This window comes from Diadema antillarum, unplaced genomic scaffold (assembly GCF_040938485.1).
Source record: "Diadema antillarum isolate AM-2024a unplaced genomic scaffold, OU_Dant_1.0 seq00000921_RagTag, whole genome shotgun sequence".
Taxonomy (NCBI): domain Eukaryota; kingdom Metazoa; phylum Echinodermata; class Echinoidea; order Diadematoida; family Diadematidae; genus Diadema; species Diadema antillarum.
Window position 1 is genome coordinate 62,286 of NW_027271773.1, and position 70,526 is coordinate 132,811.

Sequence of the window (70,526 nt, forward strand, 5' to 3'; positions counted from 1 at the left end):
TCAGAGGGACCACCATTACAACTCATCCCACCGTCAAAGCGAAGCCGAGTTATCCCCGAGTCCGAGTTTAGCCTGACCCCGTTCGGGTAAGTTCTGAGACTGAACCTTTTTGGTTAATATTTCGCATTTTCGTCGTTACCCATGGAATATCTTGTTATAACATCGTTATCCTGCACATTTCCTAAGCATACGTTCACATTTGGGAGCGAAATTTGACAACTTTTGCAGGCGTACCAGAACTTTGTTTGGGCTTTAATGAGAAGGAAATATTGCTGCGAAGCGCCTCGCCCCATCCGCAGCAAAGTTGAAAGTTGAAAGTTTATTATACTCAACAACCCATATTCTGGGTATCAGAGTCCAATGTAAAAACATGTTTTACGTTATTAATTCAATAATACAAACAGGAAATATACGATTGATGAACAAAAATACATACACAAGAAAAGTGAGAAAGGGAAGGAAAATATGACGAGGGAGAGAGGAGCTATGGAGGGGAAGAAGGAGGAGTGAGAAGGACGCACAAAACTGATGACAAAATATTTATACAAATTAAAAATACTAAGAGAAAATAATACGGGTGACATGATTAAAAAAAAAGAAAAAAAAAGAAACGGAACAAAAGAGGAAGGCTTACATAGTAATCTAGATATGTGTCATTATACAACTACCAAACTTGGTTGAATTAGAAAGGACTGTCTTTTGATCCATCTTCATAGTATTTGGGTATTTACAGTACAGTTTAATATCTTTTCAAGTATTTCTTTCGCTGTCCATTAAAGGGACTGCACTGAAAGAGGTAATGTATTTATCATCAACTTTTTCCTCATTTGCAATTATACGAAATCTGTCATTTTTAGGAATTTGATTGTATCTTCCAGAAACAAATGGCACTGATTTGTGATTACAGCACCACGGAATTTGTATAAAATCTTCAGGTGGTGGAAGTATTTCTAAAAATGAAGCTCCTGCTTGAAAATTCAATTGTTCAAACATTTGGAAGTTTCTTCTGCATGACTACACCACTCTTGTTTATAAATGTCGTTTCACTGTTTAATCTGGTTCTAAACTTTTGAAGCCAGCTATACAGGGTGAGATTTGGGTGATGTTTGATTATTCCAAATTTCCGTGAGAACTATAATGTTGTCAAATATCTTTGTTTATTCTAAAGCCCCCATCTCACTAGGAAGGCGGCCATGGCGACCATGGCGATTTGTGACGATTTAACAAATCGTGGCGCGATAGCCGTCCGTCTCCATTTTTGGCCTCCGAGCCGATTACACTACGGTTTCTCCACGCTCAACCTGCGCTATATAGGCGATAGCGCCACGATGATAATACGACTCTGCCACGTTATTGCCGCATTTCCAGACCGACGAGACGCGCTGCTTCTGCGATCAAACCGACTGTATTGCGATATTCGTACGCTTATCAAGACCACGCTACAACAGTGATACGATCGGAGCGACAGTAATACGTTTACGCCGGGCTCATGCTACGATCTGAAGCGATCGGGGTATAAAATGGGTTTCATGATTGGATTTCTTCAGGCAGATGTCACTGTCAAACCAACATGGATATGTATAATATGGTTTTACCCTTACATCTTAGCACTGTAGAACACACCAGTTAGAACCTGATGAGAAATCGCACTGTTAGTTAAGTCATCTATTCAATTAAAAGGGTAAAATGTGTATATAATATTAAGGAGCCGGCTTATAAGCAAACTACAAATCGTATCCTACAGTGAGACAATTATATGAAGATATATTTGAAAAGATTACAACTTAATTTACTTTCATTGACTTGCAATGGTATATGACAAACAAACAATTTTATAAACAGAGTAGATTCGTACTGAGTGTACGTGGAAAAATGAATTTTATACGTTTCTCTACATGTCCACCTTCCTGGTCTGTGCATCACTTTCTATCGTGCATGGTTGGTTCCTGTTACGTAATACTGTAAAAGTGGTAATTTTCATGGGCGATGGGGGCCGCTTTCGATGCGCTTGAGTTACGCTTTAGGCGTTGCTACCCCGTCAGAGTTACGAATGTGGCGCTTTTAATGCACTCGTGAGGCGATTATGATACGCTCTAAAACCACGGTGACCTCTCTACGGAAGTTTTGGACATGTCGCCGACCATGGCGATGGTGATGACCCTCCGCGCTTCTGAACCGCTGAAGATACAATGGAGAAGATTCAAAGCGATCAAGCCACGATCCGCCGCGCTTTGTCGATTTCTGATGATCGTAACGGAATCGCCGTCTAGTGAGATGGGGGTATAATGACCCAAGACATAGAAATCTCTTGCCTAAAGCCCCTGTTCCACTATGCCGTTCTCGCTACGATTTGACAATTTTCTCAGATCGGGAAGGATCGGGTAAAACCTGAGCCGATTTGGACACAGTACGATGTTAGAACGCTCAAGGTACGCTGCAGTTACGACTACCACGTGTTTGCTACGCTCTTACTACGATGATCGGGAATGAGGCATTACGATCTCTGCCGCTGCAGCTACGCTTTAGAACGATGTAGCTACGCTGTAAATGCGATGTTGCCGATGTTATCCGATCGATGAACGCTGTATCCACGCTCTGAACGATCTATACGATCTTATCACGCTGTCACCCCGTTCCGAGAGCTGAGAAGTGCCCGATGTGCCCCGATGTACCCCGATTCGACTGTCGATCTGCAGTCAGTCAACTTATTAGCATGCAGAACCGACGAAGAAATATACCGTGGACCTCGAAGAGGCTCCTTAACTCACGGTTCTTTTGCAGCAATGAATTGTTATAAACAAAGACGTGATGACTTTTCCAAGGCTTTTTCTTGATGTTCTTGCTTTTACAGTCCGTCTTCGTCCAATTGTAGATGATTTCATATTCTTCAAAATTCTGCTATGTCCTCTTCCTCCTCTTTAAGCATCACGTGCAGTCTCTCTTTCTTCGCCTTTTGGGTAGCTGCTTTGCTGCTTTCTTCTCTTCTTTTTCTTCATCTCTTCTCCTTCTTCTTCATGTTCTGCCCTGACAGGTGTAGCGACAATGCCCTCCTCCTCCTCAACAGTTCTGCCTCTCGATCTCCTTGATCTTCTTCTGGCAGACATTTTTGTGTAAGTTTTCTTCTCGTTCTTGTGCCGATGTTACTACGCTCAGAAAGACCTTGTTACGCTCATCCCGCTGCGTTTACGCTGTCACTACGCTCTCCCCGCTTGCCGTACGATTAAAAATAGGTCACTTTTGATCGGGGAGATCGGGAAGAAATTTTGAATAGGTTCAAAATTTCTTCCCGATCTGAAAAAATGCCCGCTCCAACCCCGACCTCCACACGCTGCTGCTGCTACTATGCTTCCGATGCCCGTACGCTTTTGCCGCTCTCTCCCGATCTGCTAGATCGGGACACATCGGGGTCCAGATCGTGAAAGTGTACATGTTTTGTTTTGTTTTGTTTTGTTTTAAGAGAGAGAATTATGGAAAAATGTGCTATCTTTGACATATTACATTGTATGGTACGTTCCCACTGCCGATCAGATCAACTCGATCAATCCCGATCAAGCTTTTTTGGCCTGGTCGGGCTCGCTCGGCATTGGTATTCGGGGTCGATCTACCTTGATCGGCATCGCTCCTGCTTCCTTCACGATAATTTTGGACATGTCCAAAATATTCGAGTAGGAAGCCCGAACACCAACAGCTTTCGTAGTGATCGAGAAGAGATCGAGCTTATCGGGAATCGGTCGTATAGAAATCTAGTGTGGTCGGGACGGATTTTTCCCCGAGCTCAGTTCCCGACCATCTCGAGTTATACTCGAATGCGACACGATTGATTTCAGATCATCTCGATCCAGGATTCATCAGTTTCATGAATAACTCGACCGCTGCACGACCGCTACAGGACTGCTGTCGATTGATACTCGACTAAACTCGATCATGCTTCGACCGGCACTCGATCAAATACCGAGCACTTTTTGATAGTGGTTGCAGCAGGTGCAGACGTACGTTCTTAGCACTCATTTATTGTTCATGAAAATATATGCAGTCCTTGATCACGTTAAAAAGTTAAATGTCGTCAGTATCTTCAGCCACTCCTGGCCCACTGAAGGAAAGAAAAGGGCCACGAAGAGAGAAAAGACAACAAATCCTAAACAGCAGACATGGTAGAACTAGACTTTCCAGACAAAAATTTCAGAAGAAAGAAAGGAAACACGACTGAAACTGAGAAAAAAATCGGTATTCTGGCAATATGACTGTAACGTGAAAGGAAATTTTCTAGATTATTTACTTTAGTTATAAAGTGAGAAATGTTTCTTGAATTCTATTGCTAGCTTGTCTGTTTCAAAGTTGAAGTTGATTACGTTGATATAAAATCTATTTCTTACGCTGACGTGTTAAAACGGTAGTTGTAACTTAGATTCATAAATGCTCAGTGACTTACTTTACTTTTATTTACGTAGATGTTACACTTTTGCTTCGCTTAATAATGTTTTTTTTTTCATTGAGAGTTGTATGTACATTGCTTGAAGTCCACCTTGATATCGATTGGCTGGGATGAGTTGACAAAAAAATAAAAAACCAAGATTTTCATCATTTTTGCTAATGTAAAGTGTAATATTGTTTTAATTTTCATAATAATGTACTCTGTTCCACATATCAGCACACTTCATGAATTTAGAAATTAATGTGATACATGTATTTCCTTTTACACACTCTTGGGCTTATACTTTATCAATGAATACATACATATTTTGCATTCACTTTTTCATTCTTAAATAATGAGAACAATAATGACAAAGAAAACACGACTCAATAGGGCTGTAGGACAGTCATTTTTTAAACTCTATAAACTAATGGTGCATTTATGGGCATATAGGCCTATGTTTCATTTTAGACCAAGTTAATTTCAGCCCATCTATATGTAATGCACTTCCGAAGCGTGGCGGTGTATTTTTTTTTTCACGAGAGATCAAACTTTGATTTGCTATTCTTCACATCCAATGCAAATATTGAATGCATAATATGAACGAACCTATTATATTATACATGGTGTCCCGGCTGACAGAATGCTACAAAACTGTCTCTTATTCAAAAAGATATGAGCGACTGAATGAAATCGTTACATTGTTCAATAGGAAAAAACACCTCAAATTCTATTTGACACAATGATAATCAATCTTTATGCAGGCGCTTTGATCTCCATGAAAATTTGTGATTTACAAAATCTGTAACTTTGGGCACTGATATCCTACTTGACTGAGCGATAGTGCAGTCGTAAAAACTGATAACGAATGCGTCAAAAAGTAACTACTAAAAACGGATAAAATGAATGAATACAAGTGAATGCATTTTTTTTTTTTGGGGGGGGGGGGGGTACCTTTTTGAGTGGCTCACAAACAGAGTGATCAGTCTTTATCATCGTTTTTTTTTTTCAGGAAAAATGACTATATAATTGAAACGCCTGCGCGAGAATTGATAATTGTGGTTTCAAAATAGGAAGTGTTCTTCTATCAACTATAGGTTTTCCCGGCCAATTTCGCTCTTTTGTCAGTCCAATTCCTAATTGCTGCATTCAATTTAGCAAAATATAGCAGAGATGACATGTTCGGAAGCTCAATTTTATGATCTCTTCATTCAAATTCATTTTGGAGCATTCAAATTACCTTTAGCCTCATTCTAATTAACACTTTTTCAATTGAAATTCGTAAAACAAGCACCATTTTGTTATTCGTTCATTCAGTTTAGAATTATATAGTCACGTGATCACGGACATGCTGCTCTCGTTCATTCAAATTCATGTTGGCAATCAATTTAACATCTTTTGCAGTCAATTTAGCACGCATGTTTATGGTTTGGTTCTTTCTTTTTTATAACTTAGTTACTGTTCTCCAAGCGTCATTACGTTTCATATTTTCGTACTCATTTTATACATTTTGGCAATATTTTTTTTTCTTTAATGTGCTTACTGACTCTTCAAGTCCGAAGATAATGCAACATGTGCATGGCCACAACTTATCTCGCCGTTGAGCGCTTTATTCTGTGTGTCGGCCAGTTCTAGGAAGTCAAGGTTATGATCATCAAATATTCCTATAATTCTTTTTCTGTCCCCTTGACAAAATTGTAATACGTCTGTTTCTAACTTGTGCCGTCATAACTGGAAGAAGATGAAGTTAAACTATATAATAGTATTGGTACATGTAGGCCTAAAATGGCATGTATGAAAGAAAAGGGGCGTTACAGAACAGCAGACTCGAGTAATGGTAAAAAATACGATACTTTTACTGCTTTAAACAGTGCGTGGATGAAACAATAAGTCACATAGAAATACGCGTCTAAATGTTATCAACTTTTCAAAAAAGAAATAACATGGCATTAATTTGAATGAACATGTTAGGAATTTGACTGCCCATACGCGAAATTGATGACTGAAGTACCCCTTTCGCCAGTGCTGGCGAATTGAATGACTGAAGAGCACGTGCCAATATGAATGCCCGTTTTACGAATTCGAAAGGCACATGTGCAAATCTCATGGATCGGAATGCTAATTGAACGAACAACTTGCTTTTGAATGAAAGAATGTGCAGTGACGAGGATTTCGCTAAATTGAATGAACCTTTTATCAAATGGACTGACAAAAGTGCGAAATTGGCCGGGAAAATCTATACCAAAGATAATCATTTCTTTCGTTCATTCATGCTTTTGCAATTAATAGTCAGTTTTATAGCACTCTTTTGGGCCATGCCGTATTCAAGTATAAATACTGAATTGTCTCATATAACCAAACGAATAACTGTAACCAATTCTTCTTTCACTCGATCACTGTACGAACCTGCCGACCCGTTCGATGCAAGATCTTACACAGGTCGTGTCATGTCGAGCTGGTCTAAGAAGTCTAGTAGAAATCGAGTATTGTCCGTGTAGCGATCGTGTTTTGATTGTGTGTAGATCGGGATGTTCGAGTAGAGATCTATGTGGTTGTCGAGGAGAGATTCTGGAGATGTCGAGAATGGTCGCGTGTGGATCGTACAAGATCGAATAGCGGTCGGGAAGGGATCGTAATGAAGGACGATCGAGCATTAAATTGGTCGGGATTGCTCTGGTAAAAATAGGTGATCGGGATTGATCTCGCTTGATCGACTTGATCTGATCGGCAGTGGGAACGGGGTATAAAACAGAACCTCCTTCCATGACGGAGTATGGATGCAACTATACAGAAAAGTACGTTCGCATGGTGTAGACCTATAATTTCTGCTAGCTACTTATAGAAGTGAAAGCCTGCAGTCTAGAACAGTAGGGAAAGGAAGTGGGGCAAGGTGTTGTATAGTGGGTTACAAGTAACAAGACTTATGACTGCAAAATAAGGAAGGAACAGAAAAGGCGTGGCAGTTACCGTCTCAGTATTTATTGCAGAACTGTTCGTCTCCAGACATGCACTCATGTATATAAGAACAGTTTCAATAAGTGGAGTGTTGGAATGCATGGTGACACCTGAGACACATGCATACTAATACACGGAGGTTACATAATGACGTTACATAATGAATGTGAGGGTGTCTAGACACTTTATGAATATGCGATGTATATCTGTAAACACAACACAAGGCATTGTGTGATGTTTGGTCAGAGTTCCAAGTAAATATAGATTTCCCAGTTTGACCACGTATTTTGATATTTGATTCGTGTCTTTTGTAAAAAATTGTTACATTCTTATCTATAGATCCCAGTTAGAAGCTGCGCTTCCAAGCGTATGCACATTGTGATCGCATGTTCAGGATTTGGTTGTGGTGGTTTGTATAGAAACATAATGTGAAAAAAATTACCTGCACAAGACATCAAGGCTATAATACAAGGTCTCATGTAATCGTTTTCATAGAGTGATATAATAATTGTGATCGCTGATGCAATCTGCGGAGCTCAGTGATCTATACAATCAAATATATAGATAAGATGATATATGATATAGTCATTTTATTTCCATGTGCATAATCATGAAAAAATGCCATGCCATAAATCTCCTGACAAAGTTAATTCCCCTCTGTAATTCTTCCTCATTCTTTGTTTGAGGTACATCGTGGTGTAGTTTCATGATTCACATATTCCTGAAATTTATTTTCAGTTTCAGTTTATTTTTTTTTATTTAATCACGGCAATATGCTTCAGCAAAGCTGTTCTTCTGCAAATCCGTGAACAGCATAAAAATAGCAGAAATACATACAAACTGCATATACAATGATAAAGAAAGGAACAAGTGTCAGCTAACAACAAAAACAACGATAAATTAAACCTACGGTAACATATTATTTTAACAATATCAAATAGAGAAAGAGAGAGCGAGAAAAAAAAATCCTGGGCAGTTGCTTAGGCTACAGCAGAGATATATCAAGAGCTCGTTTGAAACTGGTGAGAGAGAGCTTACTTTTCAAGTCATAGGCTAACTGATTCCAACTCTGGACTCCTCTAAAGGAAAGAGTTCTCTTTCCAACTTCTGTTTTTACCTTATACAATACAATTTTTTTTTTCATATTGTTTCTCAGAAAATAATTTGTTACATATTCTTCAAAATATTGCAATACATATTCTGGAAGCATTCCATTAGAAATTTTATACATAACATGTAGTAATTGTTTATACCTTCGTTTTTCCAAAGTATCTAATGACAAACGATTGTAGATTGCTGAGGTCGAGTATCTTGGTTCAACCAAAAGGACAGTTTTCAAAGCTTTATTTTGAATGATTTGCAATTTTTCAGAATCCGTTTTTCGCAAATTACCCCATACAACGCTGCAATAATCAAATTTGCTCTGAATAATGGACTTGTAGAATACAAGAGCAGTTTTTTTCAGTTATACAAAATCTTATTCTTTTCAATAAATAAAGACTTTTCACTGTGCTTTTTATCACCTTATCCACCTGTTGGCTCCAATCAAGATGTTGGTCAAGATAAACTCCTAAGTATTTACAACAAGTAACAGAGGGAACCTCAGATTCATCAATGCTGACTCTCAATACTTTGTTCCCAATCCTCTTTCTGGAACCTATTAACATCGCTTAACACTTTTTCACATTCAGAGCAAGTGAGTTTACTTCCAACCATTGTGACAAGCACGTCAAGTCTTTATTGAGACCTCTTTGTATTTGACCGAGATCTTTGCCAGGTAAATAAAGACATGTATCGTCAGCGTATAAATGGACCTTACATTCCTTAATGCAATCAGGCAAATCGTTGATGTATACATTGAATAACAAGGGCCCTAACGTAGAGCCCTGTGGGATTCCACATGTTACATACCTAGGCTCGGATATGGAGCTGTCAATAGTAGTATATTGAACACGATCACGGAGATAATTACCAAACCATTTACATGCATTACTATTCAATCCAAGGAGAGATAACTTATGAAGAAGTGTCGCATGATTGACTGTGTCGAATGCCTTTTTGAGGTCAATGGAGACCATTCCAACCATTTCACCCTTATCTAAGCTACGAAGCATTTCTTCTGTGACACAAAGTAAAGCAGTCATAGTGGAATGGGCAGGTCTGAAGCCTGATTGATTTGGGTTAATAATATCATTTCTATGCAAATAATCATACAACTGGTTAAAGATGAGCCTTTCGATTACTTTTGTAATAACAGACAAAACAGATATCGGTCTGTAATTACCCATCTCACTTCGACTACCACTTTTATACACTGGTGTAACTTTTGACACCTTCCATTGTTCTGGAATACAACCACAATTCAAAGAAAGATTTGATATATACCGCAGTGGTTTTGCAATTATACGTATAACAGGCTTTATCATTGTTATTGGTATAATGCCCATTCCATATGAGTTTTTCATTGGCATACTTTCAACCACTTTCACAATGTCTTCTTCAGGTATATCTTCAAATGAGAACATGGAACTCCTTTTCGGTACATATTTTGCAATCTCTTCCTCTGTTCTTTGATCATGACTCTTGCAAATCGCATCTCCTATTTTTGTGAAATATGCATTAAAACAATTTGACATATCAGTTTTACACTTGACCTGTGTTTGATTTTGAATATCAACGTTCAGTTCGCAAACCGCTCGTCATGAGATTTGTACATATTATTATGGATTGATGGTTTCTCGTACTTACGAGCAAGTAAAATATTTATTCAATATAATTATAATAGGCCTATCTAATTTCCCTTTCTGGTTTTACGTCTGGCTATATATATATATATATATATATATGACCCACTCTCCCTCATTTCCTTACATAATTTTTTTGTTGCAGTTGCAGAGGGGTCATGATGAGTAACGGCAACCAATCCATGCTGCTTGATCAAGCACCGGCTTACGTAGCCGATGTCTCCTACGAGTACGAAGGCGTGCTCATGCCCAAATTCACGCCAGCTCGCTGCGTAGAGGCCGTCAGGAATTTTACCGTACGGGACGACGATATCTTCCTCATAACATATCCAAAGTCAGGTACGATTTCATAACCAGTTATAACATGTCCCGGGTTTATTTTCTTTTTGCTAGTTGATAGTCATATTCAAATTGATATTTCATTTCATTTATTTTCTATTGTTATATATCTCAGTTGAACTAGCAGCAGGCTTTCTGAAGCGCTCTATTTCGTTAATTATCCATTGGACTGAGTAGACAATGTTCGTTTCTTTCCCTCATCCTTTCTTCTATACTTATGTATCATACTGCGTGCGTGTGTGTGTGTGTGTGTGTGTGTGTGAGAGTTGTGAGAGGGTATAAATGTAGTATTATGTATTAGCGTGATGATGCCGAGTAGCTGTTTATCTACTTGACTACACACAAAATTAATTGTATTTTTTGCAATTGTAAAGTGTTCTTAAGGCCCTGTCACACCTTTCCGACAGGGCAAGCTACGCGGGCTTGTTGCGTGTATGGATTTTCCAGCACGCAGGCTAATTTTCTGCGGACGGACAAGGTTTTGGGCGAGTTTCGCTTGCGTCTTACCTGTTTAAAGTTTGCTACTTACGTCCTAATCTCGTTCTAGTTGTAGTTACGGGCTATAGTTTCGCGGGAGTTGCCTGCGAGGTGCTACCGCTACGGCCCTTCTACAGGATCTCTGCGTGGACATCTACGGGCAATACCCGCCACTCACCCGTAACATGTTTGAGCATGCTCAAGAGCCCATCACACCTTTCCGGGCAAGCCTTGCTTGTCTGTTTACAAAGACTCGTTAATCCGAAAATGACTAAAATGAATTAAGGTTCATTATTTTGAAGGTTTGTTAATCCGATAATTTAAAAAAGAAAATCGTTATTCCGAAGGTTTGTTAATCCAGAAAGAATAAAGGTTCATTATTCTGAACTTTCGTTCATCCAAAAACAAAATAAGGCTAGTTCTTCAAAAATTTGATGGTTGGTTAAAAATACGCACTTTCTTTTCATTTTTGGATTACCGAACCTTCAGAATAACGAACACCACACACTTTGCACATCACTCAGTAAAGGATCGGTTTGCCCGATGTCAAAGCTGAAATAGTGCAATGCTGCAAGAAATGTCACTTTGAATAGGAAAGTTATGGGATTCTAAAGTTTTTCTAGGTCTCACGAAATAGTACAGTATTAGTCGGATCACAGTGCAAATGAGATGAGCTGATGACGTCATACTATCACGAGTCTCCCGTTGACCTATACATGATCGTCACCATCCACCGTCTTCGTCTCAGACCTGTTCAATCTCTTAAAAGTTTATATTATGATTTGCAAAGGCAATCGCTACCTTTGTGATTATCATAGATGTTTGAGTCACGTATTAGTGCAGCATGTACATTGAGTGATACTTGTAGATTATAGGCAGATAGGACTACAAGATTTGTTTGTACTCAATGTATGTCCCTTTTTCATGCCCACATTTTTTACACTTTCCGTGTATTTTCTGCCCCTTATACGTGGATTCTCTTCATCTTGTATTCCGTGGTATGTTTTATTAATGTGCTTGGTTTTGACCCATATATCATCCTTTTGTTTCCTCTTCTTAACCATTCTTCCTGTCCATTTTTCTCTCTTATCCAGGAACAACATGGGTACAGCAGATTGCTCTTCTGGCTCTCCACAACGGTGATGAGAGCCAATTCAAACATAACATTATGAAGATTGTCCCGTTCTTGGAAGCTGTCGAAAGCATGAATTTAGAGTCGGTATGTCGTTTTCATTGCATTTGCGTTTCTTTGGTCATGTCGTCATGGCAATGCATTGTGAGATAGATTCTTCGAAGGAGAGGGGAATCTTCTTCAGACGAGTGACTAACCTGATATCCATTCATGCGCCTGTGATCTAGTAGTTTATTTCACACTCACTTTCATGCAGCCCATCGAAAGTTAGGCCAATATGAACAATACAGACACGGGAGTATAGCATGTGGAAAGAACCCTACTGGAAAGAACACAGTGTCCCACAGTGCGTTCAAAGTGTGTTCACAGTGCATTCAATCGACTATGTAAAAACGCTCAAATTTAACAGTGTGCAGACGATTTTACACTGTGGTGTGGTTTTCACAGAGTGTTCACATAGTAATACTTTGTTTCACATTGTGTTTCCTCACACTGTGGAACACCGTCATTTGACTGTGTTCTTTTCAGCAGTTACAGTAGTTGCTATAAGCTACTGAAATCCTTGCATCTGATTGGCTGAGAGCAAATTTGTCACAGAAATGTGGCATTTGTTACTGATATAACAAGTTTTATGAATCGGGACCTCGATTGAATCGATCGGTTTATAATCATTCGAAAGACCACGACTACCTCTGCGCAGCTAGGCCTGCTATTATATATATAGTGCATGAGGCTGAATGCACTATAACAATATAAGCACCGACAAATTCATAATTTGGAGGTGCTTGGTACTTGTTATAGTGCAAACAGATGTCATGCACTATGTGTTATATAAAATAGCATACATACCCAGGCAAGATAAATTGAAAAAATACGAAAGCCTTGATCATTTAAGACTCTACACATGTATCTACCTGTGTAGACAAAATCCTGGGGCCGTATTCTGAGAGCTTATTAAGTGTCTGATTAGCACTTAATTACCGAATTGGTATTCTGAGAGCATGATTAAGTAGGGGGTATATTAACTACCATAGCAACAAGCGTTTTGGCGGGAAGGACCTACGCGTTTGCGGGTATCAGTGCGCGTGCACCTCTGAGAGGACTTAATCACAGAGTTAATTACGAATCGGTATTCTGAGGGTGTAATTAAGTACGAAAGTTAATGGAAAACTTAATGATACCAAAGAGTGTCATTAACTACTCCGATATCACGCAATACATCGTGTTTTCTCTGCCATAACGATGCTTACCGTCTTCGGTAACCGAGGAGCGGTTGAATGTTGTTATCATGGTATCCGTAGAATTCAGAGAAAAAACAGAAATATAGCCGATCTTCGAGGAATTTTGTCATTTTATGTGAGCAAAGAGGTTGAGATCTTCGCGTGCGTAGGTGAGGGCTTGTAATCAAAAATATTGAATACCGGAGTGTGCGCACGGAGCTCTTGGGTTGTAATTACAGGGGGCGTGGAGGAGCGCGCATTGAGGGCATATTTGCACGTGTAATCATCATTTTGGCTTCTAACAAGGCGTCTGATTGGATGGAATAACAATTAGATGGGAGGGACCTAAGATAATTACAGGGGACTTAATCATACCTTAATTACGTCCTCAGAATACCGATTTTGCCCATGATTAAGGGCGTATTAACTTCACGACTTAATCACGAAGTTAATTACAGACTTAATTACGACCTCAGAATACCACCCCTGAAGATCCAAACTCAACTATCGAGTCTAGGGTCTATATAGATCTAGATCTAACAGTGCAAGTAACAGCTCGATAGGTTAGGACTAGCGTTAACGTTTATCTACGAGCGACAGAGCTAGTTACTAATTAGGTCTATGGATCTAACTCGTCAGACGCCCTACTTACTGCACTGGGTCCAGGACCAGGACTAGATGATGTATTGTTGTAGGATTGGGGATCTACTGGATCTAAACGCATGGCTCGTGCCAGGCATTGTAGGCGTTGACTTTCACTTTGTGTAGCAAGTCACCGTCATTGAAGTCACCATTGCTGCAAATGTGGATGCCGAGAGTGTGTTGCAAATGTCGTTGTAAAAGTTCATAGCGTAGCGTGATCAAAGAGCGCTTACTGCATAGCCCTACCGTACATACGCTGCCCATTTCTACGGCGCACTTCCGCGTAGAATGTACGGAGAAAGCGGCACAAATCTTCTGTTGACTTGTTCAGATATCCGTCTGATTGATTCCTTTTTCAGAACAGTCGGAGTCCAAAATTCGTAGGGCGTATTTCATGACATCCTTTGTTTTCTTTGTGTCCTTATCGTCTAAGATGCTGTTTATATAGATCAGTCTATGTAAAAGTAGCGAACCTGTTGTTTTCAGCTTCCATGTTTAAATCTACCTCTGAAAGTCTAATCCCACACAGATAAGTTGCTGGCATAGCCAGCGAGAATCGAGAATAACGATAATATCGAGTAAAGCATATCGCGGTTATGTGGCACAGTCGCATCGATAAGATGCGGGATTCAAGTACTCGGTGATTAAAGTGAGGGAGCAAAAACCGATAGTCACATCGATAGTGGGTTATCGTTTATAATTGTTATATTTTGTGTGCACTATAACTTTTGTCACGCACTGCCGGCCTGTATCATAAGTATGTATGCTATTTTATATAATAGAATAGAATATTGCCCGTCAGCAATCACTGACTGTGCATCGAAGAGTATAGGCCGACTCATCAGCAAGTTTCGACTCGCCGATTCTTCGATCAGTGATTCACTGCAGTACACAATTCGTTACTGGGATTCCCCGATACATCCAAGTCGAGTCAGCCTTCCATTTCATGGCATGCCCACGCTACCGGGTCTCTCTTGCATAGTGCCTGCTGGTTTCATCGGTATTCTTGTATAAAAAATGAATGGTTTACGATTCAAAAGAAGAGAAGGCATGAACACGAAAATTGAAAAGAAATATCACTTCAGTAAAAATTCAAATTAATGGCATCCTTGGAAGGGGAAATTGTGTAATGTTCTTGGGTAATGTCTACTTGATTCCTGCACAGGCTGCGACCTAAAAAATGTGTGTCGGGGATGGGGGAAACTTGTACAGTAATACAATGAAAGGGGCTTTCGCATAGAGTTGCGTAGTGTTGTGTACCGACTACGCGGAGCTTGCGCTACCCCACGCTGTGTGACGCTGGACTATGCGAGATGGACGCAAAGAATTAAACATGTTTGATTTTTTCGCGTACTTTTGACGAAGATAATGACGCCAAAATACGCAGTTTGCAGGGCGGATCCAGGAATTCCGTAAAGAGGGGGCGTGTTTACCAAATTAAAGGGGGCGCACGTACCCCTCCCCCATTTTTTCTTTTTATTTCTTTTGTTTTAACAAAAGAATAAAGGGGGGCGTGCGCTGGTTGCGGTCCTCCCTGGATCCGCCCCTGGTTTGTACGCAAGTCTATACAACACCACGCTATATACTGTACGCCATGCCTACGTAAAAAAAAAATAAAAAAAAAATACGCAGTTTGTACGCAAGTCTATGCAACACTATGCTACTGTATGCCATGCCTACGTAATATTATACAAATGATGCACAGGATAGAGAATAATCCTGTGCATCATTTGTTTTATAAAATGGGTCGAAAACTAACAGCATTTTTCACGTACCTTTGTGGATCAATACCAGTCAGCTACATGTAGCACTCGCTCAAGAATCGATGTCCGAAGATGTTCGTCCCAAGCATTTACGCACGTCGCACTCGGAAATCCCGCACATATAAGTACTGCACGTATAAGAGTATACGTACGCCGCACATGTTATGCACACAAGAAAGGCCGGCCGGCAGCCCGAACTAGAAGTTGTTTACAGGATTGGCAGCGCGTATAGTAGCGCGCGACGCACTTGTACCAACTGATTGAGTGCGCACTGCTAGTGTAAACATTGTGACGTCAGGCCGTGCATGTTAGTGAGAAATTAATGTACGCACACGTGACTCATTTCAGCGCTTCCAATTGGCTACATTCTTGAACCCATTTTATATAGGCCTATACAAATAATACACAGGTGAGAGTGCGTTAGTGGAGATGTAGCGCACTCTGAGCTGCATCTCCACTAACGTCACGAGCTTAAACCTGTGTAATATTTGATTTATAAAATGGGTCGAAAACTAACAAAATTTTTCATGTACCTTTGTGGGTCAATACCAGTCAGCTACAGGTAGCACTCGCTCAAAAGTCAAGATGTCCGAAGATGTTCGTCCCAAACATTTACGCACGTCGCACTCGGAAATCCCGCACATATAAGTACATACGTACGCCATCGCCGCACATGTTATGCACAAGAACGGCCGGCTGGCGTGGCATGGCAACCAGAACTAGAAGTTGTTTACAGGATTGACAGCGCGTATAGTAGCGCGCGACGCACTTGTAACAACTGTGCATGTTAGTAAGAAAATCATGAGCGCACACGTGACTCATTTCTTGAACCCATTTTATAAAGTACGCATAGCTACGCTATTACGCGCCACTGCGGACGCAATACTATAACCATCCTGAAACTTGCATCTATTTGGGCTTGCGCACTACGCCGCATTATGGCGTGCTAGTGTGTTCGTGGTATATTTAGTGGCTGTCAGGCAGATTTTAGACATGTCATATTTACGAGTATTTCAAGAAATGCGTATTCTCAAGGAAACGCTATGATACGTCATGTTTACGGCACATTTACGCATTATTCACGTATTGGTATTCATTGTCAATACACTACTCGCAGTATTTTTCCCCATTTCAGTTTGCGCTCAAAACTGTTGTAGCTCTCCGAGGAAAAATGTGCCAATATCAATTGGGTTATAGCTCGTTATTCCGAAGGTTCGTTATTCCGAAGGCTCTTTATTCCTAAGATTCGTTATTCCGAAGGTTCATTGTTCCGAATTTCATTTTCGGATTAACCAATCTTCGGAATAACGAACCTTCGGAATAACGCCACAAATTTTGGGATTAACGAACCCTTTTTCATTTCCGGATTAACGAACCTGTAGGTATAGGGAATTTACGTGTTTCGGATTGACGACCCTTCGGAATAACGAACCTTCGGAATAGCAAACCTTCGGAATAACGAACAGCACCCATCAATTGTTGTAGATGCGAATGGCTTTGATATTTTAGACACCTTTGAGTGTACAGTACTGCATTTTGTATGCAATCGCACTTGCAATAGACACAAGAGTGATAAGTCCATGGTTGTGATTGCTCTCTTCAATCGCTGGCGCATAACAGAAAATTAGATTTTGCAACAGTCAGTTCATCTGAGGAACAGGCGCCTGAAGCGGGGGACGCCTCCTTGAAGATTGAGGGCAAAACGCACTCCAACCCCCCCCCCCCCCCCCAAAAAAAAAGAAAAATGCAGAAAAATGATGGCAGAAAGAAAGGGAATGAAATTATAGATAGTGTACGTAAAAGAAAATACACCCCAAACATAAAAAACAATCTTGACTGAATGACAGAATTGCATTTTTGTATTCCTATGGCTTATTTCACCTTTCCCTGGATTTGAAAATAAAAATAAAATGCATAATAGGTCATCAGTTTATAGACCCTTTTAGTCATCATGTTTGTGTGTTGGCACATAATATTTCTAATGGTTATGTACAACCATAATTATGAATGTACCAGAAATGCACATTCTTCTCGACCATGAATTATCTTTAAAAATGACAAAAGGTTCGTTGGTCAAAAAAAGAAAAAGAAAAAAGAAGCTGCATACAAACGTACCTTCGGAATTATGAACCTAACTTTTCTTTTCGGAATAACAAATTAAACTCCGGAATAACGAACCTTATTTCTTTTTTAAATTCACAAACCTTCGGAATAACGTACTTTCGGAATAACGCCACAAATGTTCGGATAAACAAACCCTATTCAATTTTCGGATTAAGGAACATCTATAGGTATAGGAAATTTACCCACGAAGTTTGTGTGTTTTTGGAATAACGATCCTTCGGAATAATATACATCACACGATTTGCATATCTAATGCAATCTGATAAGCTTCCCTCAATTCTGGAATACGATGCCTGTAGAGAATTTTATTACTTATCTTTTTTTTTTTTACATCTAGCATGTAAGAGGCTATCAGTAAAATCAAAGGCATAATAAGTACCATTTGCAGGGCCAGATGAATCAAAAACCCTGTTTTAGTGCTTCAAAATAGTTCTTAAATGTGAGTTATGGATAGAAACAACCAATGTAAAAATTTGAATCTGTATGATTAATGTTAAGTATTGTTAGACATACAAAATGTAAACAATACTTACGATGAAAAAAAAAAATGTGTTTATACTAAAGCGTCTGTAGTTGCGGTTTATTGAGAAAAATAGGGATACCTCCTTATATTTTAGGCTTTATTGCAAACTTTTGGTAGGATGTTTTGTGATACAACTGACGTACACGTACATATGCATCAAATGTGATATCTCGAACATTTTTAAATCACTGCTCCTAAAGGTAAACAATACCTTTGAAATAACTGTCATCATATTATGTATCATTATCTCTATGTGTGTTTGCTTGATATTGTGTAAATACCAGTGTAACCTCATCTCAATAGTGTACCTGGTATCCTCAAATATTATGTTATCATTTCTTTGCCCAAATGTCGATGTTGTTAGTGATACTGGAGCAACGGCGTAGCCAGGATTTCATCTTGGGGGGGGGGGGCGGTTAGTCTGCGAGGGAGCGAAGCGACCGAGCCCGAGCGAGCGGAGCGAGCGAGGGGGGGGGGGGGGGGGGGGGGGGGGAGGGTGTGGGAGGGGGGTATCCCCCTCCGACGGTAAGAACTTTTTGCATTTTGATGTTGTAAATGGTGCAATTTGATCCATGTTTTTGCGCGTTCTATCGACGTGAAACAGTCCCACTTGTTTATGGTAGCATTATATTTTGATGTAGATTATCATTGAACAATTTGCCTATAAAATGCTATCATTTAAATACGCTTCTTGTATTAATTCTTTACACTGAATATAATGAACGCGACTGAACCCGAAAGAGCGGAGAGAGCGAAGGGGGAGGGGAGGGTGTGGGAGGGGGTGTCCTCCCTTCCAAAAAAAATGTGCCAATATCAATTGGGTTATAGCTCGTTATTTTTGGTGCAATACTTTTTCATCGAAGTGATAAAATCGCGGAATTTAGCTCTTATTCCGAATGTGCACCATCTACATGTGTGTATGTATAAAGTCTAGTGAGGTAGAGCTTAAGGGAAGGGGGATTCCTCCTCCCGCTCGCGGAGCTTTGGCGTTTTTAGAATTGAAATAAAGCGATCTGGGTATAGCCACAGTCTATACTTCTATGCATGGCGGAAGGGGGGGGGGGGGCGGGCGAGCAGGGAGAAGGCGTGGGCGAGTGTTATCCCCACCACCCTTCCCTTCCGATGGAGCTTTTGCCTTTTTAAGGTTGAAATTGAGATATCTCGTCTACGCATTTTTGATGGAATCAACATTTGGGAAATCACACACACACACACACACAAACTGATGGGGGGGGGGACTGAGGGAGGAAAGGGTCGATTAGAAGGGGAAATTCCCTTTATACATGAGGAAACCTTGAGTTTTCGGAATATAAGTGATAAGTCTTGTGCACTCAGAATTATTCATAATTTTTTGTAAATCTAAAAAGTGTACTAAGCTAGGGAAAGAGGCACAGAGGGGGAGGGTTTGGGAGGGGGTATCCCCCTCCCAAGCACGAGAGATTTTGCATATTTTGAATTGAAATTCAACGATCTGGTGCACACTTTGAGTGAAATATTAAAACAAATATCTTATTTGATGAAAGGTTGCAAAGGAGACCCGCTTCATGTGCATGCATAGAGTATACACGCATTTTTTTTCCGCCTCCCAAATCCCCGGTCCAAATCTCGGGGGGGGGGGGGGGGGGGGTGATCGCCCCTATCGCCCCCCCCCCCCCCCCCCGGCTACGCCAGTGTACTGGAGGCCATGGTATTGATGTTCTCTAGCTCGTCTTCCCACCTTTCCCCAGGCGAGTTCATCTCGGATGCAGACGGAAATTGCGGACGAGAAGCCTTCTCCAAGGATACTGAAGACCCATGTAGTGCCGAAGTGGCTGCCGGACAGTATTCGGGACAGCACGCGAGGAAAGGTCATCTACGTGGCCCGAAATCCCAAGGACATGATGGTCTCCTACTTCCACTTTTGCCGGATATCCTGTAACCTGCCCAAGTATGAATCCTGGGATGTTTTCTACGAGGAGTTCCTGGCCGACAGAGGTACAGTCTTGTCACATTATCGTAACGTTATTGTGGACCACTTCTACTTTAAGTCTTGCTGAAATTTCGATCAACAATCACTTTAGGAAGTAAATTATTGCAAATCTATAATCGCATGTCTTCGATATAAATCCAACTATGCGGCCGCCACAAATCCGATGGACGCGTTTATCGGTCATATCGGAGAAAAGTTGATAATTCACTCGTTTTCCCACTCACCTTGAGAGTTTTAATGAAATAATCTTTGATTATCCGACAATGTCAATGAAATTACAAGTGCATCAATTGGCAGTTCTGTTTTTGCCTTTTACAGTATTAATAATGATAATGATAATAATGATAATAAAAACAATAAGAAGAAGAACAGCAGAATACATGTAATAGTAATAATAATAATAATAATAATAATAACAATAATAATGATAATAATAAAAACAATAATAACAATAATCATGTTAACAATAATCACTGTCTATATATTGCCTTTTCTATATAGACTCAAAGCGCACCAACTCTCGCTATTCGTCATGACACCGGCCTCAAATACAAGAAATTCACATTTACTGAACAAACCAAAAGAGAAAAGAACAAATTATAGGCCTGCAGATAATAGGAACCGACATCAACTTGAATCACGAAACAGTGTCTCTTTATGAAATGACAAGCAATAGTATCATGACTCCAGTTCAAAGGGGCATTCAAGACGATTTTTATAATTTCAAGGCCGTGTCACACCTTTTCGGGCCAGCCTTGCGTGTGACTTGCAAAGAACAATTTTTACTACCCGGAGGTCCCCTTAGATGACCCGCACATGACAGTACCTAGCACATATCTCACCCGTAGTATACCCCGGAGGTACGCACGCAAATCTTTTTACCCGCAACCATGTTTAGGCCCTGTCACACCTTTCTGGGCAAGCTATGTGGGCTTGTTGCGTGTAGGGATTTTCCAGCATACCGGACAATTTCTGAGGGCGGACAAGGATTTGGGCGAGTCAGTCAGTGCACGACTGTGTCTTTCTTGCTGGACGCGTCCTACTTAAAATCTACTTGCGGGTATACTGTGTGACCTGTGTGCCAGGCTCGTGGGGGCTGACAACTGAGTGAAGGAATTCCTCTGAAGGAATGGCAGAAGTCCCACAGAATGTCATTATCTGGGCTGTATACGGGGACTGTGAAGTACCTGCGTGGAAGTTGCGTGCGAGGTGCTGCCGCTAAGAGCATCCTACTGGCGTTCTGCGTGGATCTCTCCGGGAATCTCCGCGACTCACACGCAGAACACCAGTAGGAGACCCTTACCGGCAGTACGTACCTTGGAGACAACTCGAACGCAGGTACTTCGCAGTACCCGTAAGTCGCTCGTAACAGAATACGGATCGGTTACAAAGTTCTCACGCAGGTCAAACGGAATACACGCAAGTAGAAGGTAAGGAGCATGCGTCTAGCAGGTAAGAAACAAGTGTGAAACCCGCAGACAATCTTGTCTGCCCGCAGAGAATTCTCCTGCGTGCTGGAAAATCCCTCCTCGCAACAAGCCCGCGTAGCTTGCCCGGAAAGGTGTGATACGGCCTTCACATCATGTAGTACATAAATCGACAGTTACATGTGCAGATTTGTGGAATTTATTGTGGTCCATGACTATGAGCAGAGAAGCAATACTTTGAAAAACCTTAAACAAATTACACTGAACGATGATGACATAGGAGCCTCACATATTTCAGAAATGTAACACTAGCTGGGTTCACACGTACAAAATAGTGGGATGACGATCGCGCTCCATATTTCGAGATTTTTTGCAACCGTTCACACGCTCCAAATTAGTGTGATAGCGATCGCGCTCGGAATCTCGATTTTTTTTTGCAAGCGTTCACACGTAAAAAATCATCCCGCTAATTGCTGATCGAGATAACAGCAAAACCTGCAAACTGGGTCACACAGCGCCCTTCTCTATCACTGCCTGCGCGCACTTCCCTTTGTCCTTCGCAGAGGCCTCGCTGTTGTGATGTGCGCATTGCATGATGGGATATAAAATCTAGAGATTTTAAACCCGACCGTTCATTACACGTACAAGCGCGGGGCGAATTATCCCGCTAATTGAGGAACTAGCGCAAGATATCTTGGGATTAACATCGCGATGCTTATCGCGCTAATTTTCTCTGGTTTTTTTCTGTCCACACGTGCCAAAAACTCGAGATACGGATCGCGATGCAAATCTCGAGATTTGTATCCCGCTAATTGGTGTACGTGTGAACCCCCCTAGTGTAATTTCCATTAATATACTGCTAGCTTGAAAGTTCACCTGTGGATAATCAATGCATGCCGCCTTCTTTTGTTCTGCTTCCTTGAGCCCCAACTCATGCATTCTTGTAGTGAGGCTGTCACGTCATCATGTTGTTCGTAGTGATTTGTTCTTTTTCCTCATCCCAATCACTATAATTTCTGAAACTCTGTACCCAGTATAAGCAATTTACAGTTGTTCATAAATGTATAAATCTGAAAATCATCCGTGGTCTCCTTTAATGATCTATTTTGTTGCAGTTCCCTACGGATCGTGGTGCGAGAACGTCCTCTACTGGTGGAAAAAGCGAGAAGAGCCCAACGTTCTTTTTCTGAAATATGAAGATATGAAAAAGGTACCAAGAAATATTTAGCCAATAAAAAGGTACAAAGGAAGAAAATTACTGTGATTTTTTCATCCTTAACTTCCACTTTGCCAGGTTCGTTTGTTATTATCTTTTTCAAAATTCCCATTCAGTTGTTGTTGTTTCAACCTCGCATTTTTCCTAGGACTTAAAAGGATCAATTGGACAGATCAGCGAGTTCATGGGAATGTCTTTCTCAGAGGAGACAATAGACGCGATGGTGGCGGGTAGCACTTTTGACGCCATGAAGAAGAACAAGACCTCTAATCCAGACCAAGTCTCCAAGAGAAAGAAAGGAGGCGGTACGTCCTTCATGAGGAAAGGTGAGTAGCTCGAGATCCGGATGAGGTACAAAAGAAAACGCATTAAAAGCGGCTCTGAAGCCGACCAACTCTCGCCTATATCTAATATTTAAAATCTTACCGTGATCATAAACAGTTATCATAGACAATGATAGACTTCATTCTTTAAGTCTTGAGTGTAGAGTCAGTGATAAAGTTGTAAATGGAGGATAATCTACTTAAACAATAATTATTTAGTCTGGCGTTGTCTGACGATGTGTGTGATGATATCTTGTTTTCACTTCTTTTTCTTCTTTTCTTGTAGGGGCAGTAGGAGACTGGAGGAACTTTTTCAGTAACGAGCAGAGTGAGCGATTCGACAAGATTTACAAGGAAAAACTGGTTGGGTCCGGACTCAAGTTCACGTTTGAACAAGAATAACAACAGCGAGCAATGATTTCTAATCCCCTCCTTCCATGCACAGACCTCAGAAATATTGGCGCAGGACAATGGGAGATATTTTAAGCAAGTTGTGATAGAGCGAGAAATAAATACATTACAGACCCACGCAATCCCAATACGTATAGAGCTGCTTGTTTTGATCTGATTGAATAGACCGAAAGCTATCGTAAACTCTTGGTTCCAATGATGTATTGTGGCAAAAAAGTTGCCTAAGAAGACGAAGAAGACACGTATACCGCTAGAGTGTCAAGTATTTTTCAATTAAAAGAACAACAACTCAAATTAATTAGATTATTATTTAATACAATTTACTGCTGGATTCAAAGGATACCAAATCCCAAATTCAGTATTAGTAGAAGACAACAAAGGAAAAGTCGATAATCGATTCAAAAGTTATGAATTTTCAAAGTTTTGGTGCCGTCATTGCTGGATAAGGATACTACTCCACTTCAAAGCGTTATTTTGGACAGCAACATACAGAAAATATAAGGAAAAATCCATCCATGAAATCTATTTTTTAATGAAAAGTACATATTTCATCAAATTGTTACCATGGTTACTGACATATTGAAGGGTACTGGTAATGTTATTTGCCCCTCCCTCTTTCTGAAAGCTTTATCAAAATCAACTGCTCTTTCAATGCGCTAGAAAAGAGAAATATACACTAGTATAGGTTGAATTTTCTTCATATTATTGCCCATAGAAGATGTGATAGATATTACAAATTAATTTAGCAGCTTCCTTTTCCAGCGGTGACGGCACCGAAACTTTAAAAATTTATAACTTTTGAATCCATCGCTCGATTTCCTTAATCTTTTAGTAATGTCTTCAACTAATATTGCTGCTTTCACTCAATCTACATTTACGATTGGGCTTTGGTTTCCTTTAATCTTGATAAGATGTGTTGTTTGCATTGTAGTGCATGATATCGGTTGTATTTCAGCTCTTACGGTCAACGAGGTGCAGGATGTTTTCTTAGAGTGACGGGTATTAACTGTATGATAACCGCTGACATGAGCTCTATATAATGCTTCAAAAGCTTTGAATCATTTAGGCATGTGATTGCAAATTGTTTTATCATTGTGGTGTGGATTCGCGTAGTTTTAAAGATTTGGGCAGGAGCCTTTATTTTTTATGATCGAATCTTGCTTTATTCATGTGTTCGTGTATATTACTCTCCTTTTAATAGCAATATTTGTATTATAACAATCTAATCTTATTTTTTTCTTGGTATGTTCAAGCTGTGTCTTATATAATTCAATTCCTTGTGTATACATTCTTTTGATTGCGACAAATGAACACGTATTGGATACTATGTGTATATATATATATATATATATATATATATATAATGCTCTTTTGACCATATTGCAAGAGGTGAAACCGACTGATTTGCGTTTTAGCATTTCAGGTATTCCTTGCTCAGTCTAAAAATAAAAAACAAACAAACAAATAAACAAATAAACAAACAAACAAACAAAAACGGCAGTATTGAGTGCACTGTTTCATGAAAGTTGTAAGTCTCTGACACATTACCATAGTAACAGTCAGTGACGAGAGCTTCTCATCCAATCAAAACCAAGGATTTTACTAAAAACTTGTCAGGCTGACAACTTTCACGAAACGTTCTTCTCCGTGGTGCTGTCGCTACTACAAATTCCTCATCGAATTTACAAATTGATTGGTAATTTTCGCCGTACCAATTGAATTGACTTCCCGTAATATCCCGTGAACAGTAGTCGAACATATTACTCATGCAAATTGTGAGATGTTCCTACTGTCGGTGATTGTGGTGGGCATTACGTTTTGTTTGTTTTTTCTCTCTTCCTTCCTTCATTTGCATAAAAAATTGTACAAATGACACTGCGATGTTCGATTGAGAATGATGAATTATATCTTTTACAGCACTCACGGTTGATCACATTAAAATGTTATTATCACCTTTTGTCAACCCTTGTCAAAGTTACCTGGAATTCAATAGATATTATATCATTTATAATTTCTTGCAATCAACAAGTATATATACCTACATATTAATGAAATATACCATGCACTAACTAGTACCAGTTGAAATTATGGATTCTGAGGTGACTAGCTGGCACTATTTTCTGAGGGGTGCAGCCGCGAAGAAAATAGTGCAATGACAGTCATTGGTATATGTACCTCGAAAACAGTGCAAAGCATACTTATTTGATCTATAGCAGGGACATTATTGATTGAGTTTTGATATGACTGCAGGTTGATAAGGTTGAATAGTAAAAGAATCTTATTTGATCATCATTTTGCATAATATGCAGTATTGTGATGTAATTTCAATATACCACAATCTGAAGAATGATATATATATATATATATATATATATATATACATGTATATATATATATATATATTTATTGTTACATGTGCACATATACATAAAACATGTACACACACATGCATAGGCCTACATATCAATGAAATATACCATGCACTGACTGGTTCCAGTTGAAATTATGGATTCTGAGGTGACTGGCCGGCACTTTTTTTTTGTTTTTGAAGGGTGCAGCCGCGAAGAAAATAGTGCAATAACAATCATTGACAGTCATTGGTATACCTCGAAAACAGTACAAAGCATATTTGACTTAAATCAGAGGCATTTTTTTGAGTTTTAATATGATTGCAGATTGATAAGTTTGAATAGTACAAGCATTTTATTTGATCATTATTGTGCATACAGTAATATGTATTTTCAATACAACACAATCTGAAAAATGAATATACATAATCCTTCAGTAAAAAAAAAAAAAGACAGTCAGTCTAAATATCACCGATAGGTATAACGATAGGTATAATCCCTGTATTTTAAACCGAAGCTTGTTTAAGTTTAAAATATGCTGTCGAATATCCGGATTAAACAATTTTTTTAATTTCTCAAACCCATCTCTCTCATTCTCTTTCAGCAATGCAACCATTTAATGTCTTCAAATGTATCATGTTTTAGTCAAAGTATGTGTCGTTGCTAGGGCGGCAGCACATATCTACAATATGCCTATTGTTCGGAGGACACGGCAGCCAGGACACTCATATCCATTGGGATAGCCCTTCCTTTGGCATGCCGTGGTGGCCTTCAATTATTTTTTGGTGGGGCGGCTGGGACTTGGGCGGGACGTCCCCTGATTGTCTGACCAGTAATCTAAACAAGGCAAGTGCCAAATTGTGTCTCGCCCATTCGTGTACAAGAAATCAATATTTTTCTAACTCCCAAAGTGCATTGACCCACCTATGAACTTTGACCTTGCGGTGACCTTCAACTATCCAAGGGACATTTACCATCCAAGTTTGGTCACAAACGGACAAAGGGATCAAAAGTTATGGGCCATAATCGAAACACGCCATGAAAACTTAACAATGGGCCCTAAGAATTTGTTGACCCCTTTCTGTGACCTTTGACCTTGTCATGACCTTTAATTCCCCAAGGGACAAATACCCTCCAAGTTTGGTGACAAACGGACATAGGGATAAAAAAATATGAGCCACAATCGAAACACGCCCTAAAAGTTTGTTGACCCCTGTCTGTGATCTTTGACCTTGTGATGACCTTCACCTCCCCAAGAGACATCTACCATCCGAGTTTGGTCACAAACGGACAAAGGGATCAAGTTATGAGCCATAGTCAAAACGCGTCATAAACACTTAACATTGGGCCCTAAAAGTTCGTTGACCCCTGACTGTGACCTTTGACATTGTGATGACCTTTAATTCCCCAAGGGACATCTACCGTCCAAGTTTTGTGACAAACGGACATAGGGATCAAAAGTTATGAGCCATAGTTGAAATGCGCCCTACAAACTTAACATTGGGCCCTAAAAGTTTGTTGACCCCTGTATGTGACCTTTGACCTTGTGATGACCTTCACCTCCCCAAGGGACATCTACCTTCCAAGTTTGGTCACAAACGGACAAAGGGATCAAAAGTTATGAGCCATAATCAAAACGCGCCCTTAAAACTTAAATTGGGCCCTAAAAATTCGTTGACCCCTGTCTTTGACCTTTGACCTTGTGGTAACCTTCAACTTCCCAAGGGACATTTACCATCTAAGTTTGGTCACAAACAGACAGATACATCAAAAGTTACGAGCCATAAACGAAACGCGCCCTAAAAACTTAACATTGGGCCCTAAAGTTCATTGACCTCTGCCTGTGACCTTTGACCTTGAGGTGCCCTTCATGTTTGGTAAAATGTGTAACTTTGTATAACCACTCTTCCCTCCAAGTTTGATTGAAATTGAAATCCTCGGTAAAGAGTTATTCAAGTTTTTGTTGCGTTACGGACAGACGACGGACGGACGAACGACGGACGGACGACGGACGGACAGACGCCGCAGGCGATCCCTATAGTCTCCCCACACCTCCGGTGGGCTCGACAAAAAGTAATTACAGCATATCTACGGCACATCCACAGTATATGAACGGGACATGAAGCTGTGACATATACTGTATGTACCGGCCTTGCTACAACTTACTCCTGCAAGGACATATAAAAACTGACATTCTCCGACTTCTCTCCTCATTTTTGCTCAGGTTTGTATTCTCGTATCAACTTTATCATCTTGTATGTATTTCGTGTTACTTTGTGTGATCTGCAAAAATTGTATTCTGGTTTGTCACACTGTTATTTATATTCTTTGTTTGCACTCTCATTCCCCGAGACTGGGGGTCGAAAGAGTGAATAGATTCAAATTCCAAATTCTAATGCACATACTAATGCGAATGTATCCACATTTAATCGTAATATGTCCCGTTAAAGCATTTGAAATGGAAACATAATATGATTCTAGTGATATAAAGCATATAATAAACAGTAATTATCATTAAGTGCAAGAAAACATAAACACAGAATAACGGAATAGCGTAATAATGTTACAGTACAGACATTGTTAGTTCTTAAGCCCTGTGTACCACAAAAATGTGACAAAACAACACAACGTGTCTTGCATACAGGTTCTGACGCAAAAAAAAAAAGAGGAAATGCATGTATTAAGAAGAGTTGCACTATTGTAACAGGAATGGAAACAATGTGACAATACGGTAAAACCATGTAGGAACGATCCACGAGAAAAGAGGCGGAGGAGGTGGAGAGAGAGAGAGGGGGGGGGGGGGGGGGAGGGGGGCAGAGAAGGGAGGAACAGAGGTCTGTGAAGGGTCCACTCCATCGCCTGGACAGGTAAAAGTACAAATACAAGTGCAATTTCATTTTCTATCATGCAAAAAAAAAAAAAAAACACCATCAATTCATGACAAATAGGTAAAAAGCTTCGATTCTTGGGGTTCAGTTGTCAGTTTCTTCGCAGTCGGAAGTATTTACAGGTAGTCATTTACTCTATAATTCAAAAGATAATTTTAAGATAATTTTAATTTGTTGGGTTATCCCTTTAACTATTGCGTTTTCCATTACCACGAGCCCCTTTCACATCAGTCAAAAGCATCTTCCCCAGGTTGATGAATGGAAATTCTAGAAGTAGGAACATGACGAAAGCGGAAACGTAAGCCAGCGAGATGAATCCTGCACTCAGAATAGCCTGAAAAGACCACAAAAGTGAAAGATCAAACCTACATGAGTCTGTCACGTAATGCAATTCCGGGGCGTAGACATTGGGGGGGGGGGGGGGGGGGGGGGGGGATAACATGTATAATCACCCCCCCCCCCCCCCCCCGTTTCAGAGAATTTTATTATTAGTGGCATTCTTTGTATCTAATATCATGACTATCACTATTATTGTTGTTATTATTATCGTCATGTTCGTCATTGTCGCCTCGTCTTTATTTCGTAATCTATATTTCTAATCCCTAAAACCAATTTTCTTCTGCCTCTAATGTGATTAATGTTTATCAAGAGATGTATACGACGGGGATGGGTAAATACATAAATCTCACTGTTATTGTTATCATTACTGTCTGTATTATTACTTTTCTTTCAATGGAAAATTTTCTCAAAATCCCACCTAAAGAGAGTGCACCAGATCGTTAACTTTCAATTCTAAAAAGTCAAAAACTCTCTCGTGAAGAGGGGATCTCCATCCCATACCCCCCCCCTTAGTTCCACCGCAATAAACTATTTGTAATTTAGAGTGAAGAGACAAACACCCAGAAATATGACGATCTGGAATTAATCTAGTCAACAATGTCTGGATTGTCGTAGATTGCACCTAACATGCCTATTACTGGCGTAGGTAATAACGGGTGTCAATATGTACCTCTTTCGCTATACTCACGTATTTGTAGATAGACCAGTGGATGGGCGTGGCTAAGCCGAATCCGTACACATCTTGCAAGACCTGATGCAGGAGGAATGCGCTATATGTAAGCCGGCTAAGGGGTGACCACAGTCGCCAGGACAGAAAGTCGTTGACCACTCCTGATGAAAAAGAAAATCAATTGTAAACAAAAAATAAACATAACTTCACACAAATAAAACCACAGATACACGCATGAGAAAGGTCTTTAAAGACAACACAAACAAAAAATAATACAGTTGTACTTTGCAAACTTTCCCATCAATTTTAAGTTTAGCTCTCAGATGTAATTGCCATTAACTTTTAACTTAATACAGAACGTGGGGGTAAGGAAGAAAGAAATGATAACATCCAAGACAAAGATATTTTGTTCTTTTTTTCAACAGGTTTAAAGGAAAATTTTCAGACATACCCTTATGGAACAAACAAAATAGGTCACACAGTGTGGTTTATGTGGTAATGTGCCAATTTCACTGAGTAACTATGTGAAATTGGCACATTACCACATAAACCACACTGTGTTACCATGTGTTTGTTCCATAAGGGTAATCGCAGTCATTGAATTCACTTTCGTATTAAAAAAAAAATATATATATATATATATATATATAGATAAAAAAGGAATGCATTTTACAGATCGGGACCCTTTTCCAGTGGGTTTGCAAATTAATTTTCCCATAAATTCCGTTTATATCATGCCGAGCAAACCTCTCAACAGCTCACATCTCTGACCCACCCATCTGGTTGCACCTCTTTGCTCACTCATTGTGGCCTGAAATAACTGGCAACGCCAATACAAAAAAAAAAAAAGAACTGGCTTAGCTGTTAGCTTCGTCTATAATCATCTGCAGTATATTACGACATATCATTTCTGCTCACCGCCGTATCCATAGTGACAGGAAAATATAACCCACGCAATGGCGACTGCCAAGGTGAATCTGGAGAAGGTATAGTACATGACACTTGCAGCTAAACTCGACGCACCATTATGGACATTGGTGTAGATCACCACCATATACAGTATGACAGCAGTGGTCCATCCACCAGCTACAACAACCTGAAAATCAGTTCGATATACACTGATGTTTAAGACAAATCGTATCCAACATAAAACGCACGAACGCAGAAGTACAGTTTATATTGGACTGAAGATTGTCCGAATATTATGGTTACAGAAATAAAATGTGAGATATTACATTTATGTGTCCCCCACCCCAATCGAGATGGGTGGGAACATTACTCAGAAATTACATATTAAAAGAATGGCACGGAATTATGGTTGACATTCCTGTGAAAACCAAAATCTGACCAATATTTACAGATATCCGTTCGTCGGTTCTATCAGTCCAAGCAGCTTGAGGGCGGAACACTAATAGACTCACGAGCCCAGAGTCCTACCAAGAGCTTAGTTTGTTCTTGGACAACATTCTTTTACTCACGATGTCCCTGTCGACCTTGGCCAAAAATTCGGTTTCTAGTAAAGGTGGGTGTTCATAATAATAATTGCAGGACACTCTTGGAGAAAAGACAAGTGGCAATACTGTGGTGACACTGAATAGGATACTACACGGTAAATAAACCCATGCATGTATTAAGACTTGATATGTTTAGATATAATGTAACTAACTTTGCACCTTTGAAGTGAAAGTTAGCACAGACTTTTCTGGCTTCTTAGCTAAAATACCTTGTTTGCTTGATGTGAGATTCACTTATTGACAGAGAAGATGCGGTCGAATGACCAATAAATAACCATGCACGTGGAAATTTTCAGTTATGGCAAAATGTACAAATTAAGTTGAATAAATACTACTATAACATACGCTTTATTGACTTTTTGCCTTCGGTGGTTGTTACAGATTCCCTACTCAGTGACTTAAGCAAGAAAAAATTTCAATAAAGATTGACCAGAAACTCACGGAATTCAAAACAAGTTCCCTCCTCCCGATGCGTTGCATGAGGTATGCCAACATCATGCCTAACAAGTAAGGCGAGATGCGACAGTACGGTTTGTCGTACACCACGGAGTAGTAATCACCGTTATTACCAGGTGATGATGTATGGTTTCCGTTGGGAAAAACGTCATTAAATGATCTGCAAGAGACGTGCGCAAACAATGGTGAATTCCTGCGTCAGAGATTCTATTCCAAACAACTTCCCAAATTCAATCTAAAATAATTTTTCTTGTGATAATTGGCAGCATATATACATTCTGGATGTCTACATGTCAAATATTAGATTGTTTTGACAGTATAGGCCTATTGTGCCGGACAGTGTGAACACGTTCCATAACTTTCAATAGACTCTGTGAAGTCCATGAGATCGTAGACATTCTGCCTTTACTTCAAACAGTACAGACAAGATTTAAAGAAACTTTGCAATACACACACAATGTTGACTTTCGTAAGTTTCGTTGAGTCATATACCCTAAACATCCATTTTTTGGCTAAATGCATATCTCAACATGCTCAATACGTACTGTGGGTCTTGTAATAATTTTTATACTATTCCTCTTCAGATTACCTGGATACGCCCCAAAAGGAAATATCCCAACCAAGATTCTGCCAGTGACATCATCTATCATCACTGCTAAAGTACTATTCTGATCAGAAAAATTAGACTTTGACATACACCTATCTCTGTAGACTGAGCTTAACATTATGTTCATGGTACTATAATGATTAACAAAAGATATTGCTGAGCAAACTCTCATGCACTATGTCGTTTAAAAAAATCGAGTACAGACGTGTCTATCCAAGGGAGAGAATGTTCAAAATGTGAACTTGAGCTGATTACGAGCTGACTCATTAAGGAGTGCGTGCCTACTAGCCAACTGTCGATGCAAACATTAATTTACATGCCTGTGTATTTTGTCTTGCGAGGTAGTTGGCAGATAGCTCCGGATGCCGTGCAAATGTCCCACTAATCCCATCCTTCTCTCACGCTTTTTGTCAGACACTTTCGGTAATGTACCACACAAGTCATCATTTCTAGTTAATACGAGAATGTGTGTGCCTGTATGTGTATGTGTGCGCCCATGATTTTACTATCTGGTATCTACTTTACTCACTGCAGCTCTAGTCGAACGTTGTTCTTCCAGACGATAGCAGCCGTGGTGATAAAGCTTGCAATACCCGTGGCGGTAATGGCGCCCAGTCCAATCTTTGGAAACCTGCCGAGTTAAGCCAACAACACTGGTTTAAAGCACCCATCCTACACATTGCATTCTTTAAAATGGAGTGAACGATAGAACTGTATCTGCATGCTAAACTAAACTTTGAACTAAAAGTTTATATTTTCACTCACCCACGGTTCGCTTTCGAAACTTTATTTTTCTAAGATGTTGGTTTCGCAAAGGAAGCCATCAAATAAAGAATACCATGAAGACTACGAATAAAAGACGTAGAAGTGTCCCTAGATATAATGAGAACAATAGCTACAGTTCTCCGTTATTTTTTGGCGTCCGCTCAATTCACGATGCAGAGAGCTACTTGAAAAAAAAAAACTTTTTATTGGATGTAAACCAACAGGTAAACAAACATATTTACAACATTCACAAAAGGTACACATAATGTCAATACCAGTAAGATCAACATATCGCACGGTAAGTATACAAAATATTAATTATGCAGAAGTTTCAACTGTCAATATCTTGTAGGAATTGGGTGTTATTTATAAACTTATCAAATATTACAATATACCATCTCATGAATCGGGGATACAATTTAAGAGCTACATTATGGAGGGTTAGGTTGGATTGTCTACTTATTCAAATGGTTCGGTGATTTGTCTTTCTTTTCTGCAATTCTCTTTTCGATATTTTGTTTCTTTTTGCAAAAACAAAAAATGCCTCAAAAGTTTTATGTTGAAAGTTGAAAAAGTTGAAATCTCTACACATATATGAATACTTCAAGCATAAAAACTGAAAATTGATATATGTTTTTATGTTTTGTTTCTTCATCAATACCAAACTTTAAATGAAATGATGAAAAATCCTAATTCATGTCGGTTTCTTTTGATATAAAAAAAAACAAATTGTGCAAGAGTGGTTTAACTTTATGGCAATTGACAAACAATGATCCAAGGTTTCAGGATGTTCTTTCCAAAGAGGGCAATTTGATGAATTTTTCTGTTTAATCTTAAAAAGGAAATTATTGATCCCGATTCCATTGTGAAACATTTTAAAGTAAAAATACTCGTAGGTGAGCCATTGTTCACCTGAAATTGTTTGTATGATAAATAGACCAATCTACCTCCTTTAAGTCCTCTCCTTCTTCTGGAAATACATCATTCCATTTATTTTCTGCCTTCCATGAATTCATAAAGCATCCCAATACACTATATGAACGACGTGCAACTTTTTAACCCTCATTATTGTGAGACAATATTGTATACACATTTCAAATGTCCTCATTCTGTTGTGGGAAGTCTAGCCACTGTAGAAAAATTCCATTCATGAGGGAGTCATATTTCCTTCGATCTCTGATTGGAATGTCATATTCGATTACTAATTGTTTGAAAAATTTGACCCTAGATCCAGTTCATAACTGAGAAAGTTCAACTAGTTCCTTTTCTAGCCAAATCGGAGAATAGAAATAAGCTTTATGTTTAAAGTTGATACCTTTGTTATGCCATAAAAACTCTTGTAAATGAAAATTCTGCCAATTTGTATCAAGAATACACTGATTTGTATACAAATACCAAACTTTTGTTTCTTGTAACTGACAATTATGTACTCTATCCAATACACTGTAAGGTTCATTAGTTTTCCATAATACTGATTGACTTGGTCATCTGTACCTCGTGCTCATTCCCTTGTTTTCGGGAAAAAAGAAGCATATTGGCTCAAATAGGGGGAATATTCCCCCCAAACCATTGAAATATATGGAATGTTTTAGTACTTTCCCCGAAATATTGTTATTAAGGGTACCTCTTTTCTGAACGATCCTCAAAAAGAATCGGGGATTGGTTCATGTTTGCTGCAAATAATGCCGAGCTGGGCTTTTTCTTTTCGCTGGACATTTTGGCGCATAAACTGCACGTTTGTCGTCATAGCGCATTATACGCATACGCTATCGAAGGCTATTCTCTCCCCAAAACCATTGATGTGGATGGTTTAGATAGCCTCTCTTCAACAACAACAACAACAACAAAAAAAAACAACAACAACAACACGTGATAGAGGGTCAAAATCCTAACTCATTTCAATCCCTAAAGTGATATACTTCGCAGAGCCAGGAACAAGCATAGTAATGTGTATGGTCGACCGCCTTTGGGGAAATATACTAGTATGCCCCCAGAGAAACTGCCGCGCCGTCGATTACCGGCGCTTTTTTTTTTTCGCCGCGGTCATTCAACACTGTTTTTTTTTTCAAAGCCCTAAGAGAGGCACTTTCATACTTTGCCCGAAAACAGCTTGTTCGAGGACCGATTGATTACGTGGTCTGACTATACTCCGTCTCCGAGGGTATTTTACCTGGCACAGCTGGCCAATATAGGATTAAAGGACAAGTCACATCTTCATACACAAGTGGATTGACTGAATGCAGCAATATCAGTAGAACACATCAGTGAAAGTTGGGGGGGGGGGGGGGGGGGAATCGGACGATCCGCTCAAAAGTTATGGCTTTTTAAAGCATCAGCGCAGTCACTGCTGGATGAGGATTTTTTTAAAGTGCAAGTCATGTGCTCTTTTACTATATATATGAGAAAAGTGAAAATATGTTGAATTTTCTTTATGTTTTCTTTATATCAATTCAATTAAATTCAATTCAAAGTTTATTTCATTTTTCGACAAAACATATATGTTCAATTTCAATTTTAATTTCAATTTTATTTCCATTTCCATTGAATAAACAGGGAAAATTATATACAATACATTTACAGAATATATTTGTAACAATTTCAAAGAAAACGTACAAGTGGTCACGAGTAACAACAGAATTTCCTTTCTAAGGTATATACATATACATAATACAAAGATTGGAATGGAAGTGGAGGGTCCCACTAAAAAGCAAAGCTTGTAGGGTATGGGACCCTCGGAAAACACGTACACAAAATGAAAAAAAAAACCAATGTCAACTGACATGAAATTAACTTAGGAAGGAAAAAGAAAGAAAAAAAGGAAAAAGAAGAAAAAGGGGGAAATGTGACTATGGTACAACACACGCCATCGTGGACACAAGCATACTGTACTTCATGATGTAAATGCAATAATAAAACAATAAAACGCTCCCTGGTTTGATATTGCGATTGATTGGGTGCATATACCGGTATGAATGCATAGGAATGGATATAAAAAAAGAGAAAGAGAATAGACTCACTGTTGTCTGGTACAATAAAAGAAATATCTGAGGTAAACTTATGTTAGACAGATTATTTTCCTTAAAAGATGATTTCTGTGTGATATCTTAATACTTATTAAAAAAAAATGACTTGATTGAGACAATAAAACCGAACCTAATTTGGTTGTATATCATAAGATTTCAATAGAAAGAATTTTAATTTGTTCTTAAAAGAATTCAAAGTTTGTGCTGTTACTATGTCGTTGGGAAGTGAGTTCCAATACTTTGGCCCCTCGTAGTTGAAGGTTTGCTGAGCCAGCAAAGTCCTAAAAAATGGCAAATGAAATTCGTTGGATTACCTTGTAGGATAATTATGAACGGATTGATTTTTTGAAAACATTGATTCAAATATATATGGAAGATTATTTTTATTATGATTATACATAAATTGTCCTAAATTAAACAAATACAAATCTTTAATTTGAATATTTCATTTGCAAAAAATAACGGATCAGTATGAGACAAATATGCAGTGTGACATATAATACGCAGTGACTTCTTTTGTAGCAGAAGTAATTTATCCAAAAGAGTTTGATATGTATTTCCCCATATAAGAATACCGTAATTTAGATAAGGCAATATGAGGGATGAATATAATGTAAGCAGGGACGACAAAGGAAGACAAAATTTAATCTTGTTGATTATACCAATATTTCGTGAAATAATCTTACATATACTATCAATATGAAATTTCCATGAAAGCTTATTATCAACTGTTATTCCCAGAAATTTGATGTAAGAAACATTTTCCAGTGGTGTGCCATCAAAGATAATATCAACAGGTAGTGCCTCAATGGAGATGCTGAAAAGCATATATATATATTTTTTTTTTGAAGATTAAGAGATAATTTATTAGCTTTTATCCATTGAGCAACTTTTTCTAATTCAAAATTTAATGTATTTACAAGGGTAACAGGATTATTATGCGAAAAAATAGATTTGAATCATCCGCAAAGAGAATGAAAGAAAGAATATCTGATGATCTACAGAAATCATTTATATAAATAAGAAACAGAAGCGGACCTAATAAACTTCCCTGTGGGACCCCACATTTAACATTTAACATTTGTGAATTACAACCATTTAAAGAGACATATTGCTTCCTGTTCAAGAGGTAGCTCCTGAACCACTCCAAGGCCTTCCCACGGATGCCGCAATGGTGTAATTTATTAAGTAAAATATCATGATTGATGGTGTCGAAGGCCTTGGAGAAGTCCAGGAACAAACCTATGAGATGTGAAGATTTGTCGATAGCATGTGCTACTTTTTCTACAAAACTCAATAATGCATGTGAGGTGCTATGTTTTACCCTAAAACCAAACTGAGAAGTTGAGAGTATATTATTGAATTTCAAAAAAGTAATAGTTCTTTTGTAAACAATTTTTCAAGAATTTGGACAATGTACATAACAAAGAAATTGGTCTATAATCATTAACATCTAATTTGTCACCTTTTTTAAACAAAGGGATGACTTTCGCTATTTTCATACTTTCAGGAACAATACCATAAAAGAGGGATAAATTGAATATATGAGCTAAAGGATCCGCAATTGAAGATATTATCCCCTTCAGCAGAAAATTACTGATGTCATCGTGTCCAGCACTTTTTTTGGAACGAAAATCAGAAACAATATTGATTATCTCCTGACTATATGCTGGACTAAGAAACATTGAGTTTAAATTTGGTGGACCTAAAAAATTCAGAAAAAAATGTTTATTTGATGAAGGAATAATGGAAGAAAAATGATTATTCAAAATATTACAAATATAATGAGGATCTTCATAAATTTTATCATCAAATCTAATCTTAGTAATATTCGACTTGTTATTTGATATATTCATTGCTTGCTTTAAAACTTTCCATGTATTTTGCATATCATGCTTATAAAATTGTAACTGCTTAGTATAATATTTTTTCTTTTCAATGCGTATAATTTTCGTCAAAGTATTTTTATAACTAGTATATTTCAGTTTTGATTGCTCAGTAGGTTTCATTTTAAATTTGTAATATAAATTATTCTTTCTATTTATTGAACGCAAAAGTGATTTAGAAATCCAAGGTAACCTGGGTACTTTTTTGTAGTTGGATGACTTTTCTCTTCGTTTTGGAATATGAATGTCCAAGTGTTGAGTAAAAATATGCATAAAATATTTAAATGACAAATTCACATCATTTGAGTCAAAAATAGACGACCAGTTTGTCATGTCTAAACTAGCACCCAGACTGGCTACATTTTCATGTGTAATTCTCCGTCTAAATAAACAACTAGATTTATTATCAATAATATCATTTAAAAAGAAACTAGTCGAAATAAGGAAATGATCTGTAATATCTGAAAGTAATAGAAGGGAATCGGGAGAAGGCAGAATATTACAAAAAATATTAACAATAAGGGAGGCGGATTCATTAACTATACGCGTGGGCTTAGATATCAAAGGTAAGAAAGAAGCAGATAAAATATTTTCCAAAAATCTTGTGAGATTGTATTTTGTTTTAATGAATCTATATTAAAATCTCCCATTATGAAACATTTTTTATGAATAAAAACTGGGTCCTTCATCAAATTCGCAAAATATTCCAAAAATGATTTCATATTCGCACTGGGTGGTCTATACATTACACCTATGATTATATTTCTACTGCCAGGGACCGCAATTTCAATAAAAAGAGATTCAATAACTTCAGTCATACAGTTGAGCTCATCACGAACTATATAATCATACTTTTGTGAAACATTCTTTTGACTTACAATTCTTTTGACAACAGAGAATAAGGTAATCAGAACATTATGTATTGAAAAGAATGTACAATAATTGAGGATCTTATAGTAATTATACATTGTAGTAAAAAAAAAAGAAACAGAAGTGGTCAAAATGAAGTACATGTACATAACCCTGCTTAAAGTGCGAAAAATGGAGAGACCCACTAAAAGACAGAGCTTGTAGAATGTGGGTCCCTCTGGAAAAATAACATAGATGGGAAGATTAATTGAAGCATCATGAATACAAAAGGAAAAAAGGAAAAAAGTCTCGAAGCCCACTGAGACTTAGATTCACAGATAAATACATGCACTTACTTTCATAGACGCGAACAAACATAGAACAAGACTAGACAACAAAGCAACTGCTGAAGAAAAGGCTGTACTGGACAAAACGGAATGGACAAGACTAACAAACAGAAGACAAAATAGCAAACGAAAATGCACAACAGAGACAGCGATCTTCGGCAGAAGCATGTCAAGAGAAACAGATGATAGTTGTGGAGAAAAAAAAAGTGATATTGTAACGCCTGAAAAGAGAAAAACTAAATATCGTTCTACAAATGTGACATCACAAGCTTTAGTAGTCTTCTCATCCAGCAATGACTGGGTAGAAACTACGAGAATTCATAACTTTTGAACGGAATGTCCGATTTTCCACAAATCCTTCCTTATGTGTTCTACTCATGACAGCATTCTCTCAATCAAGATGTCTATGAAGGTGGACTTGTCTTTTAAAGTAACGGAATGCATGAACCTGTACAGAGGAATCAGGAGTAGAGGACTTAAGTAGTAGAACTGCATGTCACAGGAAAGATACCAAACACCAGGTACGCACTATGGAAAAGAGACAGAGAGAAAAAAAAATGTTAACATCAAACTCACTGACTCATGACACGTTCAGTTTATAGAATGGGTAGGGTATATGGTTCAAGGATTAAAAGCTGAAATCGTCAAAAAAATTAGGACCGAATTCCCGGGATTGAATAACTGTTCATTTGTAGCTTTAAGGCATAATTTATCATTTTTCAGGTGACACAAAACCCAGCGCTAGTGCTTTAAAATGGTTCAGACATGCGAGTTTGTGATAGAAACAACCACCGTACAAATCTGAATCCGTATAATCAGTGTTAAGTATTGTTGGATACACAAAATGTGAACAATAGTTATAATAAATATTTTGCCAGACTAAACCGCCTACAGTTATGGTTTTATGCGAAAAATACTGATATCTCCGTATATTTTAGGCCTTATTGCAAAAATTTTATATAGTAGGACGTTTTGTGATACAACAGACCATCACATACGCATCAAATGTGATGTCTGGAATATTTTTTTTTAATCACTCTTCCCAAAGGTGAAAGGACCTTAAACCCTATAGGTAAACATTCTTGAATGTACAACGTATACGAACGAAATCATTTCGCTTCCGACGTATCCTCATTCTCGGTTGAACTTTGCATATCATATACACTGGGATGAAAACCCATTACAGAAGCGACTTCATTTTTTTTTTTCCGGGATCAATGAAGTTTTGTGTTCATTTCTGCATTTTCACTATTCAAAACTTGGCAACCTGGTGTTGTATTGTACTTGTAGGTCAGTAGGTACAGTATGTCCCAAAAAAAAAAATTACAAAGGAGCCCTCCGCAATGATATCTTTAAAGATATTGCATCAATCTGAATGCAAATTCAGGGCATGAAACTGTAACTCATTGCCCACATCTTACCAAAAAAAAAAAAACCCCATTCGATTTGCTTCAGTGGTCAAAGAGAAATATGGAATTTTGTAGAGGATGTCGGGAATCTCTTCCGTCCAAATTCTGTCTATTATTCACACATAAGAGCATTGAATTGCTAGAATTGGAAGAATCAGACTCATGACATGCTTTACAACAATCCACATTTCTCTGTGACTGCTTAACCAAATTGAATGAGGTTTTCTGCAAAATAGAGCTAAAATGTTATATTTTAAGACCCTGAAGTAGCACTTAGACAGAATTAATCATATTGGGTGTTATCAATGCGAAAATCTGATTGTAATTTTTTTGGGACATACTGCAGTAAGTCGCCCCAAAAATTACAATTAGATTTTCGAATTGATAACACCCAATATGATCGACCTGTCTAAGTGCTACTTCAGGGTCTTGAAATATAACATCGTAGCTCTATTTTGCAGAAAACCCCATTCAATTTGGTTAAGCGGTCACAGAGAAATGTGGATTGTTGTAAAGCATGTCATGAGTCTGAATCTTCCAATTTTAGCAATTCAATGCTCTTGGGTGTGAATAATAGACAGAATTTGGACAGAAGAGATTCCCGACATCCTCTACAAAATTCCTCATTTCTCTTTGACCACTGAAGCAAATCGAATGGGGTTTTCTGTAAGATGTGGGCAATGAGTTATAGTTTCATACCCTGAATTTGTATTTAGATTGATTCATATAGTTTTAAAGACACATCATTGCGGAGGGCCCCGTTGTACTTTTTTTGGGACATACTGTATAGTTCGCTCACCAGGAGTGCGAAATATAAAGACGTTTTACAGGCGGCACTCTCTCGGCATTACAAAAACTACACAACGCTAAGGTATGTGATTATGTGACACTGACATATCATATTTACGTCAACGGATGTGATAAAATTGTTGATGTAGAGGATGTAGCTCCAATAGTAGTGACGGCACTTGCGGGGAAGTTCCTCTAGGCGGTACCAAATCGGGCCTTGATTCATCTCAGGAACAATGAACATCCAAATAAGGATAACCATAGCCAGGACTGGAGTTAACCTGTAAATCAAATAGAGAGCCGTCAAACAGCATACTAAAATAAATTGCATATCAAGAACAATTCTTGCCCCAAAACATTCGTTTACGCTGGCCCCGGGTTCTGTAAAGATGCTCTGACCTTTTCTTCCTTTAGATCAAAACTTAAAAAAAAAAAACATTTTGTTATTATCACAAAAATAGATTATTAGATAGTTAATAAATAAATAAATAAATAAATAAATAAATAAATAAATAAATAGATAAATGAATAAATAAATGAACAAATAAATAATAACTTTTTCTTTTTCCATAATATTTAGATTTCGTGTTTGATTATTTGGCAAATTTTCATTGAATTTCAAGTTTCTGCCCATACCTTGGTGACCCTTTGTAAGAACCTCATTGTAAACCACTTCTAATTTCCCTTTGCTTCTTTTTTATGCCTATCTTTAGTTTGTTTTCCTGACCTTGAGATGCCCTTATGCTCTAGTATAGGTTTTCCCATCCATTTTCGCACTTTTGTCATTCAATTTCAAAGATTTATTATTTAATTTCGTCCCGAGAAGCACGTGGAACGCAAATCCTAACTTCAATTTCGTCAATTGTCATTGTAATTCGTTTTTCGTCAAACATTTTCGAAGACATAGCACTCAAAATCGTCAATTGTCATTCACATTCATCCATCCCGCTGACGGATCGCAGAATGTGAAGATCAAATTCGTTTTTGTTCACACAATTTCATGAATTTTTCATTCAAATCAGCCAGATGTTGTCGTATGCGAGACGGGACGTCTGTTTGTATCAGTGTGTACTGGGATTGCTTGTGTGTGTGTCTGTATCTGTGGTTCTATGTGTGTGTGGGGAGGGGGGACACTTGTGTGTATGTTAACTCCTGAATGTAAAATGTGAACGGTTACAGAAAAAAAAGATACATAAATGACTGGGAAATCACACCGGATAGAGATATGAGACGAATATTAATGAAAATTTAACGAAAATTATTGACAAAAGACGAAATCGATCCTGCTGTTTTGAGTGCTGCGAGTGAGACTGACGAATTTGAACTGTAAATGACGAAAATGTATGCCAAATGATTAAATTGAATGGACATTATTTGAAAATGAACGACGAAAGACGAATTTGAAAGTAAGATTGGCCTATTCCCGACATCCTGCGAAGAAATTGAAGTAAACATTTGTGAAATTGAATGAAATAAGTTTGAAAATGAATGGGAAAACCCATATTAATCACAAAGTTTGGGTTTGCCAGGCAAATTTAGCGAGGAAGCAGATGAGGTGTTTCAAAGGTTTGACGAAAGGACAAAATGGACTCTTGACAGGGTAAATTTCCATACCAGTTTCGAGAACCTGAAATCGACTTACTCTCATCATGACTGAATAAGCAGTGCAGAAATATGTTTCATAGTTATAAATGACCCTGACACTGCCTGAAGTCGATGTAGTAAAATTCACTCTCTATTGGGTTGGACTGAAATTCTACGCATTTCCTAAATTTCGTTTTAGCAAAAAAAAAAAAAAAAAAAAAAAAAAAAAATCCTGCAAAAAGGTAACGTAGGGAAGAATTATGGCGATGGAATAATCATGGTATGAACATGACCCAGTCAAGCATGGTTTCCACTCTTCATATGAGAAATGGCCATAGGAGGGACTCATGCTTCTTCATATGAGGGACTCATATTGCTTCATATAGGAGCATCACACTTCTAACGCTCCCTAAGTCAAACACACCACATCCTGTACACTCAACTCTCGATCTTCTCTGTGCACACCACTCGAGCACCGAGAAATTACGAAGGACAACATAAACATCACGGCTACCTCGTGGAGGGACTCTACCAAGACGCGATACAGTATCTACATCAGGAAATATTACCAGTTTTGTCTCGAGAACTACATCAACAACTACTCTGAAGATGTACATGTCCTCAACTTCCTCAGTAAACGTTGGCTAAAAGAGGTACTTACAACAGCTGGTGTTAATCATGTTAATACGGATAAGTTCAAAGCACACAGCACTAGAGGTGACCTACCAATGTCTGCTATACTGGAGCAGGCTGGACGGGCAAATTATAGAACACTACATTCGCATTTCGTCGTTTCCACTACAAACCAACCCCCCCCCCAAAAAAAAAAAACAAAAACAAAATAAAACAAAACAAAAACAAAAAAAAACCAAAAAAAAAAAACAATGTAAAGTTGAGTTTTTCGCAGGCTGTCACTCGTTCAACTGGTACCTAGTTATCATCATGCCAAATATATTTATTTGCTGTATGGAAAAATGTATCACCACTGTCACCTGACCTAACATTAAGCGAATATTAATGCTATAGACAGATTAAACATGAAATTACCTGTTCAAAGGGGGATTTTGTGCCCCGACGTTGCTCAAACAGGTGTGCAAGCATTATTTGTCTTGTTCCCGTAATATCACAATCCATTTATTTCTCTCTTCGAAAATTAGCCATTTCATACATGCACATATGGCGTAACTTGCGAAAAAAATTTTGCATCCATTACTTTTTATGAGATGTTTATGAAGTAGACGCGTTGTATAATATTTTGCCTGCAATCCTTGTACCTGAAGTGTCTGCGAAGGTAGAACCTTATCCAGCTTATCTTCCCATCACTGGCCTTCATCTTTTTGAGCGTCAGGTATGTTAGGAGAAATCCGCTGTGAAGTTCAAGAGAGGGGGGGGGGGGAGAAAGTTGGAAATGAGTCTGCATTTGTAAACACTGAACCAAACATAAAAACTCTGAGACAATTTTCTTTTGTTCATTTTTTTTAAACTCACCTGTGCAAAGGCTCAAGAGTATTAGTGAGCTGTTGCAATCACTCACTATCCTGCGTCCGTCGTGCGTCGGTCGTCGTGCGTAAACTTTAAAAAAAAAATATTTCCATCTTCTTCATATAAACCTCGAAACGGATTTTCACCAAACTGGTACAGGTGGCATCCCAAAGGACTTTGGATCTCAATTTATCTAAATGGGCACCATACCTCCCCTTTCTTCTCTAGAATCAGAAGTGATAGAGCTAAGATAATACTACAATTAATGACAATGAGCAGATTGACGACTAGTTTCCGAGCCCAGTGGAGGAGGGATAGGGGTCTAAATGGGGATCTAAACAGTGCATCTTCTTGAGAAACTCCATGATGAAACAATCACCAAACGTGGCAGGTAGCATCCCTAGTAGTCAGGTCGCTTAACGTCAAATATTGAGATTACCGTTACACGGCGGATAAAAGCGCCAAATTTGGAGAGATGACCCCTCAGGACCTACTCATTGATATTTGAGTAGGAGCCCTCTGTAAATTTTTCATGTTCATGGTATAAATGCTGAATTTCAATTTGCAGAAAATTTTGCGGGTATGAAACTTTCGCAAATTCGCGAGGAGCTAATATTCGCGAAAGCAAAATGCGCGCGATTCTAAACAATGCATTAGAAGCCAGAGGCAATTCGCTGAATTTTCATGCTGCGAAAAAGACCGTCAGCTCCAATGTGCGAAAATTTCATGTCGCGAATATAACACTGTATTTATGTATCTGAGGAAGTAAACTAACAAAAAAGAGGTTTAAATTTGTTGTATTTTTTTATTTTTCATGGAACTAGAAAAACATGAACCCAATCTTGAATTCCGTGATTAACAAAGCATTTGAAACATGGAGGTTATTGAATATATTACGATTTATGAATAGAAAATGATGTTGAGGTGTCACAGTGTGATGTACTATTGGCGGTTCAGACTTATATTATGTACTATACATGTACATGAATATAGACCCGATATTAAAGGGACTACAGAACGTTTTCTAATGTTGGGGGGATGTTCAAGGGTCAGTGATGTCCCACCCCCTTGACATAAGAAAACGTTCCTAGCCCCTTTGATATTGTATACGTAAGCAAACTGGGAATATTAGGGGCTGTGACACCTTAACAGCATTTCCTCTTCATAAATCGGTCATTAATTCAACCACCTCCGTGTTTCAAATGCTTTGTTGATCTAGGAATTCAAGATTGGGTTCCTGTTTTCCAGTTCCATGAAACTTGAAAAATGTACAACAAATGTGAACCTCTTTTTACTTTACTACCTCAGATACATAAATACGGTGTTGTTTTCGCGACACGAAACATTCGTGACTTAGAGCCGACGGTCTTTTTCGCAGCATGAAAATTCCGCGAATTACCACTGGCATCAAATGCATTGTTTAGAATCGCGCGCATTTTGCTTTTGCGAGTATTAGCTCCTCGCGAATTTGCGAAAGTTTCATACCCGCGATATTTTCTGCAAAATGAAATTCAGCATTTATACCATGAAAACAAAAAATTTACAGCGGGCTCCTACTCAAATATCAATGAGTAGGTCCTGAAGGGTCATCTCTCCAAATTTGGTGCTTTTATCCGCCGTGTAACGGTAATTTCACTAAGCGAACTGACTACAGGGGGATAAAAGGCTCTCAACTTGTTCAAGTGGGCACCATGCCCCCCCCCCCCCCCCCCCCCGGCATCTGTAAAAATCTCCCTCTTTATAACCGGAAGTGATAGAACTAAGTTTGCAGGCCCACTGAAATGCATTGATTACAGTAGTTTCAAGTTTGTTCATGGCGGATCCGGGAGTGCCCCCCCCCCCCAGCCTTGGGGTCCAAGTTGGGGGTAGGGCCTACATCATACACTGTGATATACATTTTCATCCTCTTCTGGAGAATGCATGGTCAAACTTTCACCAAACTTGGCAGGTATCATCGCGAAGGTGATAAAGTTCTATAAATGGGCATCACTGTTCAGGGGATATACATAGGGGAAACAGAGAGGGAAGCCATTTCAAATCCTCGTTTAAGCCGTAATGATACGCTGAGGTTGTAATATAACCAATAACTTATCTAATTAGTATTTGATTAAAAATTTATTAAATAATAACGATAGTGGTAATTATCTATTAAGTCACTAAGTCTAGCGCGTTATCAGAGTGATGACAGTTTATATACTTAATACAAGCATCCCAGTGCTCCCTACATCCCATTTACGGCGCCTTCTCTGTATTTAATGGGGCAAGGTGGGGAATTTAATCTGAACTGAATAAGTATGGTTAGAAGAAGCAATGAATTAAGTGAATATCTGTATACTGACATATACTGTGTGTGATCATGTAATAATTATGACAAAATCGTGTTCTAGTTCCTGTACAGGAAAGGCCAAGATTTTTTTTTTTTTTTTTTTTTTGTATAGCCTACTCGAAAACGTTGTGAGGACCAGGCCCCAAGGGGCCGGCTACACGGGAATGCAAAAGCCGTCTTTACAGACACGTACCTTTAGTAACAGGCACGCAATAATGTTGGAGAAGAAGGGATAAACCAAAACGCCATGGGATAAAGCACTTTCTCCTGTCGTTTGGTCTTCCGCTCTCTTTAGAGCTTTCGACTGAAATATAATTATGTATTCAATTCCTATCTTTCCCTTTCTGATCAAACAAAGTCCCGTTCTTAACTCTTCTCTCACATTATCCGTCTTTAATCAAACCCCCTTCCTCTCGTCATCGAGATTCTTCACTATCATTGGTGTTGACTAGAAGTAACTTTCAGCGAAAGATAACCAATGACATTTTCTCAACCTTCTACTAACTATAACCATCCAATCTCTACAGTCCTTTTTAGGATCAATACGACATCACAGTACTGGTAAACCTATTACCTACTATATTCTATGCACACATACAAAAGATTCACCAATCGTTTTTGTAATTACGAAGTTATGGATAGGGTGTGATTAGCTGTCAGGTCTAACACGTGCTTAAAATTACATAAAGAAAAAAAACAAACAATAATAATAATAATAACTCTAAAAGTACGAAAAACACCATGACATAATATCGTAACAATTGTGATAGAGACCGAATTACATGAAATCACCATTCCGAGTCTGTGAAGCATTATGCGTGATAAAAAGAAATAATACATTAAGATCTATTGTCAATGCATGTGGGCATTTTCACAGTAAAAGGGTACTTTTCAGGGATGTCTCTTTATTTTCTGTTGCCAATGTGCAGTACCCCCCGAATACAATCTGATCTTCAAGAACACTTCAATGAGAGTTAACTTTGCCCCAAAATTGCTTCAAATAAGCAATCAATTAAAATTCATGCCAAAATGAAAAATTTTGGCTGAACGCGTGTAACGCAGGAAAGAAATCTATGTACTAACAGTAATTATGAAGGTCAAATTATCCTCACTGAAACTTTTTTTGTTTTGTTTTCAGTTGAATGGCTTAATTTTGGTGTGAGAAGATAATGACAGCTGTAAATGTCTATTGAAAATTGCGATTTAAACCATTTCTACACTTATTGGTGAACGCGCGTAACATGGACAGACCAAAATGCGACAAGTTTGGTCTGTCCACGTTACACGCGTTCACTACTACAAAAAAAAGCAAGCCTAGAAATGGTATCAAACACAGTGGTCAATAGACTGTTACAGCTGTCTTTATCTTCTCTCATCAAAATTGAGCCATTCAACTGAAAAACAACAAAGTTTCACTGAGTATTCATAATTTGACCTTCATATGTTAGAACATAGATTTCTGTCCTGCGTTACACGCGTTCACCCATTTTTTTTTTTTGATTTTGGCATAAATTTTAATTGATTGGTTGTTTGAAGCAATTTTTGGACAAAGTTAACTCTCATTTAAGTGTTCTTGAGGATCAGATTGTATTCAGGGGTACTGCACATTGGAAACAGAAAATATAGAGACATTCTTGAAAAGTACCCTTTTTCTGATGAAATGCCCATGTGTTATTACTAAGGTCTAAAAACAAACACTTATCTAACGATGTTGTTAAACGTATCGGTACTTAATAGCCTAGAGTGAAAGACAAACAAACCAAAATGAAAAATTGCTTCTAGGAAGTTAAAAAATTGTGACAACACCCCATGATGTCATGGGCGCACGTATCTTACGTCGTAGTTAAACGTTTCGATACATAATTTTAAGCCTGACGTGAAAAACAAACAAACCGTGTGTGTATACTTAGATCACGTTATTGTTTCTACGAAGATAAAAACTTTGTGACAACGCATCATGATATCATGGGTGCACGTCATAAGACCGACACTTACGAGTCGTACAGCTCGCGAACTCGACACTATTGATTTCTGCGGCCCCCTGTTTTTGCCCTTCCCGGTAGAAGTCATATTCGTTTGATATCTTAGTACTTACAGAAATATCGAGATAGAAACAACATTTTCTTTGAAGAATTCGAGTCTCTTGTGCCCAGGTAATCTTCGGTTTGAATGCCAAACTCAGACTGAGTATGATAAGAATGCGCGCTAGAGTGGTTTGTACGCGATACGCAAAGTAGTATGCAACACGGATGGCCTGGAAGCTCGAAAAGGACCGTGCCTATTTGATGGTATATTTGATTTTAGAATATCCGTAGATTCAAGTTTACAAGTTTATTTTACATTAATCATATGTAAATAAGCTTGAAATATTATGTTTAAAATAAATGATAAAACCACATATTGTCACATTAGGCCTATATGAAAAATTCACATAATAGGATCATTTTGAACACTTAAATTGGTTTTCTGAGGCACGGCTGTCAACTTGGTTAGTTGGGCATCACTGACGTTTCACTTTTTTGCAGGTTCTTACACGATCGCTTGCAGGAATTGTTTTTCCAGAATCGTGTACGGAGACAGTGTTTGATTTCAACGCGTATAAACTGGTGAAAGGGAATATTTTTTACTCTTCTCAATTATCAGTACAATGAAAATTCTCAGGACTGCCTCCCTTTAACTACGAGTGGGGACCCCCGCGGCTCGTGGTTAGAGCGCTCACCCTGAGATATCTCGTGGCTCTTAACATCGAGCTAACTTCAAGGTTAGCTAACTACGAGTGCGTCTACACGGTCCCTAACTACGAGCTTAACCTCGTCTGAACGTATCTACGTTACGTAGGCCGGCATAGCCATGGCGTAGGGTATTGTAAGTTTGGCGTAGTCGGCACACACAACACTATTCAACTCTACGTAAGCCACGTGTGCTCCTTTAGTGACGGACTCATAGGCTTTTTTTTTTTTTTGCCTTGTGCGAACTCGTAGACCAATGTTACCCTATTCTTGGATGCATTCATGGGCTTTATTTGCCTAGTGTCTAGCTCATGGGCTGAATGGCTTTGGGCTGTATGACTCATGGACCTTTTTTCAATGTCGAGCTCGTTTTCCGTACGTATGACTCGTGGGTGTAGGTCTCGTTGGATGACCCCGATATGAAAACGCAGGTGATTGTTACTAAGTGAATACGATGATTTGGTAAACGTCCAATAAACACGTGAGAACAAGCGTAGGACTAATGTTCAATTCCCAAGCCATTCTATCATTTACGTTAAAAAGAAACAGAGCACGTAAATATAGGTGATTCTTGCCCTTCAAAATATGCATGTTATAAGACACTTCAAATAATGCATTTATAGGTTCCGGACATGGTTTTAAAGTTTCACGACTCTATAGCAACATTGAGAAATTTCTTACGAAACATGACAGCAATGTGACCTTCATTCAATCGTCAAGCTCGTTTTGAATGTAGAAGTTGCTGTTACCTTAGTAGGAAGAAGACATCTACATACAAGTCTCCATTTGCTATCGCCTTGGATGTGAAAGGCCCAAACAGCCTGGTAAATACTTCACTGGAAGAAATATCTGTTAATGACAACCAAATAAATGAAAAGAGATGGTTAATGGAGTGCTTCTAACGTCAAAGAATTTCAACCCTAATTTCATCACTTTCTAAGGCTGTGTCTAAATCGCACTGAACTTTTGCAAATGGCCTTAAAACAATTTTAGAAACTGCTTTTGTGATTCAAAATTAATACGAATATGTGTGCTTCAACTGTAAATCTTAAATCTGGTTCAAAGAAGACGGCCAATTGTTTTAATCGTCAAAAACATAGCAACTATGAACAGCAGTCGTTCCAACATGGGAAACATAGGGAGCATGATTGTTTTCTACTGCCGCTTATCAAACCTACAAATCGTTACACAAGTAAAATTTGTAGCTTGATGTTCAATTCAAATCACAACCATCAGATACCAGCGTATAGTCTAACAGGGTTCGAGCCTCCCGTCGAAGATCTTATTTATTATACTACTTTCAGAACATCTAACTCAGCCCTTTGTAAAGTCGTCTGATGGCCATTTACTACCAAAATCATTTACACCTTACATAGCCTTTTGACCAAAGGCCGAATGCTATGAAGCCCCAGTTTTAGACCATAGACGTTAAAAAAAAATGTTTTTAAAGCAGTCGGCCTTCGAGAATTTGGGCGTTTGTCTTTAAAGTCTCCTTTGGTGTTATATCTTAATGCCATCTTGTCCATTCGTTTTCTTTGCAAAACAATACATAGACAGGTCGAGAAATCATACAATTTTCACGAATACATAGCCCTTACCGTCGAAGCCCACTCGTAAGATCCTTGCTGCAGTATGAAAAGACAATGATTCAAACACATGCTAATGACTCTGATCCCGTTGAGACAAGGTATCTCCCCTTCTGCCTGCTTCGTGCTTAGAATCTTTGGAAGGTTGTAGGAGATGGCGAAGCAGCGTAGGAAGCTCAATAATATTCCCTGTCCAAAATTGAATATGACTATATTTACATGTGAGTCTTTGCAAGCAATGCGATTTTATATGGTTTCTCCGTAGTTGCACCACTTGATCGTCAAAGTCCACTTCGACAGATTAACACAATATCGAATCAGTCTAAATTTCATATTTTCAGCATGGTGATCACCCGGCGATCAAAACAAAAATATGATACACAACGAATGTTCGCACATGGGAACTAACGTAGGCCTATACACAGAATAAGTTCATAACTCAACTGGCAAGCCATCTGTTATTGCATTTTACCTGTACTACATGCTGTCACTGATATGGAAAAGCTGAACCAGGATTTACTTCTTTTGAAATTACTGTGCAAGTGTCAAGCATTTCCAAAACGGTCAAATTATTATACAGACCCGCGTCCTTAAATTGCACCGAGTTTTGGGGACGATGCATCCGGTTCCGATTATCATCTAGTTACATACCATTGCAGAACGACTCAACTGCCCCATCACAAGAATTTATAACACTGATGAAATAAACCAGATATCATACACCAACGGGTCTCGACTTCGTTACATGTCTTATTTACATGAATACTGGTTTTAGCGTGAAACCTTCCGATAGCATATCTCATCATAAATTTGACGTTTTAAAAAAAACACACACAGGAGCTCTGACACACACCTGCAGCTTTCTCTTTCCATCTCCGTCTGTTTTCACTGTCAGAGACATCCATCAGTGGAGTTGTTTCAGCTGCAGACTCGGGCGGTAGCTGACTAGTAGACACTATATCCAACTAATATATTAACGACAACAACAACAACAGGCAAATACAGTCAAATACCTTGAAACAGTCAAATACCTTGAAAATCGAAGGGATAGCATTAGGAAATTGAAAAGAGCATGCTGACTTAAAACAAACAAATAAGCTAACAATAATATGCTCTGCCTATACATATAATTCTATTGAGGCAATAGTTATTGCAAGGGGCATAGTGCAAGCGGGAGGAGGAGGAGGGATAGAATAGCGACAACTATACTTATTCTTCTTCCTCTCTTATCATGGCATGGAGAACACTGCACCATTATAAGGGTAAGATGCCAGGGAAGAATTTTGTCACATCTACCGAAGATTAAACATTTGCCAAATTAGGGGACTTCTTGGAGCTCTTCTCTGTATAAAATCGTCTACAACGAATTTCGATGGTAACTCGCCAAGACGCCCATATGACTTGCCCGGTGCATTATCTACAGGAAAGATCCTGCTGCGGCGTCTAATCTCGTTAAAAGAATAGACTTATAAACATTTTCGTTTCGTTAACAATGATACAGAACACAAGTGATATGACAGCAGTGCAAGACTGGACGTTGGGGTATTCAGTGTGTAAATGTTCAGCCCTATACATTATTATCATAGTCTTATGAAATACTACAACACGAGGATATCAAATTGGCCATTGGTATGTATTGTTTCATACTCTCATACTTTTTATAACCAATAATACGCGGATGTTCAGCCCACCTCCCTGGCCTGACATTATTATACTCTGATAAAATGTAACCAAAAATATGAACTGATAAATTTTATATTGTTATTGTATTTTGTTAAACAACAACTATGAACCCATTGATAAAATGACCCTCATTGACTAATGCTAGTTAGATTTATACTGCTGACGGGGGCAGCCATGTTGTTATAATGTATACCAGTGAGTCATCTTATGTGTTACTTTTGCACTGCCCTGATGAAGGTCTTAAGAAAAGACTGAAAGATTGGCAAAAAATCACACGCTGAACTGGCTACGTCCGTTGAACGATTTATTCTCGTACTATCTATCGATATATATATATATATATATATATATATATATATATATGTATACATGTATACATATAGTGAAAACTATGAGCAAAGAAAATGGGTTTTCATCGACATTCGAACCCGAGACCCCCGGATTACTAGACCGGTGCTCTACAGACTGAGCTATTGAAAGCCCTATATTGGCGGTGTTCGTCCCATAGTCCATAATTCTCTTTGCTCAAAGTTTTCACTATTTATCATTTGTTTCTGGTCAGTTTTCCCTTTCTTTGTTTCAATATTTTCAATATATACAAGAAATACATATGTGGAAGCTTACCGTTGCCACTTCCTTTCCATCTTCCACATTGGCACACAGATCAGATTTGCCATCTCCTTCGTTTGTTCCATTTCCAATATTTGAGCCTTGATCTCCCTCAGCCGAAGTATTCATCATATCTGTGCTACCATAGTGGTTCAGTGTGGCACGTGACTTTTCATCAAGGGTCAGATCGTTTGAGGTGGGTTTAGATTGGAGATGCGCCTCAGAAGCTTCCTTGTGCTTGAGATATTTGTCTGCAATGGTTCCAATTAATGACAGCACGAAGAGCAATCCAATTAGGACCCTGCGAAGAAATAACAATACCACAACAAGATACCAATGATCCTGTAAAATACCGTCATAAGAACATGGAATTTAATGTGGCAACAACTGACCGACTCGTCGGGGATACTTTCTCAATAAATAATCTAATACGAGTAAATCCCACTGGAAATTGCATAATATAGCATTTTGAAACAAAAATCTCGGAAATACTCAAGCTGAAATATAATAGTCATGTAGGCCTACGTATGGAAATATGAAACGATGCAAGAAAAGCTGGTAATGTCGCTATATGGCGACTGGTGTGTCCCGCCATAATGCATGGTTCTCCCACTTGGTATTGAGTACGTTTTGGCAAAGTGACACAATAATGGTGTTACAAAATTGCCAAAAACTGAAATGACATGTTTGTCAAAAGCAATATGTTCAGTGTTTACTTTCATTGAAGTAGGTTTCATTTGGATGGATGGCTAAATTGTAAAAGAGAGTTCGAGTTCGGTGGAGTCAACTTAGCATTTAACTTGACCTTTGCCCTTTGATCCCCTGGCCAACAATATCCATGATGATATTTTGAGGTATTTTCAAAATATCCGGGGGGGGGGGGGGGGGAACTGTTATATTTTCACAACGGTTCATGTGACCTTTGACGCCATGGCCAGAATCTTTCTATGCAGAATCATCGTGAAGTAATGCACGTACAGGGGCGGATCCAGGACTTGGTGAAAGGGAGGGGGCGTGCGCCCAGTGTGGTTATCCCTGGATCTACCACTGCACCTATATACCTAGTTTTAAGTTTCTGCATTGAGTAATCTCCAAGGTACAGAGAAAAAGGTGTATGTCAGCATTACACAGTAAACTTTTAACATCAAAACTTGATTTTTCACCCTTGGTCTTTGAACTCATGACCCCTAAATTCCCAAGACAATCACTTGCAAGAAGGGCTTGCATAAGTATTATGTAATAAGTTTCGTGGTGATGCATTGAACCATTTAGAAGATGTGGAGAAAAAAAAATCAAATTCTATCATTTCCACTTGACCTTTGACTTTTGATCCCATAGGGAATCTTTCATGGTAAAGCACGCACACACTATATTTCAAGTAATGCCTTGTGGCATTTCATAGGTAAGGAATTTCTGAGAATTTGACCTTGAACTTTGACTGTTAACCTTGGGCATGTGCAACCAAAAGGCACAACTACATACATCAAAATTCATTTGGATATCTCAAGTAAGTCTGTCCACACGTACAACCCGAAAACATAATGCATCCGGCTACACTTCATGGCAGAGGCATTAAAAAAGACAAAACAAAACAAAACAAAACAAAACAAGACTCACTTAATACATTATGCTCCGGAAACACAGAACATCACCAATGGTAACTACAAAACATCATTACAACCTTCCTTTAGGCGTCACGAAACTACACTCCATTAATGAACAAATTGATATATACAAATCACAAGGCAAGCACATACACATTTTAGCATATCTAATAAAATATATTTTTGGCGTGCGAGATGTCACCGTTTTATGATGACCTTTGAGTAAAAAGCCTATGACACTGGATGGTGTGAAGCCGCTGCATAAATAAAGTGTTTGCTCACCAGGTGGCGATGAAGCCTGCGCTGAAAGTAACGTTCTTCTCGGTGCAGTGGACAGGGGAGCCACTCAAGTCATCAACAGTCATCCATCTCCAGTCAAAGAAGTCTATCACACATTGTGAAACATTTGGAAACCGTGCGTTCGAAATGATACACGGATAATTACATAACTATACATTGCCCTTTCATTAAAGACGATTGCGGATGAGCACAAATCTGTAGCTGTGAACATGGACACAACTGACAGATCATGTAAACTGTCAAGGAAAAAAAAAGCCCACCCAAGTAATTACGTAATGTCGAAATCTGTCATGGTCAGTGGAAATAGTGATGCATAAGATGGCATACCTTTCAAAACATTGGTCGGGGTTATAGTTGTTGTTTTGTTTTTCTAAACAAAAACGTTTTGGTGACATCAAAATCTAGACTGGAACTTAACATTAGAAACTATTCCTTTAAAAAGTAGGAAAACAATGTACATTTCAATGGCTTTCTAATGGCCTGGCATTATCATGTGATTTCTCAAGTTTTCTCTTACATAGCATGCCATATGACTATCTTTCGTTGTAGTGAAACTGTCTACAGAATTTCAGCTCCTAACTATAAAACATTTTAACTCTGAGTTACCTTGTTACCTTGGGCACTTTCTGTTCATAAATGCATTTCACTTCTGTAGAAAGCACACTTTTCATGGTCTTATACTGAGATTTACTATAGTTTAACCATTTTTAGTGTCTTGTCAAATGCAGTTCTTTCTAAAAAGATAGAACGATGTGCCAGTAGTGTCAGGAGCTAACAACCCATATCGTTCATCTCATAGTCTCAACTAAAGAGAAACAAAAAATGTCCCTTACCCAGCAATATATCCAGTTCGTTTTGGACATCCGCCTCGCTGCAGCTAACGGGAACACATACACCCCAGTTCACAGTCAATGCCTGCATGAGTAGTGCATTTCGAACCATAATGGAAAAAATCAAGGGAGATTCTCAAGAAAGTTTTTGGTCTTATTGGTGACTTTATGACTGTATGAATTCATTGTTATCAAAGCTTGGTTCAAAGCCCACTATTTGAAAATGATGACTTCTGGGTAAACGTCTTGTAGGATGGAAATTTTTCATCAACTAAAATGTTTCATGTGAGTGCGGAGGTAGAATAATTTGGTTCCGTCTTACTTTGACGAGCATGCAAATTAAATTATGTTATACTTTTCACTGCTCAGTTGAGTATAACCCATGGCGGCCGTGATCTGGGAAAACTACGTATCTCGCTTGAAGTAATTTCGAGATATTCACTTTTAAAGTTCAAACGCCTGCCGTTTTAAGGCCGTGTCACACCTTTCCGGGCAAGCTACGCGGGCTTGTTCCGAGGAGGGGTTTTCTAGCACGCAGGAGAATTTTCTGCTGCCGGACAAGAATGTTTTCCAGTTCGCACTTGCTTCTTACCTACTAGAAGCGTGCTATTTACCTTCTATATACTTGCGTGCACTCGTGTGACCTGCGTGAGAGCTTTGAAACCGATCCGTTTTCTGTTACGAACGACTTATGGTTACTGAGAAGTACCTGCGTTGGAGTTGACGGCGAGGTGCTGCCGGTAAGGGTCTCCTACTAGTGTTCTGCATGTACCTCTGCGGGCGAAACCCCAAGACTCACTCAGAACAAGTTTTGAGCATGCTCAGGGCCTTGTCATACCGTATCTTGGGAAGTTTCGCGGCTTGACTTGCGGGGAAACAAATTTGCTACCCGGAGCTCTCCGCAGTTGATCCGCACCAGACAGTACCTAGCGCGTATCTCGCCTGTAGTTGCCCGGAGATGCGCACGCAATTCCGATTTAACCGTAGCCAAGTTTCGAGCATGACAAAAATTTTTGCGGTTGAGTCGCGGGGATGCCCGGAGAGGTCCACGCACAACACCATAGGAGGCCCTTAGCGGCAGCACCTGGCAGGCAACTCCGACGCAGGTACTTCGCAGTCCCCGTATGCAGCCAAGATGATGACATTCTCTGGGACTTCTGCCATTCCTTCAGAGGAATTCCATCACTGAGTTGTCAGCCCCCACGCGACTGGTACACAGGTCACAAAGTACACCCGCAAATAAAATTGAAGTAGACGCGTCCAGCAAATAAGACGTATGCAATGATTTCACTGACTAAATCCTTCTCCGCCCTCAGAAATTGTCCGGTATAGTCTGAAAAATCCCTACACGCACCAAGTTCGCGTATAGCTAGTCCGGAAGGTGTTTCAGGGCCTATACACTCTAAAAAAAAATAATAATAAAAAAATCCGGATCAGAACTGACCCGGACTGGGTCCGTTTGGGCCACACACCGTTCCAGGTCTAAAATGACTTGGAATTTGGTCATGAAGACCCGGAATGAGGTCACCCAGATCCAATTCATGACTCTGGGTGGGGTCATATCTGACCCCATTCCTTGTCATTTCTGATCCGGAAAGGTGTGTGACCCCAACGGACCCAGTTCCGGGTCAGTTCTGACCCGGATTTTTTAAAGAGCGTACATGGTTGCGGGTAAAAATATTTGCGTGCGCACCTCCGAGCCACTACGGGTGAGATACGTGATAGGTACTGTCACGTGCGGGTCATCTGCGGGGACCTCCGAGAAGTAAAAATTGTTCTTCGCAAGTCGCACGAAAGGCTTGTCCGAAAAGGTGTGACACGGCCTTTACATAGAGTGATTTTCATAACTTGGAATTGCGTTCTATAACACACACACACAAAAAGAGAAACTTTAAAGGAATGGTACAGTATTGGTGGAGATGAGAATTGGGCATTTAACTTTTTGCGAGATACCCAGAAAACACTTATGATATAGTGCAGAGCATACCATTTTAAGAGGAATCCAAAGTTTATTTGATGAAAATCCGGTTTGGAATGACTGAAAGATCAAAAAACAAAGTAAAAACAAAGCGATCGTTATAAAAGTGTGGGTCCCACACTTTATTAGAATCGCTCTTTTTTTGATATCTCAGCCATTTCAAAACCAATTTTCATCAAATAATGTTGATTTCTTCATAGAATTACATGCTCTTTCATATTTCATAAGGGGTTTCTCATTATCTCACCAAAAAAGTTAGAAACCTGAAATTGGGTCTCAACTAATAACTATACGATTCCTTTAATGTTTTATCTTAATACTCGAAATATATGCTCATTGACACATATTTGGAGAAATTTGTTTTTTTTTTTTGAGTTTTTTAAAAAAGATACGTAGTTCTGCCTGATCATGAGAATCCCATAGATTGTGTACAAATACGACAATTGTGTACGGATCGGAACTTGAGATACGTAGTTCTGCCAGCCGCTCAAGCTGCCTCAATGAAGGAGTACGATCAAGCAAAACTACCTAACTATAGCAGATACGTAGTTTTGCCATCTAAATTGCGTCATTTTACCCCAAAAACTTGATATTTAAGAATTTTATTTTAAGAATAACAAAGAGTTATACGTTCATATTCTAACATATCAAGCATGATGTTATGAAAAAATCAACAAGTCGAAAAGCAAAAAAAAAAAAAAAAAATCAAAAAAATCGAGATACGTAGTTCTGCCAAATCACGGCCGACCGAGCGTAAACTATAAATAGGAGCGTTAGATCCCTTCGAATATCTAATCATTTTAGAATATACAATTAATGTTCTTTTTTTTTTAATGGACACGAAATTCCAAGCCGTCTTTCGCACACTGAACAAGGTCCAGTGCGCTCTGCACAATCTCACACTATAAAATAAGGGTCATTCCATCAACGGGAGCATCATTCGCCCGAAGAAGCCAATTGATAATTGGCGAAACGTCGAAACAGTGAGTTTCTCCTCTTTTTTTCAGTTTCTTTATTCAACTTATTATTGATCTTGTACTTCGACTTTATGAATGAGAAGAATTCACATCAGTCTACAATTAATGTTATTAAGAAAAATCTTCTAAATAATAAGATCTTACTACACGATGGTGCTACTTTATAAGCTACGCACTGCGTTAAAAAGATAGGCAAATATTACAATGAAAGGAATGAAAAATGCACTAGGGAAATCATACCTTTGATGAGTTGGATTCTATGGCTATGTTGACACCAAGATCAACAAGACAGTATTTGAAATTTGTTATACCCATGCACTCATCAAAATGGCCAATCCATGCTGTGTTTCCAACAAGCATACCAGGAGTAGGCTTTCCAAAGGCATCTAGAGCTGAACAATAAGGCAGAGAAATAAAACAGAAAAATGTATATCAGGAGTAGGCTTTCCAAAGGCGTCATAACGAGGTTTATTTCACTGTCGGAATTACGAATCTTATCTTTTATTTTCGGATAAACGAACCTAAGGAATAACGAACCTTATTAATTTTTATCTTTGGATAAACGAATGTTCGGAACATCGAACCTTCCAAATAAACAAACTTACATAGGCCTACGGATTCACGAATCTCGAGTGAACGAGCCTTCGGAATGTACGAACTGTACCGACGAAACACCTTCCGTGCGCATCACATGACTGTAATAACGCTATATGCATGACATGATGAGCAACGTAAACTAGATCTGCCGTACTCTGACAATGAAGCAAAGGTGAATCTGAACACGAGTGAAGACACGCAAAGCCTGCCGCACATTTTATACGAACAGAAAGTCGCACGATCGTGATATCGGAAGTGTGACGTCATCAGCCTAGCCAGTTTCCAGTCGTGCAACTGGGTCTTAAGGCCAACCGTAGATATTTTGACATGTCAAATTTTCACGACCAGTCGTGGACTTTCAGCCAATCAAGGTACAGTGATTATACAAAGAGTAGGCCTATAGAGGCTCACATAATGCGCACTGCATGCGCTCCTGTTTTCATTGGTAAAATATAGCGTGCGGCAGGCTTTACTGAACTCACCCGAGTACAATTCGCCAAAAGAACAACCTACCTGGTATCAAACTGTCTTCCCGGGCGAGAAGGTCCAGTAGGTCCTGCGTACAGTTTTGGGATACTTCCAGTGAATCTAGCCTCTTTGCGTCAAGCTGTAGTGACAGCCTCCTTGGATTGATTTGGTCTCTAATGTACCTCCCTGTGATGATGGTGTTCCTCTCAGCGTTTCCATGACAATGAGTTGTCATCACCATCATGATGACAAGTGTACATAACCTGGCGGAACCTGATGCCATCGTTAGCTTGATGACGTTCAGCAAAACTTGTGTAAAACATTAGAAAGGAGAACACATGAATTGGCAGGACAGTAGTTGTAGGAAGATGTTTGAAATGAACACAATGTTGATATTTATTCATCTCACACATATCTCAGCAGTAGCAAACGCAAGCAAGTTCCCGTAACTTAAGACTATAAGTCGCATAGATGAAATTGCTGCCAATATTCGATAACAACACGTGAGACTAAAATTCCTGATTGTCTTCTTTTTCAGTGAGAAATCGCGAAATCAAACCATTTTCTTTGCGCAATTTTCCCCTAATAGATAATATTCATTTCTGGTCAGTTTTTCTGTTTGCGTTTTTTTTCCGTTAAGTCCGATTTCATTCCATTCATTTCAGTGTCAGTTAACCCACTCTTTAAAGTGGACATGAACGTTAACGAATGTTTTGAGCACAAGCCGATATGAGAAATTCAAACATTGTAGAATGACATTGTCATCTTGTTTGACTGTTCCTATACAAACATAATTATAAGTTACTGTAAAATAACATTTCTTATCATACATGGTCGAATACATTTATTTGTTAATACTCCCATTTTTTATTCGCTTAAACTCTATTGTTTGACGTCTACGTCATAGCTAAACACGGACACGTGGTGTCCCTTTTAAAAATAGTTTAAATGGCAAACCTCAATAAATTCAAATCTGAACTGAAGAACTATCTTTTCCAGCAATTTTGTGAATAATGTGTGACATATTGTGGGAGGCGGGTGCCTTTGAATGTTTCTGCATATAAATTGTGCTATATAGATGTTGTTTCACCACCACCACGATCATCGCCATCATCATCGTTACATCATCATCATCATCATCATCATCAAAGTGTTCATACTGAAAATTGCAGACACGTGTCTGGCTGTATACAATGTTCTACAGCAAAAAGGAACATACATGCATATAATATCGAAATTTTCTACCTGTTTATGAAGTCTGACAGTTCAGGTCCACAAAGTCTGTAAGCAACGTCTGTAGATCAAGAGAAAAAATAGCATTGCATAAACAGTTTGTTATTCCGAAGGTTCGTTAATCCGAAGGTTCGTTAGTCCAGAAACGAAATAAGGTTCGTTAATCCTAAAATGTAATAGAGTTCTTTTTCCGAAGGTTCGTTAATCCGAAAATGAAACAAGGTGATGGTTATTCCGAAGGTTCTTTGGTACGAATACGGAATAACATTCCTTAATTCGAAAATGTATAAGGTTCGTTATTCCGAAGGTCCGTTTATTTGAAAATGAAATAAGGCTCGCTATTCCGAAAGTTCGTTAATCCGAAAATGAAATAAGGTTCGTTATTCTGAAGGTCCGTTACTCCGTAAATGAAATAAGGATCGTTAATTCGAAGATGAAATAAGGCTCATGTAATTCGAAAAAAAAAATAATGCTCGTAATTCCGAAAATAACGCAAAATTCTTGTTGTAATTAATAATCATACTGTCATATGCATGGGTTGATACGTGTGGGCATATATGGGAGTGAGTGTGTGTTGAGGTCAAGTAGGTCCTACATAGAACCCTTGAAATTATTGTTTACTACAGTAAATGCCCATCTTACCCGCCCTCATCCCCGGTATCTGTGCCTTGGGCTCACGTTTATCAGTATAGTCTAAAATTCATGATCATCATCAGGAGAGGCATGTTCACTTTGAAATGGTGATGCCTGCATGCTCATCATACTCTCTTTGGACACATGAACACACGCACACGCACACACAGACACACATGTAAACAGGCACACACGAACAAACGCGATTTCCTACAAACTTTTATCAGCGACATATAGAATGCCGTCGTAATTTGCAATTTCATTCGTACATGTATACTATTGATGATGATATACAGAGGTATTTTCCCCTCCGGAGGATGAGCTCGCCCCTCCCTCTTCTTTTTCTCCTCTTCATCATTGTCAGGATAAATGCATTCATTATTTGAAATAATTACCATATTCGGCAACTCTAACATGTCTCAAGCAGAAAAAAAAAAAGAATTCACACATGCGAGGACTTTGAAATAAAGGATATTTTACAAATAAACAATTGAATATGCTCAAAAAGATTTCACATGTAACATATCTTTTAATGGTTCACTGCGAAGAGTGGAATGTAATCGAAATTGTCCTACGGATCACACACTTGGTAAAAAATTATTTTTGCATGAATTCAATGAGAAGTTAAATGCAGTTCTCCACTTTTTTGTATTACATGGTAACACATGGAATTCATACCATTATGGTAACTGACAAAATGTAAGCCAGAGTTATGTATCATTTCTAACTCTCATAAAAAAGTAACTTGCGTTAGCAGTTCATTATGTCAGCCTTTGCCATGACACTAGTCATGCTAGTCGTATTACGGTTCGCAGGATTCTGAAGAAGTTACATAGCCATGTTTGCATTCGGTTCAAGCCCAGGATACTAATTGCTATCTACCCTCTTGTGTTATTCCAACCAAGAGAAACATTGAATCTCTTGTGAAAGAGTGGAAGAAGAAAGTGTGACAGAAAGGGGGCTCAATTTATAGTACTGGAATTACTTGTTCAATTGCAACAAAAGTCCTAATTACTCGTTGATTTCTTCTTATGTTGCCATGGTAACACACTATTTTTGAAAATATACACCTTTACTCTTTATACAGTATCAAAATGGCAAAAATTACTAGATTTATAGACTTACAGCTACCCGATCAAATGCAATCGAAATGGGAATGATAAAAAATCTCTGTTGCCATGGTAATACGTATATTTCCGGAAGCTTTCATGCACTTATAATGAAATAATGTAAAAACGTGAGATAAGTGTCTGAAAGTATATCTTTCAGTTTGAAGCTTTGTTTGCCATTAGAATCTTGATTATACAAAGTCATATTGTGGTTGTTATAGCAACGACTTTACAGAAATTGCTATCGGAAGAACAAGAGCACTGGCATCAACCCTAACACATATCACTAAATACACAAAGTTCCAACTATGGCTCACTAATACTAAAACCTAGTGGTAGTGATAACTATGACGAATGTCTAGCAATTACGAAGTTCCAGATATTTTTCCATACGCGTGCGTTAACATCCACTGAGAGTTCAAACAATGAATGTAACTATGATTAAGATAAGAACAATAATTTGTGTATGACAGAACATAATTTTCATAAGCCTGGGAGTAAACTGGAACGCCGTCGTAGCCCAAAACCCCTAGGTGTAATGCACTTGCATGACAGTTAAAATAACTGTGCATCTTACTTGATGGAATGACCTTCCATTCAAACGGCCATCTACAGAGATAACGAATATCACCCTGAGATTCAACCTTTCTCAGTTACAATAATATCGTGGACAAATACAATTTTCAGTGTCCTATACAGCCTTTTGAAGAGGATGATGCATTACCCCTGGTTAAGATCACGTTTCTTTCCAATACCCCTCCCCCCTTCCCCTGCCAGTTCCTTCTGGCTCTACCGCAGGTCGTTTCATTATCGGATTAATATGAAATGCTGATGCCGGTAACGACACTTTTCACTATGAATCTAACACTAATTGTATTTGCTATGCGTAACCATCATTGTTACAATCGATGATTATTGCTATTACTACCATCAGTGTTACTTTTTGTCTTGTCCATACGTATTAATCGTTCTCTGTATTAGCCTTATTGTTGTTACTGTTATTATCATTAAAAATGTGAGGGTCTGAAGGTAGGCTACAGAAAAATTACACAGTCCCCTACGCTCTAAATCCAATCGCTCAGGTAAATAATTGTTCAGATTAAATTAGAATCAATAAGATTCTTGATCTACGCCACTTCTTTGCGCAACACGACCTGCTTTACCTAAAAATGTGCACGTGCATCATCCTTCCCAGAAACAATATCGAATTTTCACTGCGTAATATCCAAGCAGTTTTTTTTTTTTTTTTTAAATTACGACGACTATCTCATTACAATGAGTTTATTTCATTTTCGGAATTACGAACCTAACTCAGATTTCGGAATAACGAACCTTATTTCATTTTCGGATTAACGAACCTTCGGAATAACGGATCCTCTCTTATTTTCGGATCAATGAATCTTCGGAATAACGAACCTTATCTTATATATATGAGATTAACGAAGCTTCGGAATAGGGAGTCTTATTTCATTTCTTAACGAACATTTTGACGAACCTAGGAAAAACGAACCTTAAGAGTAACGAACCTTCGGAATAACGAAGAACCTTATCTTATATTCGGATTAACGAAACTTTGGAATAACAAGCCTTATTTCATTTCGGATTAACGAACCTTCGGAAGAAGAAACCTTCGGAATAGTGAGCCTTATTTCATTGTCGGATTAACGAACCTTCGGAATTACGAACCTTTTTTTATTTTCGGATTAACGAACCTTTCGTTTAACGAACCTTAGGATCAACGAACCTTCGGAATATGAACCTTTAATTAGGATAAACGAAACTTCGAAATACGAGATGTATTTCATTTTCGGATTAACGAACCTTCGGAATAGCAAAATTTCGGAAAAGCAAGCTTCATTTCATTTTCGGATTAACGAATTAAACCTTCGGAATAACGAACCCGATTTCATTTTCGAATTAGAGAACCTTAGGAATAACGAACCTTATTTCATTTTCGGATTGGCAAGCCTTCGTAGTAGCGAACCCAATTTTACTTTTCGGATCTGTTTATAACGCCTATATTACACGAAATTGTGTTACAAACATTATCAATATGTGATTTCCAAGAAAACTTATCTACAATAAAACTCAGGAATTTGATTTATAATAGGCCTTTTCTTTGTAAATAAGGATCGTCTAAAACAGTATCTGTGCTTAAACTATCAACTGAATTACTAAAAATCATATATTTTGGTGGTATTTTTTTTTAGCATTCAACGATAGCTTATTAGCTCTGACCAAGTTTGGGGTTTTTTTTTCAAGTCAGAATTGATTTTGTGAACAAGAAAATCAATGACATTATGGGCAATAAATACATTGGTGTCATCTGCGAAATGAATAAAGGAGAGGTCGTCAGATACGTGACAAAAATCATTAATATAAATAATGAACAATAACAGCCCTAAGAGACTTACCTGTAGAAGGCCACATCTTTCAAGCGCTCGCTCGCTCGCTCGAAAAATTAGTAATTTTATCGACTCAAAGCATGGCCCAAATGTTGAAAACGAAAAAAAAGAAAGAAGTCGTCACATTTTTGAAGTGCCATTTTCAGCCGAAAATCGGCTGACAAGCCCAAACAAACGAACAAACAACACAAACAAAAAAGTATTCCTATTTTTGTGCTGTCACTTCCCTCTCACCTTATATTTTATGCAAAAAGGGGGCATACAGTTACTCCCTTTATCTTCTGCAAAAAAAAAAAAAAAAAAGTTGGGGACCCCCGGCCCTTTCTCCCACCCCTCCCGTCGCGCCGGCTGCGTGTGATGACTATAGCCGTTCAACCGCACCCCCACGTACTCGTCGGTACAGATTTACGCCGATGCTTTAAAGGGGACCTCCGGATGATTTTCAGACTTTTACATTTGAACAACTATAAATTAGTCAAACTGAGTACAGAGTTTCAGAATTTATAGTGATTGGGATAAGTAATGAGAATGTTTTCAAAATTTATAATGAATTGCAATGAACAAGGATGATGACATGACAGCCTCACCATAAGAATGCATGAGTTCGGGCTCAAGGAAGCAGAACAAAAGAAAAGGGTATGCATGGATTTTTCACAGGTGAACATGTTGAGCAAGCGGTATTGTAATGGAATTACACTGCTACATTTCTGAAATATATGAGGCTCTGATGTCATCATCACTGTTCAGTGTAATTTGTTTAAGATTTTCAATTTATTGGTTTCTCTGCTCAAGGACCACAATAAATTCCACGGATCTATACATGGAGCTGTTGATTTATGTACTACATGATATGAAATTATGAAAATCGACCGGAATGCCCCTTTAAATGCCCTTGAAAAGATACTTAATACATGTTAACACACAAAATAGGATTTTTTTTTAATTGACTTTTCAAAAGCCTTTGACACGATTAATCGCGCAATGTGTCTTACCAAATTTCTCATTATATTCGCGAAAAAACAAACCTTGCAGTGGTTCACGAGCTACTTGACTAACAGATCCCAACACGTATAGGGCCTACACGGCAGTGGTTTTGACTCCCAAATGAAAACAACCGAATGTGGTGTCTCACAGGAAGCTTGCTGGGCCCATTATCATTCATAACTTACATTAATGATTACCATAGGTCCTCGGCCAAACTTTCATTTATGTTATTTGCAGATGACTCTAATTCTTTTATTCTCAGCCCGACGTCAGTATTTTGACAAGAACAATGAAAAATGAATCTAAGAATGCACCACAATGGATTTACGCAAATACATTATCAGTAAATATTACAAAGAAGAGATTTTTTTTTTGTAAGTAACTCATCAGATATCCTCCAGGGAACAATGTATTTGTATGACAGTACTTCCCTAGAAGTAGTGTCTTCCATTCAAGTTTTAGGTGTTTGTGTTGATTATAAGCTTTCATGAAAATGTCATATTGATAGAATTTGCAAGATTATTTCACGCAATAAAGGTGTAATGAATAGGCTAAAATATTGATTTCCTTTATCTGCACAAATTATTATCTTTTCTATTTTATTTCAACACGGTAATAAAAAGGAACTTGTTCAGCCATCGTCTGCCATTCTGCAAGTCTGTGCATGTATATATCATAACAGAAAAACAAAATATACATCCAGTAGATTCAGTGTATAATAATGATTAAAAAAGAAAGAGAAAGAGAGAAATCACAAAGAGAGAAAAAATATATATCTAGACATAACTGCTAGATATAACAGCACATGAAGAAAATACAGACATTGACAAGAGATTGACATGAAACAAACGTCAATAATACTCATCGCTTAACATAATATCAAACTTTATAATTATACTGATATGGTATAATTGATATGATATCATGATGTAGTAAATATTGACCTACAACTGCTGTTGTTTTAAATGAAACCTGAAATGATCAAAATTCATAATCTTGATATTATCTGGAAGATCATTCCACACTTTACATCCCCTTTGTTGTAAACTCAAACTCAAACTTCAACATATTGCACCTAAAAATAATGATTTGTAAATTTAAATGAAAACAAATCACAAAGACTTTGGGGATAAGCCCCGTGAGCAATTTTATGCATGGCATGTAACATTCTGTGTCTCTGTCTTATTTCAACATTGAATTGATCATGCTATTGTGTTGGTGTTGGATACCTCTGATTGACTTTCAGAACGGTATGGAGTGCCCGATTTTGTAATCTTTGAAATTTATGAATTAACATTTTACTGCCTTACTTCCTTGGATATTTTTCCAATATGCTGATCCAAATTTAGGTGTTCATCAATAACAACGCCAAGATATGTAATATGGGGTGCACGTCACGAAACCGACACCCATGAGTCATACAGCCCACGAGTCATACAGCTCAGGAGTCACACAGCCCATGATATGAGTTCGGCTCTATAAGCTAACAAGACTCACGAGAACGACACATGAAGCCCCGTGTTGTATCTGTCGAACTCGAGGGCTGTGTTTTCCTATAGCATGTCGAACTCACGCGCTTTGCAAACTCATGTGCTGTATGACTCATGAACCTGTTTTCAATGTCGAACTCGTTGGCTGTATGATTCGTGGGTGTCGGTGTTGTGGGATGACCCTGTAATATGTATTACTCGTTTAATTTTACATGATTCAATATGCACATAAAATATTTCACTTTTTTTTTGTACCGAGTAATGAATACTAACATTTATTTACATTAAGTACAAGTTTATTCTCTTTAAGCAAGTGATTTACTGCTTTCAAATCCCTGTTGAGAGTATCTACCGCAGATTCAGCATTCTTATGTGCAATGAAGTGTCATCAGCATACAGAGACATGTCGCACTAGTTCATTAAGGCATACCGCTAGATTGTTGGCGTATATATACTGTATAACAAATAAAAGCCGACCAAAGGTGCTCCCTTGTGGAACGCCATTACACTCAATAACTCTCGTTGGTGATTGTACACCATCTACAACAGCATACTGAACGCGACTACACAATAGTGCTCTACCCACTTCAGTGCATTACCGGTGACACCCATAGTCGTTTCATTGGTGGACAACAATACCTCATACTATGGTCAACAGTGTCGAAAGCCTTTTTTTTTTTCAGTTCCAGTGTTACTACCCCAACTAGACAACGGCGTAAATCCGTACTGAGGAGTGGGGGGGGGGGGGGGGGGATGATTGGATAGTCACCATCATCACGATTAAAGCCCATAAGCGGACCGGCGCAGCCTTGGTAGGGGGGGGGGGGGGGGGGGGGGGGGGGCTTGATGAAGCTTGGTGCCCCCCCCCCCCCACACACACACACACTTTTCTTTTCTTTTCTTCTTTTTTTTTTTTAGTCAGCTGACTTTCGGCGGAAAATCAGACCTTAAAGTACGAAGACTTTTTTTTGGGGGGGGGGGGGATATACCTGTGCGAGGGAGCGGTGCATGTTTTTGCGCGTTTTGTCGACTTGAAACAGTCCCACTTGTTTAAAACATTTTACAGTCCGAAAACTGCCGTTTGTAGCTATGTCTTTTCGCTTTGGAATTTAAGGTGCAGGGGGGGGGGGGGAGGCGCACCAGGCGCAACTGACAGCAGCATTAGGAGAATGGCATAACAATTAGATGCGAGCGAGCTTGAAAACTTTGACATGTTACAGTCTAAAAACTGCCGTTTGTAGCTACAAGCATGTGTATTTTTCGCTTGGGAAATTAAGGGGGTGGGGGGGCGCACCGGGCGCAACTGCTGACAATTACTGGCAGCAACATGAGGAGAATGGCATTACGATTAGATGCGAGCGAGCGAAGCGAGCGAGCTTGTAAATTTTGACATTTTACAGTCCCCAAACTGCCGTTTGTAGCTATATTTTCTCGCCTTGGATATTAAGGGGGCGCACCGGGCGCAACTGCTGACAATCTAGCAGCAACAAGAGGAGAATAGCATAACAATTAGATGCCAGCGAGCGAAGCGAGCGAGCTTGAAAATTTTGACATTTTACAGTCCAAAAATTGTCGATTGTTGCTATATATTTTTTCGCTTTGGAAATTAAGGGGGGGGGGTGCACCGGGCGCAACTGCTGACAATTACTGGCAGCAACAAGAGGAGAATGGCATAACGATTAGATGCGAGCGAGCTTGAAAATTTGGACATTTTACAGTCCCCAAATTGCCGATTGTAGCTATATTTTTTCGCTTTGGAAATTAAGGGGGGGGGGGCGCACCGGGCGCAACTGCTGACAATTACTGGCAGCAACATGAGGAGGAATGGCATAACGATTAAATGCGAGCGAGCGAAGCGAGCGAGCTTGTAAATTTTGACATTTTACAGTCCCCAAACTGCCGTTTGTAGCTTTATTTTCTCGCTTTGGATATTAAGGGGGCGCACCGGGCGCAACTGCTGACAATCTAGCAGCAACAAGAGGAGAATGGCATAACGATTAGATGCCAGCGAGCGAAGCGAGCGAGCTTGAAAATTTTGACATTTTACAGTCCCAAAATTGTCGATTGTAGCTATATATTTTTTCGCTTTGGAAATTAAGGGGGGGGGGGGTGCACCGGGCGCAACTGCTGACAATTACTGGCAGCAACAAGAGGAGAATGGCATAACGATTAGATGCGAGCGAGCTTGAAAATTTGGACATTTTACAGTCCCCAAATTGCCGATTGTAGCTATATTTTTTCGCTTTGGAAATTAAGGGGGGGGGGGGCGCACCGGGCGCAACTGCTGACAATTACTGGCAGCAACATGAGGAGGAATGGCATAACGATTAAATGCGAGCGAGCGAATCGAGCG

General features: G+C 38.7%; 2 protein-coding genes across 2 annotated transcripts; one reads left to right on the forward strand and one right to left on the reverse strand.

The window, feature by feature from the left end:
* The first annotated feature begins 10,271 nt into the window (after positions 1–10,271).
* On the forward strand, positions 10,272–23,673 carry LOC139741344 (sulfotransferase 1C2-like). Its single transcript, XM_071651925.1, has 6 exons — positions 10,272–10,449; positions 12,021–12,145; positions 20,058–20,304; positions 22,842–22,936; positions 23,091–23,268; positions 23,552–23,673. The coding sequence occupies exons 1-6, from the start codon at positions 10,272–10,274 to the stop codon at positions 23,665–23,667; spliced, it is 939 nt and encodes a 312-aa protein (XP_071508026.1). The 3' UTR covers positions 23,668–23,673.
* Positions 23,674–29,099: 5,426 nt separating this feature from the next.
* On the reverse strand, positions 29,100–60,602 carry LOC139741345 (uncharacterized). The gene is made up of 13 exons (XM_071651926.1): positions 60,365–60,602; positions 59,495–59,646; positions 56,303–56,384; positions 55,452–55,554; positions 53,581–53,866; positions 52,127–52,238; positions 51,286–51,312; positions 50,437–50,536; positions 33,028–33,129; positions 31,877–32,051; positions 30,840–31,017; positions 29,940–30,082; positions 29,100–29,246 (listed from the first exon to the last, which is right to left on the reverse strand). The coding sequence occupies exons 1-13, from the start codon at positions 60,600–60,602 to the stop codon at positions 29,100–29,102; spliced, it is 1,845 nt and encodes a 614-aa protein (XP_071508027.1).
* Positions 60,603–70,526: the final 9,924 nt, after the last annotated feature.

Bases quoted from the DNA above. Each gene is read 5' to 3' on its own strand.
- LOC139741344 (XM_071651925.1), top strand. From the start codon at position 10,272: ATGAGTAACGGCAACCAATCCATGCTGCTTGATCAAGCACCGGCTTAC. The intron at 10,450-12,020 runs GTACGATTTCAT...TCTCTTATCCAG, and splicing joins CATAACATATCCAAAGTCAG to GAACAACATGGGTACAGCAG. The intron at 20,305-22,841 runs GTACAGTCTTGT...ATTTTGTTGCAG, and splicing joins GGAGTTCCTGGCCGACAGAG to TTCCCTACGGATCGTGGTGC.
- LOC139741345 (XM_071651926.1), bottom strand. From the start codon at position 60,602: ATGGCATCAGGTTCCGCCAGGTTATGTACACTTGTCATCATGATGGTG. The intron at 56,385-59,494 runs GTATGATTTCCC...CTACTCATGCAG, and splicing joins TAGAATCCAACTCATCAAAG to GCATTGACTGTGAACTGGGG. The intron at 52,239-53,580 runs GTAAGCTTCCAC...TTAATATATTAG, and splicing joins ATGGAAAGGAAGTGGCAACG to TTGGATATAGTGTCTACTAG.